Source organism: Muscardinus avellanarius, assembly GCF_963383645.1.
Source record: "Muscardinus avellanarius genome assembly, chromosome: 3".
NCBI classification, from domain to species: domain Eukaryota; kingdom Metazoa; phylum Chordata; class Mammalia; order Rodentia; family Gliridae; genus Muscardinus; species Muscardinus avellanarius.
The window spans coordinates 87512370-87584458 of NC_137788.1; positions in this window are offsets into that span (position 1 = coordinate 87512370).

The window sequence follows — 72089 nt, forward strand, 5'->3', positions numbered from 1 at the left end:
AAGAAATACCTTACAAATACGTTCAGTCTGAAATTAGAGATTTATAAGAGTTTCTAGTTACCTACATCCTCGCCACCATTAATTGATTGACTTCTTGATGACTGCCATTCTAATTGAGGTTAGATGGAATCTCAGCGTAGTTTTGATCAGCATCTCCCTGATTGTTAATGATGTTGAACACTTTTTCATGTAATTATGGACCATTTGTATTTCTTCTTTTGCCTATTTCTTGGTTGGGTTATTTGGTAGTGTTAATTTTTTAAATACATTGTGTAATCTAGATATTAGTCCTCTTATATACACTTCGGGGGAATTGCAAATTAGTGCAGCTGCTACAGAGATCAGGGTAGAGAGTCCTCAAAAAACTGGCAATGGGTCCATCATATGATCCAGCTGGACCACTCCTGGGTAACTTTACAAAGGGGCTAAAATCAGAATAGTATAGTAATACATGCATGCTGATGTTTGTAGCAATACAATTCACAATAGCCAAACTAGGGAATGACCTAGACAAACTAGGTGTCCATTAACACATGAATGGATTGCAAAAGCATGGGAAAGACACACAATGGAATTCTCCTAAGCAATAAAAAAAGAACAAAACATGTCATTTGCAGGAAAATGGATGGACCTGGAGAACATTATGCTAAGTGAGATTAGCCAGTCACAGGACATGAAGGGTCATATGTTTTCTCTCATATGTGCAAGTTAGGGAGTAATTAGGATACAAGAACTTTAGATAATAGAGGAGAAACCCCAGTGGAACAAGGGAGGTGGTGTAGGGGTGCAAAAGAGAGGGAAGATCAATGAAGGAAACACTTCCATTGACATTGTATACATATGTTTTAATATCAGTGCCAACCTCAATATCCTGTATGGGGAAGGAAGAAGTGGAGAAAGAGCTGGGGCAAGCCACCAAGTGCTGTGTACATGCATGTCATTATCACTGTGAACTACATTATGATACAAGACTACAACACATCAATTGAGTATTAAAAATAAAAAGAAATTGGATATATACAAGTAACACTGATACCTCAAAATTATTAGAATCACCACGCTAATAAGTAATGAGTATATGGTTTCAATTTGACAACAGGTTATAATTATTGTGAGTCTGAGAAATTGCCTATTAATAGGGATTTTTTTTGCTGAGTTTGACTAGAGTCATTATTAAGAAAATATGATTTTTAGTATTAACACCTGAGGACCTGTCTAAAGCGGAACTATAGGGTTAAATTGCCTTAAATTATTCCATACGTTCAAAACTGTTTCCGAAATAGAGAATATTTACATAATAAAATTAATTAATATGCATTTAAATAGAAATAAATATATTTAAATAGAAATTAACAATCCGTATCATATTTTTTGGTACTGGGGATTGAACCCAGGGGCAGCCTACCTCTGAGCTACCCTGCCAGCCAAATTTTATTTTTTATGTTGAAACAGGATCTCTCTAGGTTGATGAGAATCTGAATACTTGCTGAGGCTTTCCTCACACTTACCATTTTCCTGTCTTAGCCCCCCAAGTACTGAGATTATAGATGCACCACTACACTCAGTTCCATATCATTTTTAAGGCCTTCCTTGTATTTACTTTATTTTGGTACTAGAGATTTAATCCAGGAGCATTCTACCCTTTATATTTTTTATGTTGAAATAGGGTCTTGCTAAATTGCTGAAGGTCTCACTAAGTTGCTGTGACTGACCTCAGACCTGCTGTCATCCTGTATCAGTTTCCCAAGTACTGGGATGACAAGCATCCTGATTTATATTTAATTTAAATCCATGTTGCTTAAAAAATAAGCTCTTTTCCTTGTTTTCTCAGTGTGATAATAAATGTTACAGTGAATGTAAGGTGCCTAGGATGTGGTAGTCATTTAGCAGATGGTAAAAATTTTCTTCATTCATGCAAGAGACACCATATTAGTGCATTTAGAACTTTTCAGGCTTCAGGTTTTGGCAAAAGTCACACTATTTACTTTCTGACAGCAAATGTACATGGGTGCCCCTAGCACTCTGAACTTCATTATGATGTGAAATTACAATGTACCAATAAAAGCATATATTTTTTAAAACACACAAAAAAATAAAAAATGACGTTGATAACCCAAAAGGGGGAACTATAGTTGACTATGGTTTCTGAAATTTTCTTTTTAAAATGTGACCACACCAGACCATGATCTGCAGTTCCTATTAAAACAAAGTATAGAAATGCAAGATGTAACAAGGAAGCAGTAAAACTGTAAACAGCGCTGTTTTCAAACCTAAAAAAAGGGTTTTTTGAGGTTTATGCCAAATATTGATTTTTTTAAAAAAATTATAAATGCCTGTTTTTGAGGAACGGAGGCAATATCACTTTCACATTGTGATGCAAGACTATAATCCACCAATAAAAGTATTTAAAAAATCATCGTGAGCAGAGCCTGTGCTATTACCATGGCCCCTTTTCCTCTCTCTTTTCTTAACTATTTCATCTTTTCTAAATGTCTCCAGCATTTCTCAATAATTCTCTTTCCATTCACCTTTCTACCTCCACATAAAACTTTCATACATTTGATTTCCCAGCAAAGGTCTTTCCGTAAGTCTTCCCTTCATCACAGGTTATGGTAGATGCATTTGAGAACTTAATGTGCTTGTATTACTGCAAAGCATTAGGTGTAAGTTCAATATCTACAGTAGTATAACCCAATATCTTTTTCCTCCAGGTTTATGTAGCCATATTAATAGCAGGTTCTTTTGCTTTTGAACATTTTATGCATAGAATATTTGTGCTCTTTCATAGTATCTTTCTTTTAATCATGTTGGTGCAGTTAGTGTATTTATATTTTAATTGTACAGAAAGGAGGAACAAAGATCCTAAACTACTGCCAAATGAGAGGTAAAAGGGAAATTCCTGTTTTCCTGTTCTTAATTATGGCTTGCCATCAGGAATAGAAACTGCAGTGCATACCTGCTTATCAGGCACACCAAGTTAGGGAATCTGAGTGAAGAATGCACCCAAGAACTGTGGAGAAAGAAATAAGGGGATTATTTTCTCAATTATTTAGGAATAGAATAAGAAAATAACTCTAGAAAAAAGACTGAGTTGTATTTCTGTGACAATTAGCAGAAAGATGGTTTAAAAAATCAAACGGTTTATTTATTTGCACACTACACACACACACACACACACACACACACACACACAAAGAGCCTTGTCTATCATAATATGGTTTGATTGTTTGCTTTTTCAGTGACTTGAGTAACTATTTTTCCTGATTTCACGGACCAGTGGTGTTTGATCCCTGATATTGGATATTGACAACATCGTGGTGTCAAGAATGCTTAAATATTTTTCATTAAACTCTCCACTGAGATTATTGTGGAATTTTCCTTTGGATTTCATGTTAATATGAAGGTTCTTTATTTCCTTAGTGTTTGTCGAAAATATTATTGCAAAGAAACTCAAATATCTTCTGGAGAGGAGGAAAATAATGATAATTTACTTCCTTGATTTTACCAAGCACCAGTTTACTCAAAAGTTGTTTTTGTTTTTTCTTAAGGGGGAAACTCAATACGTACTAAGCAGTGAAAATATTGAAAGATGGTATAAAGTCTTTACATATAGATACAATATAAATGGGAGGTATTGATCTGAAGTGCACCAACCCAAAGCCACGGAAAGCTCCTAAATTACATAATAACAGGTGCTCTTTCTGCGGCACATACAGATGCTTCTCATTGTCAAGATGACTGTAATAGTTGCAGGTATCTATCTATAACTTACAAAAACAGGATCTCAATGAAAAGGTTAAGACCTTCATACTTTGTTTAGAGCTAGCCACTCAGCAATTACACATTTTACGTGTTCAAAACTAGATGACAAATTTTACTGCTGCTTAAAACAAAATAAAAATAATCCCTTTAAGAGAACTGGTAAATATTTTAGGGAAACTAAGAACTGTTTTCATATCCAATTCCATTTAAGTTGCTATTAAATCGATGATAAAGAGAGGGAAATAAACTAATTTTCATTGCATATTTGATGTTAATTCAAGTGCTTCTTGAAATCTCCCCCAATTAATTTAAGCTATAAAATAAAATTGCCTATTGACGGTCTGTTTTTATAAATCTCTCATGATAGAAGGTTTGCATTATCTATAATTTGGTTGTAGTTTTTACTTAAATAATTGCATATGGAGTTTGTAGTAGAATGCTCATTCATACCCCAAATGTAAGTTAGAGTTAACAACATAATTTGTGGACTTATTTATTCACTCTTTCTCAATCACACTCTTTTTTCTGGGTATATTTACTTATTAGTGAAATGTGTGTTTTAATATTCTTTCAAGTGAAAGTAGGGGATTCTTTGTGACTGGGCATATTTAAACTTCTTTGTTATAGTCTCCCTTAAAATTTTAACTTTATTTGAGATATATTTATACTGCACTTTGAAGTTATGGGATCTACTATCAGCCTGATTGTGCCTTTGTACAAAAGCTTTTATCTCTGGTTCCAAGAGTTTCTCTTTGCCCTTGATATCCTTCAATTCACTACAAAGTGACCAGCTAAGTATAGTTTGTTTTGTTTTATTTATTTAATTCTTTTTTTCAATATGAGAAATCATTGTTTTCTTCAGGTAAAGACATTTTTCAACAATCATTTCAAAGATTTCCTTTTCTCGCGTCATAATTATTTCTCTTGAATTCTTATTATATATACATCAGAGTTCCCTGATTTTTTGTGTCCCTGCCTTTTAAGTTTCTTGTTAACTGTGTGTGTGTGTGTGTGTGTGTGTGTGTGTGTGTGTGTGTGTGTGGCACTGGGAATGGAACCCAGGGACATTGTACCTCTGAGCTATACCCCCAGCTTTACTTTTTAGTTTTTTTAATTATTATTTTTGAAACAGGGCCTCGCTGAGTTGCAAAGGTCTTCGCTAAGTAGCTAAGTAGCTGAGGCTGTCCATGAACCGCAATCCTCTGTCTCATCTACCCGAATGGTCTAATTATAAGCATACACCACCACACCCGGGTAAGTTTTTCAATCCACTCATTTTCTCTTCATCTACGTCTATCCTTTACACATATTCTATTACTGTTTTATTTCAATGAATGTAGTATTTTGTTCAAATATTCAAATTTATTTGGTTTATACTTGTGGGGGCAGGGCACACAGGATCTGGTATGTTGTTTTGAAGAAATAATGTTATAAAAATTGAGATAGCAATTCCTGAAAAACTCCAAACTATAAGATGCATGATATTAAGGGTATCTTATTATCTTCATGGTCTAGCTACCTAGTAAACAGCCATCATATAGTATACACTCAATAAATATTTTCAGTGATGGGTTAAATATAAGCCAGGTAAATGTCAAACTTGGCAATTACATCTCTTATCATTAATGGGTTATATTTAGTAATTATCTGTAGTTTAAGTATGGTAATTCTGAAACCAGAACTATTTTAAAACACCTTGGAGAATACTAAAACCCAGATTCACAGGTCCCAACATAGAATTTCTGATTCATTCAGTCTAAAGAATGATCCATAAATCTGAATTTTCAAAACATGGAAACCACATAGAATATACTTTTGATTATAGAAGCCTAAGAAGTACCCTTGAGAGAACTACTACCAAGTTCAAGCTGATTTAGATATGGCAATGATAGATAAGCCAAAAACTCCTCTTAGCACACACAGGGCAGGGTAGAGAATGGCAGGAAGGAAGGGCTTTAGGGGAGAAAAAACTGCACAATAGGAGAAAAGTTTGAGAAAGCCTGATGCTAGCTTTACTAATTACCATATCAAAGCTACATTGGCTTAATAATATATAGGAGATAAACATTCCATCATTTGTTCCAGTAGAAAGCAACATTTTGAAGTATTTTTTTATCCTTCACATAGCTTTCTTTTAATTAAAGCTATTTAGGAATAGGTAAGAAAGGTTAATTTGGTCTGTTTTCTTGTGGATTTGTTTTTTTAAAGCTTTGCTTTGAATTTTGTAGTGTGATAGAATGATAATGTAATGCAATTTAGCTTAATATCTATTTTTGTGTTAGATGACAGTTTTATTAAGCAGAACCAATAATCATCGTTATTCAGAGTGATAATGGCCCATTATAAATGGTCTCATTTTCCCTAATTTTAATTTTACCTCTTAGAGTATGCCTTTATAGAGTTGTTAAAATGGTTACACTTGGTTTCTTTTACAAATATAATTTTAACAATAACTATGGAAACATAATCCATCTAGAAGTACAACTATTCCATATATTTAATTTAAAATTATTTTAGTGACTTGGATCCTCTTAATTAAACTTCCAGGCTAGCAAATTTTAAGAGGATTTGCATACCATCCTTTAGATATTGGGGGCTTTAAATTGAGATGAATAGGGATGCCACCTTTCTGTCCTTTGTATTTCTTAGGATGGGAAATAGCAGACAAGTTACAAAAGAAAAGGACTTGTCCAAACCAGTCTCCAGAATAAGTGGAATCACAATTTAAATTTAAATCCTTAAAAAGGTCAATAAGCCAGGTGCGGTAGCACATGCCTCTAATTCCAATACTTGGAAGGCTGAGGCTGGAGGATCACAGGTTGAAGGGCAACTTCAGCAAAGTAGTGAGACTCTCAGCAACTTAGGAAGAATCTGTTTCAAAACAAAAAGGTGTTGTGGAGTAGCTTGAAGGTAGAATGTCCCTGAGTTCAATCCCCAGTAACACGCACACACACACACATACATCCCATAAGGATTTTGTCCTGCAGTGCATAAATTTAGGTAATAGATTTTCTGACTAATGATTGCAAGGAGAAATGGGAGTTTGGGTAAGGGCGAGAACAAAGTTATTTAGGTCATAGATATTTCAGGCCAAGAGGGCTAGAAGTTCCGGAATTTTAAGGCTCTTCAGTAACATCAATTATCTGTTTGAAGTTGTGTAGTTAATTAAACTTCCTTTCAAGCACATGTGTACCATTCCTCCTCATTGGGGGGTGGCAGAGAGGGTCACTAGTGCTCCAAGTTGACACTGAGCAGACCACACAGAGAGAAATCAGCTCACACCTGTGCTGGTTACCTGGCTTGAGCGGAGACCACGAGTATGCTTTTCCTACAGCACCAGAATTTTTATAATCAGAACACATCTCAAAGGCTCTGGATGCCTGGGAACAGAGGCACCAGGTCAAAAAAAGTTTAAAAAAAGGGAGGTTGAAGGTTGAATCCAATACAAACTTTACCAGCTTTATATTATTGTCCAGGGACCAGCATGCAACAATTGCTTAGAATTCAGGGAAAGTCGACTCCCTTCAGCTTCTGTCACGGGCACTATAGGTGGCGCCTGTTGCTTTTGAGTAATAATTCTTTTTCATCTATACATGATTAAATGTAACTTTCTTCTATAAAATTTTATGCCTAGAAGAACTAAATATCTATTTTCAAGCATTCAAGGGTATGTAGGAAGAAATCAAATTTATCCAGGGATACAGGCATGAATTATAACCTATTATACCATTATACAATTTAATATTACTTTATACTATTCATTTATATATTCGGTAAGTAATCAGTAATGCCAGAATGTGTTAAGTACTGAGATCTCAGAAAATAAGATATAGTCTCTGCCCTTATAAAGCTCATACTCTGGTTTGAAGAAAGCCATTCCCCCAAAACTTGATAAGTAATATAGAATTCCTAGGAGATCATGGGAGTATAGTGAAGGGTCTTAAAGCCAATCTTCAAATCATCTTTTGAAATTATTATTTAATCTGTGATTCATTTACATATCTGCACATCAATGACTGAAAGTACGTATACAGCTTCACTCTTCCTAGGTTGTAACCTAATTTTTAATTTTTGGTGTACTGGGGATTGAATCCAGAGGCATTCTACCTCTGAGCTACACCCCAGCCCTGTTTTTATTCTTTATTTTGAAACAGGGTTTCACTAAGTTGCTGCAGGCCTCACTGATTAGCTAAGGCTGGCTGTGAACCTGCGACCCTCCTGTCTCAGTTTCCCATGTACCGGGATTAAAAGCATGTGCTACCACAATTGGCTGTTAACTTAATTTTTAAGTTAAATAATGTTTACAAGTCTGTTCAAAGAGGTAAATGGCATACAGAACTGAAAATTCTGAGTGCTTTGTTTGGTCTTGGAAAATATAGTTTAATGCAATGAATAAGACCAATCAAAGTACTCAAGTATATATTTGTATATTTGGTACCGGGAATTGAAGCCAGGGGCATTCTACCTCTAAGCTAAACCTTCAGCCCTTTATTTTTTGTTTTAAAACAGGATCTCACTAGCTTTTTGAGAGTTTCCTAGGTTGCTGAGGAGAAAAATAGATTGAACCAGAGAGATCTTCCTGTTTCAGCTTCCCAAGTACTGGGATTGCAGGCATGACGGGTCTAGCCCGTCAGCGGTGGGTGAGCAGAAAGGTGGGTGCCGACGGCCCAAACAGAAGCACACGAGCCTGGAGTTGAGTCAAACAGGATCTCGTTTATTTTTCTCAGGCAACCCAATTTAAAGTAAATAACCTCAAGGGGGATTTCCAACAGGAAACTATTCTAACCTATCATGCTAAAGGTCACTCTTGCATGCACAAAGCACATAACTTGTAGCCAATCATTATACAATGCACGGGGGTTCATGAGCACAGAAGCATTATATGAGCCAATAAGGCTCAACATTATCAAATTGGGCTAGCGGGGGACAAGAGGAGTAGTTACACCCTCCATATCCCCTCGGCCTTACATATTGCTGATTCATCGGAAGTTCTGTCAGGCAGTTGTGCAGACCCCAACACAAGTCATGTGCCACCATATTTACAGGGGTCTTGATAAGCCATACTAAGTGGCATTTTGAGTCTGGGATATATTAATGATAAAAAACGCTGTTATTTTTAGCCTAATAGGTGTTTAATTGTGGGTTATTACTATCACCTAAAGCAGGAGAATCACTGGAAAGCTGTGACTACCCATGACTCTTGCCAGTTTATCGAAGACTTTAAGATAAAGGTAAAATAACTGTAGAAACAGAGTATTTCTGTTAATATGCTCAATGTGTATAAAACTCTTGGTCACAACTTATGGTCATATGAAAATCTATGTTCATCCATCTGAGTTTTTAGGTCAAGTAGTTACATCCACTGAATAATCTAAATAATACAAATTATAGGAATGTTATACAAATTGGTTATATTTACATATATTACATTTATATTTTATTATAATAACATCTGGTTGTATTTATATTTTGTTATCTTTATTTCAAATAAAAAAAATTATGGGATTCATTGTCTTTGTAGCCAAATTCTAACATTCTTGTTCTCTTTGACTCTGGGTAAGTTGTTCTTGTAACCCCACAATTGAGTTTGGTATCTAGATTACAGAGATACTGTCACATAATTCTGTTGCCAGGGTTTAGTCTAAATGTTCAATGAGGAACTAATGCCCTATCTACCTTGGACAAGGGCAGTTTCTAAATCAATGACCCTTCTTCTCCATGCTTAGCCACAAATACTGTGCTTGGTCAAGCTTTTATCACTGAAACACATCTTCTGACAACATTCATGTTTTAAATCATGAGAAGCATTTAAAAGATCTCATGATTCCTATACAATTTATTTATTTTGTGGAGATATCAAACTCACCTACCAGCCACTGGACTGGCCCATGTGAGCTGACCACTCAGACTATTAGATGAGCTGTGTGTTTATCTATCATGGAACAGGCATTTTTCCTTTTATTCTTTCATACTTATAGTATCAAGTAGTGTCTCATAGTCTATTTATAATGCACATGCTGAAAACAGTAAGTTAAGCAGAAATTGGGACACTCTCTGAAATTCGTGAAAGTATATAACATTATCTTCTTTTTAAATTAAAGAATAAGATTAAATGTAGATGCATTATTTGATATCATATGGATAGCTTAACTTGGTTGGTGACAGGTTGGTGCTAATATGTCAGGTTTGAGTATTCAGTTTCTCCATGGACTAATTAAAATCTGATTGATCTTACACTCACAGAATTTTTGTTTTGTTTTATTTTAGGCTCACCAACTGACTGCAGCTGTAACTCCAACTTGCCAGTGTACACTATTGCTCACAAGAGAATCGGTGGAGAGAGTGCGGATGAATTTATCGCCAACCCTTTCCTCCTCCTAACACAAAGCAATTTTGTAGATTTGTTACTGGTGAGTCACAACCCCATCTTCACACACAAATGACAGCATTTCGTATGACACTGTTTCCAGTGTAAATAATAGAGATTATGAGGAGACAGTACAAGTAATCCCGTGCCATCATCGTATTTATAGATGAGAGTACAATTATGTTTTCCACTGATTTGCATTCTGACATCTTAATTAATTACGTTATTTGCTTCTTTTATGCTCAGTCTCCCCTCAGATCTGGCCTATTCTTTTCTCTAGTATTCCTTCCCTTGTTAGATTATTTATTTTCTCCGAGGGCCAGAACACCTTTTTGATTATTATTTTGAGGATGATAGTATTTACCTAATTATCCTTCAGAGCACATCAGAAGACAATATGCTTGAGCAAATGAATGACTACTGGGAAAGGATTACTGAATAATGACATCATTGCTGGGAGACTCAGCTACTGACTTGTCTTCTTCTTCCTGTCACATTTTTCCTCTAGGTTACTATTTTTTTTTTTATCACAAATTTTCAAGCTCCTAGTTGATAGCCTTTTCTTGTTTTCCTGTTTGAAAAAAAATATTATGGGAGTATGCCAAGTGTTCAGGCAACTATTACCCATTAAAAATGCATTAATTGAAGAACCTATTAATGTGTGTGTTCATTTACTGAGAATAAAAAATATCTAATACAGAAATGTTTTTTATATTTCTGGATTTTAGTTGAGGTGAATCATTAAGAAGACTGTCGAATCAAGTCTTATGCTAGTCTGAAAACTGAATAACAAATATAAATATAAGAGTCCTGGACCCTACATACAATACTAAGAGAATAATTCATTAATTCATTTAGACAACTAATCAGTCATCCATAGTACAATTATTGAAAGTCAATCAAGGGCTATGTGCATGTATGTTTCTATCACTCTGAACCTCATTATGATGTATAATTACAATGCACAAATAAAAATATATTAAATAAAAAAAGAATGCTTTGTGCCAGAGATTTCTCTGGCCACACATGTGAATAAGACGTAGGACATCCCCACACATAAACACATACTCAAGAAACATCATGATGTGACTATGGGAACCACCTCTAGAGTCACTAAGAGATCATCTTGACCAATGGATAAACCTCTCTGGCAGAAAATGTATGTTATTCCTGTTTCAATTTAGATTGCATTTGCAATCATTGTCAGGAAAATTTGTTTTTCTAACATTTGTGTTGGATTGTCTAATTTGTAAACTAGTTTAATTTCTCACATACATATTTAGAAGCAGGAAGAATGATTGGATATGATGAATGATAGAATAAGGACCACATGCCATTAACATTTGTAAGAAAATATTTTTAAAAGTAGAATTCAATTCTAAAAGGAGTAGTGACTGTAAAATCAGGAACATGTTCATGGCAACTCAGTAGCATAAGTGGCATTGACGATCTTATTCAAGCCTGTCTTGCTATCGTTTCTCAATGTTCCTTTAGGGGAAATTTGACAATGATATCTTGCAAATATGTTGCCTCCTTAAAGAGTCTTGCTAATGTTTTAGTAACTGGAAAGTAGTTCTGCTGTTTTGAATAAATGTCCCCCAAATCTTCCCTGCCAGACTTCTCATTAAATAGGGAGCCTCAGTACAGTAACGTGAAAAGCAATTTAGAGAGATGTTTGATTTACAACATAGTGATTTTTGTAAGTTATCTTCTGGAAAGTCTCCTGTGCCTTTTATGGATATAATTTCACTACTGGCATCGCATGTTTCTTTCTATATATTGCAACTAATAATCTCTCCCTGCATCCATCGCTCCTCTTCAAAAATTATGGACTGTAAATAAGTGTTCAGAAACTATGCAAGGAGTTATTGCCATTTCTGAAAGGACCTTTTATTCCTAATGTTTATACATAAGTCATCTCTAGAACATTAAAAGTCCTCTTGAATTCTGTGATGGTACTTTTTAATTGCAACATTTTAGACCTTCCATAAAATTTCATGCTGTTATAATCATCTCTATGTAATTCTGATTCTCCTGCTAAAGGTGGACCGACCCCTGAGAGCGGGTTTTCTGTTGAACTCATTGTTTTTGTCTTTGTGGCTCCAAACTAAGACCAAGCTATACAAGTGCTTGGTAAATATTTTTGAAAGGGTAAATTAAATAACTTATGGATATTTGGTCCTTGTGGTGATGTATTTCTATTTTATAAATATGTTTTTAAATCTGATTGTATTAATTTGATGCCTTCAGTTATTGAAGCTGGATGAAAAAAGTCCCCGGAATAACTCCTTTCTCTGGAGGTTGCCTTTCTCCTGGAGCATGTCCTCATTCTCTTTTGATTGGACTACAGAAATAGCTTTCTTACCAGTTACTAGACACAAGTCATGCAACACTGTCCCACCGTACATGACATCACTCCCAGAGTGGTCTTTCTAACACTGAAATCAAGATTAGGCCATACTCATGCTTAGAATTCAAAAATGCCTGCCCCTCTGCCACCTCCCAATGTCACTTTACCTAGATTCAGTTCTGGCTGGGTGTTGCAAGTCCTGCCTTTTCATTCTGTCCTCCAAGTGCTAACATTACATGTTAATTAAATATTATTGAATAACTGTGCATGGTGGCACACATCCATAATCCCAGTACTTGGGAGGCTGAAACAGGAAGATCAAAGTTTCAAGAAACCTCAAAACTTAGTGAGAGACCTCACTAAGAGACCTCAGCAATTTAGTGAGACTCTCAGCCACCTAGTGAGACTGTTTCCAACACACACCAAAAAAATTTTTTAAAGATGAATGCCTTCAGCTTTAATCTCCGTACCACACAAAAAAATTTTAAGAAATATTATTTTTTAAAATATTTTTATTAGTGCAATGTAGTCATATATCTTAATGGGATAAAAGACTTGTGGAGACATACATGCACACATCACCCAATTAGCCCTTACCGGATCTCCATTCCATTCACTCCCCATCTCTCCTTCCAACGCTTGGCTTAGTAATTGACTTTGATATGTTTATTTAAGTATGTCATGTTATTTATCAAATGAAGATGACTTTTGTGGCCCACTTGTATCCAGTGCTTGGGCAGGAGAATGAGTTTATAAAAATTTCTAATGGAGCTCTTGAAAAAGGAGATGGTGCTTTACTTTATTATTTATTTATTTATTTATTTATTTATTTATTTATTTATTTACAGTACAATGGAGCTACATCCACCACCAGCCATTTTATTTTATTTACATTTTATTTTATTTTATGACAGGGTCTAATTAAGTTGCCCCAACTAGCCTTGAATTTATGATCTTCCTGACTCAGGCTCCCAAATTGCTGGGATTACAAGCATGGGCCAGAGCACCAACAAGATGTCTTCTTTAGAAAAGCATTTCTCATACATAGCTGTTCATAAGAATTACCTAAGGCACTTTGTTTCAAATAAAATTTGTTTGGAGTCAAAATTTCCAAAAGAAGTTTTGAGAATCTTTATTTGCCCAAGCAGTTGCTTAGTGGAGTCTCATATCCAGGCCAGCTTGGGAAAAATCTAAGGAGAGTCGTTGATGTCTGAAGGCTAGATGGTTACTCCAGGTGGGATGCTGAACTATGTGGTCCTAAGTTCTCTTTCATAAAATTTGGTGTGCTATGGTTCCTGTGGAGGTCACAGTTTATAGATGTGTAGAAGCAATTAATGATTTGCAATTTATCTAGTTGAAGATAGGAGAGATTTGGGGGATACCCAATGAGATCCAAGTGTTGCCAGATCTAAAATTGTGATTAATTTTCAATAGTACTAAAAGAAATCCTGCTCTAATCTTTGCATTCACTTTTCATTTAATAGCTACTTAGTGAACATATATTATGTGCCAGGTACAATTCTAGGTGTTGAGAAAAGAGCAGAGCATACATAATCTCCATCTTCATCCAACTGATTTGTCATAGTTCACCATGCTTGTCTCTGTCCAGTAGTTAAGAGTTGTTTTTATAGCCATCATTTGGTTTCTATGCATACTGAACATGATTATCCTCAAGGAGCTAGCATAAGCCTTGCTAAAAATAAGTGTCCAGTTGTTTTGTTTTGGTCTGGCTCAAAACTCCAAACAAGTTCTCACATCCTCTGAAGACATAACAAGTAGGTTCAGAATATCAGCTGCTACTTCTCACCTTATGGGGTCCATTTATCTCCTTGACTCAGGAGTTCTTTTCACACCGGGCCCCATGTCCCTGACCATGAAATGTTCCTCATTTGAAGTGGAAATGTATTGTATTTATTATTTTTATCTTTTGAATGGGATCTATTTCTGCTTGCTTTGGTTATGCTAGAAATAGTTTGAGCTGTGGAGGTCAAGCAAAAAAAAAAAAATGGTAGGCTTTGGAAATGGGATGAACTGAGTTTAAAATCTACTCATTAGCTGTTAAGCCATGTCGAAATTGCCGAGCCTACATGATATTCAGTTTGCTCAGCAACAAAGAATGGGATAATAGTGCCTATCTCACAAATGGAGCACTGTTACAGTGTCTGGAACTTAATATCTATACATTAAAATTATTGTGTTACCTACATGTATTTTGTGAGACATCAATAGAGTTAAGGTACTAAAATGACTTATAAAAATCTATTTATGGCAACAGAAAAGTGTTTTTAAACTCTTGAGCTAAATTAACTTGTGTGTGTGTGTGTGTGTGTGTGTGTGTGTGTGTGTGTGTGTGTATGGTACTGGAGATGGAACCCAGGGGCATTCTACCTCCAAGCTACACCCTCAGCCCTATTTTTAGTCTTTTTATTTTATTTTATTTTATTTTATTTTTAATTTTATTTTTTTTTATTTTTGAAACAAGGTCTCACAGGGTCTCAAAGGGTCTTGCTAAGTAGCTAAGTCTGTCTGCGAACCGCGATCCTTCAGTCTCAGCCTCCCAGATGCTGGGGTTACAAGTGTGTGCCACCAGACCCAGCTCTAAATTAGCTGTTTAGAAATTCCAATGTCTCTATGAAATGACAATTCTGAGACAAGCTATGTTCTCTTTTTTTTTAATTCTATATGATATACAGACTTAGATTTCTGGTATTTCATTTCGATATAGTATTATTTTCATTTTATTTATTTATTTATTTATTTATTTTCTTGAAGCAGAGTCTCACTGAGTTGTGAAGGGTCTAAGTAGCTGAGGCTGTCCACGAACCGCTATCCTCCAGTCTCTGCCTTGCAAATGCTGGGATTACAAGCATGCGCCACCACGCCCAGTTTATTTCCATTTTAAAGAATAGATTATGGTATATATATAATATCAAATTGCAACATTTTTCTGAAAAGATTATTTCAAAGGCAAATTCTGCTAAATGAAAACCAAGGAAAACAAAAGATTATATTGAAATAAGGTTTAGCTTTAAATATATCTCCTCACATGTAAAAATTGCAGTCAAAATAATAAGAATGAGCTTGGTATGGTGATACACGCCTATAATCCCAGTAGTAGGGAGGCTGAGCCAAGCAAATTGCAGGTTCAAGACCAGCCTTAGCAACTTAGTGAGACTCTCAGAAACATGGCAATACTTTGTTTTGAAACAAAAAATAAAAAGGGCTGGGGTATAGCTGAGAGGTAGTATGTCCCTGGGTTCAATCGCCAAAGCCAAAATAATAAATAAAATAAGCATAAATTTTGGTGAGGTTTTGCTTGTTTGTTTTGTTTTTAGTAAAACGGTTTATAAATGTAGATGCTTTAGAAAATAAAATAATCTTCAAGAGTCAAGAATGGCATTGTGGGTTTTGTGAGTGTTTTTCCAAAGATAAGAAGAAATACATTGCTTACTCAGTGTATTAAGAAACATGACTGTACAGACATTTTCATAGCAATCTTTGGTTCATAATTCCTCCTATACCTATGGTTGTAAAAGTAAAACACGGGGAACAATGTTTTCTGTTAGCTATGGCTTAAATATTCATGGGGATTGTCAACTGGTCTTTGGAAACAGAAAGCCAAAATATAAAATTAAATATCGTTTTTTTTTTTTTTGGTGGTGGTGGTGCTGGGGTTCCTGGAAGCCCTTCTACCTCCGGGCTACACTCCCAGACCTATTTTAATATTTTTATTTGGAAACAGGGTCTCTTAAGCCAGTGCGGCTGGCTTCGAACCTGCGCGATCCTCCTGTCTCCACCACCCAAGCGTGGGGATTACAAGCGTGTGCCACCACGCCCAGCTAAATATCTTTTTTACTATACTGATTAGGGTGAGGAAGATTTTGTTAATCACCATGCTATAAACGTAAGAGATTGGAGGCATTTAATAGTTTTCTTTGTCATATTTCCCTGGTATCTCTGGAAGACAATTACGTCAAACACAAACATATTTTTAAAACTGGCAAATTAAAAAGAGAAGTTCTCTCTCTTCCTTCTAGGGGTTTATGATCCTCCATATTTAAGTAGTTTGGATAATTCCCAACTCTAAAAATACCACAATCTACTATGTCTCTATGTTTTCCAACCCCCCCATCCTTTTTACTTTTTTTTGTACTAGAAATGGAACCCAGAGGCATTCTACCTCCAAGTTATACGCCCAGCTCAATTTTATTAAGAAATAAAATTGAAACAAGGTCTCACTAAGTTGCTGAGTCTGGCCTCAAACCGAATCTGCAATCCTCCTGTCTCAGCCTCCCAAGTACTGAGATTATAAAGGTGCACCACCATGCCTGGCTACAATCTACCATATTTATTGTATAACAGGGTTTCTTAAATGTTTGCATACTATTGTAGTCATTGAAAACAGCGTCTATGTGCCACACGGAGGTCAAAAGAGAAGGCTTCCTCCACGAGAGGCTGAAAGCTAGGAAGGTCAGGCCTTACCCCAGTCTCTGAGTGCTATGGACATCTCCAGGGCTAGGAGACCATAGCCCTTTCACACACATTGGCAAATACTGAGGTGTTTAGCTTTGTATCACTTTAACCAAAATACCTGAAAGGACTGAGAGGAGAAAATATGTATTTCGGTGCTTGGTTTCATAGGTTTCAGTCCATGGTTGGCTGGCTATGCTGCTTTGGGCCTGAGGTAGCGCAGAACATCATGGCAGAAGGGTATGGTGAAGGAAAGTCCTGGCAGCTGGGAAGCAGGGGTGGGGGGAGGGCCAGGGACAAGGCACATTCTTCTAGGGCAATCTTCAAGTGACCTGCTTCTTCCAACTAGGTCCTACCTTTCAGTAGTCCATTCAGCTATCAATGGATTCATGTAATGGATGAAACTGTTAATCCATTAATCCATTAAATGGATTGATGTGATCAGACGCCTCATGGCCTAATAACTGCCTACCATCCCCATCTGGGAACTTTAATGCATTGGGGAACCACATCTACAGCAGGAAATCCAGGGGGATGATCTAGATTCAAATCATAATAAATTTAATATCAATTGTGAACCTGTGTGTTTCATTTTTTAAAAAATCTAATATTAAAAATACTAAGAGCCATTTTATTTTGTTTCCTTGAACTTCAAATTATAGCAAGAGAGACAGCATGGTGGTGCACGCTTGTAAGTAATCCCAGCATTTACGAAGTTGACACAGGAGGATTGCCGTTCACGGACAGTGTCGTTACTTAGTGAAGCCCTTTGCAACTCAGTGAGACCCTGTTTCAAAATAAAGAATAAAATGTAGGGCTCGGGGTGTATCTTGAAGGTAGAATGCCCCTGAGTTACATCCCCAGTACCGCAAATAAATAAATAAATAAGTCAATAAATAAATAAGTAAATTATAGCAGGACATATTTCCACATTTTGTACCTTAGCTTTCTATTGAAATATATTGTTTCCATTGCCCTTTATGATGAGAGGCATGTATCTGAGCTTCAGGGTACAAGTAAAGGCAATTAGCAAATGTGAACCTATTCATATTGACTTGTTTTTTTTTTCTTTTCTTGAAATTTTCATTAAAAGGAGGGGAATTAATAAAAGCAAACTGAATACCTAAGTGGTTGGTTTTAGTTAAGTATTGGTAATTGCTAACAGTTTTGGGGAGCAGAATAAGGTGGCATACCTATATCTTTTGATATATTTCATCTGTAGTGTGTTTTTATATTTTGAGTTTAAAATGCAATGTTTAATGTTTCTCATCTGGTATGGGCACAATAATGACAATGTCTAAAACAAAATGCAATGTACTTACCCATTAAGTCTTTAAAGGGAATAGAAAGGCGAGAAAGAGACAAAGCGATGGAGGAGAAGAGAGAAAAGCAGAGATTGACTTATCAATTTTTCTTAGTGTGTTCACAATTTAATAGTTCTTTCAGCCTAGAAATTGTTATATGAAGCTTTAATCTGTTCCACAATGCAACTTTGTTTTATATCAAGGAGGGCAGTGGGCCCCAAGAGTGTAAGAGAAGTTAGAGAAAACCCAGCTCTACAAGCACAGTTGGGTAGTGTTGACACAACTATAAAATGAAAATTATTCTTCTACTTGTTCCATTGCCCTTAAATTTTGGAAATAGTGTTCGATGGTGGAAAGTTAGAAAAACAAACCCAAACCTCCACCTTTTTCCAGGAAAAAAGAGATCATAAGCCTCTCTCTTTGGGATAGATTTAGTCATATTTTTCTTTCAAAAGCTTTTAAAACAAAAATGAAATCTAGAAGTTGTATGTCATTACTTTGATGTCAGTAACCCGTGACCCACAGCAATCATTTCCTGTGTGCATTTTGCTTTATTAATAATGTTTGCATATTTTCTGACACATTATCTTGCTTGTACATCCATAATAATCACATCAGTTTTGAAGATAGTCCCACTGCAAAATGTACCGCTGAGGGCTGGTCTCATTCCTTGGAGATTGAGATCGTGTATCAAGAAGACCTTTTGAGCTTTTGTGACCTTAACACCAGTGTGAAATTGGAGCACAATTACAGAAAAATACCCAGGCGGTAACCATTTGTCTCAGACCTCTTAATGGCAGCTCTTGTACTTGAAATGACTTATAGATGACTGTTCGACATCAAATCTTTTCTGAGGAACTTACTGAAGTACATTTGAGGTTTATCATTCTTGCAAAAGTCGTAGGAAGTTTAGAGAAACTGCTGGTTTCAACGTATGCCCCTTGATTCTACCTTTTGTTTTGTATTTCAAATGGACACACATTGAAATTTTTTCACCCTTATAAGACACAAATTATTCCTAACCATTTTGAAATGCAAAGGACACAAAACTGTTTACTGACTGGCCTTAACATATATAACATTTCAAGCGATTTTCAATAATTATATTGCTGGGTGTGGTGGTGCATGCCTGTAACCACAGATACTTGGGTAAGAGGATCACAAGTTCATCCAAGATATTAATTATTTATGAGAGTTTTATGTCAAAGATTGAATTACTAAAAATATGTGAAATGTTTAGAAATTATTATACATACATAAAATGCACTGTTATTGTTCTATAGCATTTGAGGTAATAAGGAGCATGATTTGGAGCTATCTTGTTTATTACCTGAAAATTATGCTTCGCAGATTTTTCCAAATTGATAATTAAATAAATTCTAAGCACTACCAGATTTGGAAGGAAAGCCTTTCCACATATGTGTGACCTCTGATTGTCAGCAAAACGATTTCCAGATATCACACGCACAAAGAAAATTTCACTCATGAATAAATTATGTGATAGTTACATTCACTTCCAGAACACTGCCAACTGTTTTCTATTAAGCGATTTTGAGTTATTATAAATTATAACATGAATTATGATTTCTCTAGTAACAGCCTCTTGCCAAATACTAATTGGAAAGGGTTTTTTTGTATCAGATAGACTTGGCTAATTTTTCTATTATTCTTGATTTGAGATGTTTGTTAATCACTATACTACCTTTGCTATGAATCTGGAAGGTCTAAAGTTTTCTTTACAATTTGATAACCAATTAGAATTAACATATTTTGGCATCATATGGAATTTGTCTAAGTGATTTTCCATTATAAAGAAATTAGTTAAAACTACAAAATTTAGTTTCAGGAATGCAACTCCATTCACCTATTAAATTCACTAATTCTAATACCCCAACATAATGAACTAATAAGTCTACTACTGTTCACTAAAAAGAAAAATGCCCAGGATAATTTGCTGATCTAATAATAAGTATTACTATTTTATGTTGTAGCTTGTTTCTGCCCATAAAACTAGACACAATGAAGTAACTATAAGGAATATTTTTATTGTTTTGTTGCTTAATAATGACATGAAATTTCTGCCAAATAATTCATCAGTTATGAGGACTGCTATTTTGTTTGAACATCATGTTGCAAAGATAATGATCAGTGTTGTATCTAAAAAGTCTCCCAGTATGAACTGATTAGATTGTCTCTAGTTGTCTACTAAAGAACTTTGTTCATCTATAAACTTATGAGTATATTTTAATACAAAGTCCATTTTTAAAGGCATAAAAAGTTCTTTTCTCATCTATGATTTGAGGATCTTTTTTTTCTTTCTACCTCAAAAGGATTCATTTGTTTTGAAAGTCAAGATCAAAACATGAATTGTGTAAAATTTCCAGAATTGTTTGTCCCTGAACTTCACCTGGGGGTCTAATTATACATTTATTAGTGAGAAATTCTAGCCAGGACAGGTCACCTGCAGGACCCCACCATCTGCTGCAAGCCTGTGCAGTTCTGGGTTTCTCCTTAGCTGATGGGTGTTGCACGTTTAAACACGTGAAGTTACTAAAGTAGCGACACTTGGCTGAAATTCTAATCTATGATTGATTGATATAAGTACAGAGGAATCAACACTTTAAAACAGGGATGGTGGAAAATTAATTGATAAATCCTTTAAAAATCGACTTGGCAAAACACATGAAGAATCTTAACATGTTCATATCATTTGGGGCAGCAAGTTCTATTTCTGGGAATTCTTCATAAGGAAATACTAAAATTCCAATGAAAAGCTGCACTGAAAGTGTTCATGAGAAACACATTTGTAATATTTAAACAAGACAATAGCAACCAATAAGATGGAACTGGGAAAATAAATCATAATCTATCCATAGGAATCAAAGATATTACAAATAATTAAAGTTGCTATTGTTCACAATATGGGAAATGTTTTTAAACATGTCACTGACTACTGAAAATAACCTTTAAAATTTACACAAATTTATAAGGAATCATATCCACACAAATGGTTATATAGATATTTGTAGCTATTTCAATTTAACCATTATTTATTTATTTATTTATATATTTATTTTTGGTGGTACTGGGGGTGGAACCCAGAGGCTTTCTACCTCCAGGCTATACTCCCAGACCCATTTTATATTTTATTTGGAAACAGGGTCTCACTAAGTTGCTGAGAGCCTCACTAAGTAGCTGAGGCTGGCTTCAAACCTGTGCGCTCCTCCTGTCTCAGCCTCCCAAGCGCGGGGACTACAAGTGTGCGCTACCACGCCCGGCTTATTTAACCATTTTAAAAATGCAGAGCAACCAGCATTAAAATAAGGTGGCAAGTTTGCTCTTTTAAATTTCTGTATATTTTTACACATTTTTTAAATTGTGTGTGTGTGTGTGTGTGTGTGTGTGTGTGAGTGACACTGGAGATGGAACCCAGGGGCATTCAACCTCTGAGCTACAACCCCAGATCTATTTTATTCTTTATTTTGAAACAGGATCTAACTTGCTGAGGGGTTCCTCACAAATTGCTGAGGCTGGCGCAAACCTGTGAATCTCCTGTCTCAGCCTCCCAAATACTAGGATTACAAGTGTTCACGCCTGGCTTTATACATTTTTAATTGCATAAGATTAAATAAAATTGTCTTTATAATTGCAAGTCTTATTTAAAAGACTCAGTCTATAGTGATAAGAAAAGGAGAGTCTTTCATAAGCTGACATGCACAAAAAGTACTATCAGAGCATCCCTGTACACTAGCACAATCATCATTTTCTTCTGGGTAACAAATGGGACTAGATTTGATAACTTAAGTCATATAATTATTATAATTAATTGAGGCATATGGTTTAATATACAATAACATTTTCAATATTTTATTTTTGTCAAGTGCAAAGCAATAAGGGCAAGTTGGACCTTTTAAAAACATCTCACAGGAGTAAAAATAACAATTGGAAAAGAATTGGGAAAATCATATAAAACAATACCTGTATAGCTCATCAAATGTGCTTATAAACTTATTTTTTTCTATGAAGAGATGTTTCCTTATATCCTTTAAGTGCCTGTTTATAAACAATATTGTCTTTGGAGAATTTGGATCTGTATGCTTGGAAACTAATAGTTTATACTTTATTTAGCTTTTTTGAAACCCAAGTCTCAGAGTTGGTTGTTAGAGGCTCTTTCCCTTTGAACTAGCAATCATTATGTTCTGGAACAATTTTGCCTAGATGGTTGCAGAAATAAAAGAATGATTTTAGGACAAGAAAAACTTGGCATAACTAGTTGTTATGGAGAAGGCATAACTGCTCAATTTCATCGAGATAACAAAGGTTTGTGGAAGGAAAATAGCAGAAGGTTTTTCTGTTCATGGTAAACAGCACAGCCAGCACCCTTGCTTCTGAGCTGCTTAGCTGAATAACTACAAATGTGGAAAATATTTATGAATGAATCACATTGAGTTCATGTGTATGAAGTTCCTTCGGCTCCAGGCACACAGTAGTGCAGTGTTCTGAACATAACAGGAACAAGTTGAGAAGAATGCGGAGAGAATGAATAAATGAGAGGTATTTAAAGAAAGCCTCCTTCTTCATTCCCATTTTGTTCTTAACAGATAGCTAAGTCAAAATTCAAATTCAGGCTGTGTGACCTGGAAGATTTTTGTTGTTGTTGTTGTTGTTGTTGTTGTTGTTGTTGTTGTTGTTGTTAAAAATAACACAAAACAGACCGACCAAAAATGTTTATTTTGCCTAACACAATTTTTAAATTTCCAGAGTAAAGAAAATCCTATCATTAGGCAGATATACTGTGAGTTTAGTTAAATTTAGACCTCAAGGAAGTGGAATTCTTTTATGTGCTGAAACAATAACGCTGTAATGTATATTTTCATGATGATAATAGCATTAGTTTTCAGCCCCAATGGTGGTGCTATTGAAAGTCACAATCATGAGGAATTTGCGTGAACAATGAAAATTTCATCTTTGTGAGAGAGCTGTGAGTTTCATTGCATGTGGCTTTTGCATGTTTAGTGGACACTTAGCAACTCAATCTATTTTAGGAAAAGAATCACATTTGATAGGAGTTACCAAAAAAAAAAAAAACACCCTCTTTTGTATATTGATTGATGTACATTGTTTACCAAGATATTTAAACATTCCCCAAGACCATCTTCTGAATAAATCATCTGCAAAATCAAAGGGAAGTAAAGCAGACTTTATGGGACTGGCAACAACGAGTGCTTATAATAGGAATTTTATGTGTATTTTATATACATGGTTTTATAGATGACAGACACTGAATAATATATTGATCTGTGGGTAGAATTTACACCAGTAAGCTAAGTGAGTAATGAGAACTTGATATCTTGGGGCTAATTTGAAGATGTTATTGTATTTATTTTAAAATAATTTTCAGAGTGTTAAGCTGCCCGGCAATGTGAAGTATCAGTTTTATTACAAACTACAAATATAAAAACAATTGAAATTACAATAATTAAAAAATAATTTAACTGAAAAAATGGTTTTACTTCTCGGTCAATAGACCATGACTGATTAAAGAAAAATAGGAGATTTCACTGTATGCTACAAAGAAGGATGACATCAAAGTGTCCTCTCGGTAGCAAGCTAGCTGTTCAAACCACAGAAAGAGAGCAGCATTAAAAATGCAATACATTAAAAGAGTAATTTTTCTCTGCTATGTAAATACTATGGACACTTTAAATTCAACAATAATCAGAATCAGCAGATAGTGACAGTTTTAAATTTGCTAAAAAAAAAAATCAATGAGAGAGCAGTAAATGCAATTTTCCTAAACCAGGCTGGAACTTTCAGGTGAGCTGAACTATTCTTGAAGCATCTGAGAGATTTTTTAATGGGACTTAAGGAAACGGATTTAACATTGTTTTACTTTATTAGTAGCTGAGCGATAGAAATTTGGAATGCTTTGAAGTAATCTGCATTATATTTTTATTAGCTTCAGAGCTTCTATATACATATTTCATGTTCTTTTCAGAGGCTTAAATAGTATTACATTCTAATTGTTATTTGCAGTTGGTATTTGTTTTTCTCATAATGACCAGTCAGAAATCTGTGCTCTGAGTTCTATGAAAATCATTTTCTGTTGAGGAGCAGGTACTCAGTATGCAGTCTAGCCCTTGCTCTCGTGGAGGGAATGTTTTAAATAATGTATGGTGGGTTTCTTTATAATGAGGTGCTCTGTTTTAATGTTTTGTTGTGATTTTGTCACTTTAGAGAAAATGTCGTTAGTTAAAGGGTCACAAATCATATTAGGGATTTTATCAATGCCATTTAATTCATCTATATATCTTTTAATGGATAGTGAATGTCATTCAAGGCTCTTGGGCATTTAATTCAAATAGTAAATTTAAGAACCATGAGCATATTGATGAGTTAGGAAAAGACACAGAATTGTGTGCATAAAAAATAGGACCTGGGTGAACATCTTTTCTTCCTTTTTTCCTTTCTTTCTCATTAAAGATTGATCTAAAGATTGTGTGTGTGTGTGTGTGTGTGTGTGTGTGTGAGAGAGAGAGAGAGAGAGAGAGAGAGAGAGAGAGAGAGAGAGAGAGAGACTTATTTGATAGCCATAGTCATATATTTTGGTTCTCAGGATAGCAATAAATAAATCGCTCAATAAAACACAATTTCTCTTTTCTCTTTTTTCCAGTACGCTCTTCCTCTTCAAATGTGGCTATCCTTAAAACTTCTTTTAAATATGAGAACCACAAAAAAATTTTTTTAAATAGTTTCTGGAGATTCAGTAGTTTTTTTTAAGCATTGAACTGAAGTCTTCCTCTAAGCATGATTTTTAAAATAGGCTACCTTGAAATCATAGAAATAACAAATTTAAATAAGTTTCATTCTAACAAGAGTAGCTTTCCCTAAAAGTGTCATTCATTTTTCTACCATCTCTACTCCTAAATGTTTCCTGCATTTGAAATCTCTTGTGTCCTTTAGCACACTTGTCTTGCCCAGGTATTGAAATTTATTTTGTGCATTTCTTTTTATTGCCTACACATTTTGCTATTATGCCATGTCAAGCCCTTTGTCAACAGACAATATGTATAGCCTTGTATTGGGGCTGCATGTCTAGGAGGCATAATAAGCAATAGCAAAACATGAAGCACAAATCAGCTGCTTCATATGCTGGAGAATATGACTTAAAGTTTTGTGAAATTCTCTCAACTTAAAATACTAGCAATGTTCATTTCACCTGTTTTCCAAAGAGCATGCCATTATTATTGACGTGCTCTGGGCTTTATGGACTTAGGATGCATGAATTATTAGTGTTGCTTGACATTTTTAAATCCCTGACTCTATAGGCTATTGCCATACTTCCTGTTAGCTATTATGGGCTGTAAGAGGCCATGTGAGTTATTGATCAATGATTGCTCGGTAATTCACAGGTGTCAAATTCTCCAGAGGGTTTTAAAACAAGAATCTTGGTAATTTCTAGGCTTCATATGCCATTGTCTAAATAAAACTGTAAGGACTGCTATCTCTCTAATGCTTAGAGCATATGCATCCTGATTTCTGTGACAAAACTATATTTTTCCTATTATTTTAACAATCAAACAATGGCATTCAAACGCAATTACTTACAAGATTTTAGTGCCTTTCTCTCAAAGCATTACAATGACATAATATAATAGCACTATATCATATATAATTGAATATGTCTGAATATTTAATATTTAAAAAGCCACCCAATTAGGAAATATGAAGATATTTGAGCTACAGAAAGGTAGAGCATATTTATGAGATTTTAATTTTCTGGGAATAGCATGCCGATTCCTATTAGCCCAAGCTTTTAGATGGCGATTTTCTTGTCAAGAAAAGATAAAAGCATTTGAAGCAATGAAATACAAAAAGAGAAATATCAAAGACATCTCTTTTGTTTGAACAATTGTTACCTTTTTGTTTCTATTTTCTGTGTGAGAATATTTCAGTGTGAGAAGATGGCAACTGAAAATTTGAAACCTTTAAGTAAATTGTTGCAATCCCAGATATGCCTATGTTTGGAGTTTTTAATTGTTAAAGGATCACAGTGGAAATGTCTGATGCTTCATTTTTGTCCCTTTAATATACGCTAAGCTTGCCCTATCAGCAGGAAGCACTTTCAATTAGGAAACCTGTAATGAAACTCAGCACAATTAATTGCCTGTTAGTCTCTTATACTAGATCTATACTACCAGTTATGTTGCTAAATTGTGAGTTTGGAAACTTGCCTTATGCAGATTGACTTCCAACCCATCAAAGGATGCATTCCAAAATCACAGTGATTAGTTCCAGTGATTAATTTAAAATATGAACCACATTTTCCCGCATCCTCCCTTTGTCGGCCTCTGTGGCTGATTTTAAGCCCTTGCCCCAACTGAGCCCTCTGAAACATTTCAGTCAATAGGAGCATTCTCTGCGTCTTAAAATACTCTTCTCCCTTGGCTTCCTTTCTTCTTCTCTTCTCATCCCATCTGTTAAACAATTTTTCTAACTTCCTTTCTGGCCTCCTCCTCTTTCTCATTCCTTAGATTCTATTTATTGAAGCTATTCCCATTTGTTTACACACAAAAAATAAATAATTATGAAGTATTTACTATATGACGTACCATATTAAGAAAAAATAAAACTCAAGAAGATTCAACATGTATATAGAAAGGGTATATATGTGTCGAGGACCTTGATCTTCAATGTGAAGAAAGTAGATAGCATGTCCTCCCAAGGGAAGGATGTCAGTACTTTCTTTCTTTACACTTCTGTTCTGCTTGGTTTATCCCAGTGAGTTTTTAGATTTCCATCACAGCATGTATTGACCATCTCTGATACCTTCATCCACAACTGTATTTCCAAACACATCCTGGACCTCTCTGGGTTTCTAGGTACTTAAAACACAATGTATTACACACTAACTTCTCCCTGGCCAGGGGAGAAGTTACACACTTTTCTACTCCCTCTAAAATACTCTGTTCATCTGGGAAAAAAATCATATTCTCTCCTCTACTATCTCCTTCTCCTCCTCTTTCTTCTTCTCCCTCCCCCCTCTGTACCCCCCTTCTCCTTCCCCTCCTCCTTTTCCTTCTCCTTCCCCTCCTCCTTTTCCTTCTCCTCCTCCTCCTTCTCTCCTTCTCCTCCTCCTTCTCCTTCTCCTCCTTCTCCTTCTCTTTCTCCTTCCCTCCTCCTCCTCCTCCTCCTCCTCCTCCTCCTCCTCCTCCTCCTCCTTCTCTTTCTTTTTTGGCACTGGGGATTGAAGCCAAGGATATTCTAACTTTGAGCTACACTCCAAGCACTATTTTATGTTTATTTTAGAACAGGGTTTACCTAAGTTGCTAAGGGTCTTGCTAAATTTCCTAGGGGCTCAGTAAGCTGCTAGTTTGAGGCTAGTCTCAAACCTGAAATTCTTCTATTTCAGCTTCCCAAATACTGGGATTATAGCTGTATGCCACATCTGATGAGCCCTTCATCTTTAATACTTCCATTTGTGTTAATCTTTTCCAAGCCTCTTAACTTCTAATTTATCCTTGTTTAATGCTTTATGTTTGCTTCATTTTTATTGAATATTATAGGAAAGCTTGCTGCTTTTCCTCAATAATGACTTCTGAATAGCGATCCTTATTACTGCTTTTTATCTCAGTCACATATAACAAAAATACCTATATCCATTGATCTTAACTACTCTATTTGGTGCAAAAACCACTTTGAAAATTTGATAAAAAGTAATAGAAAATGGTATTTTCAGACCCATACAGAATTTAGCACATATCAAGTGGTTCTTGGATGCCCTGAAACACTTCTGTATTTAGGAATCTATTGGTCTGATAATAAGACCCCCTCTCTTTACAAATAAAACTTTGTATCTTTATGTGAAATCCACCACTCCAAGTGACAACCTTCATCTTCTCATGATATGGATAAAAAATTCAAGTCCATGAGTTTTCATGGAACCAAGTTTGAAAACACTGTATTAAGGCAGTGACAGGTTCAATCTCTTGGGAAGGTTTCTTTCTTTCAGGATGGGGAGCAAGTGCCTTATGAACCATGCCTGATTTAATCATTGTATCCCACCACCTATCTCTTTAAAGGGTCCTTTGCACAGTCAATCTTTTATTTGAATATTTAAATAAAATTATAAATAAAAATAATGCCTAAGATGTTCCTCTGCAATTGAAGTAGGTAGGGCAAATCATTTTTTATCATGGAAATTGCGCAGCACTGGCAAGTAGAAGACATGAATGGAAATACATGTATCTAGATTATTGAGATCACTCCTGGGCCATATTTGGACCAATGCTCAAACACATGAATTATAAATTAATCAGTGGATAAAATGAACAAAGTCGTGATCATATGTAAGTAGCAGAGATTACAGACTGGCTGCCAGTGGACTGAATTTGGCCGACGAATGCCTTCTTTGGGCAGCATAATATTGTTAAAAAATTTAAGCCACTATTTAAACATCAGGATATTTGTGCTTTGTTTTGTTTTGTTTTTACATGAATCCCTGCGTTTCCAGCTTCTCTTGGAAATTTGGAAGCTCTGATACTACTTGGCTCACATTCTCACGTTCCAGCAATTGGCTAGAACAGAAAGCAGCTGTTTCCCCTGCACAGGACATGGACATCCTGGTTCAACACAGTTCCCCACAGACCCACTTCACACACTTACTGTACCTGCCTGCTCCCTGTCGGCAGCTGGATTCCCACAAGACTGGCTTGGAAATGTGAAGCGTTTATAGAAAGCTGCTATGTTGAATAATACATCATGTGTTGCAACGCAAAAGAAAACCACCTCTTGTAGGTGATGGTTGGAAAGATACAGTTCCAGGTAGTCATTGATGTTGCTCCAGCTCCAAGAACTGTCCTGAATAGAAAGCTCCCGCTTCTTTTTATTTTGGACTCAGACCAGTTTGAGTAAGGAGAAGCAGAAGACTTGAAATATAGCTCAAAGACAAACCAGTTCTGCAGATGATACTCAAATAGCACAAAACCCAGCTCTTTGCTCTGTGATGCCTGTGGAATCAAACCCAGAAGCCCAGTGTCCTTTCAATGAATAAGGCACCAACAAGTCAATGTAGCTATTCATATTCATTACCTGTAACAAAGACAGGAGGATGTTAGGGTGGAGCTCAATTTTCTTATTATTTCTATAACATGTGTGTGTGTGTGTGTGTGTGTGTGTGTGTGTGTGTGTGTGTGTGTGTAGAGGATTGAATCCAGGGGCATTCTGTCTCTCAGCTACACTCCCATCCCTACTTTATGTTTTATTTAGAAACAGACTCTCACTAAGTTGCTGGAAGCCTGGCTAAATTGCTGAGCTTGGTTTTGAACTTGTAATCCTCCTGTCTTAGCCTCCCAAATACTAGGATTATAGGCATGTGCCACCATGCCTGGCTGTATATCAGTATTCTTTAAATTTGTGTAGTACCTTATAAATCCCAAACTCTAGCCGGGTGTGATGGCGCACGCTTGTAATCCCCACATTTGGGAGGCTGAGACCGGAGGATCGCGGTTCGCGGACAGCCTCAGCTACTTAGTGAGGCCCTTTGCAACTCAGTGAGACCCTGTTTCAAAATAAAGATTAAAAAAAAATGGGCAAGGGATGTAGCTCAGAGGTCAAATGCCCCTGGGTTCCATCCCCAGTACCACAAAAAAAGTAAAAATAAATAAAATAAAATAAATCGCAAAAAGATTTGCTGCTCTAACTAGCAAGACATATGTGGGCAAACGTTTTATAATGCTTTGTTTGCTGATCTTTTCTATCTGGCTATGAGCTTACAATGTCATTAGAATGGTTTAGTGCTGATAGTGTTCCCAGTTATTCTAAATCCATACATTTCTATAAGGACTTGAAGTTTCCTCTTGAGAAAAAAAATTAACTATTTTATAGTTCAATTGTTTATGGTTAATAAATAACATTAAATGTCTCTTTCTAATGCTCTATTAAATCTTAGATCAGAGTATATGTTACAGAACTGATTTGATTTTAAAGGACTCTGAGTCCCTTAAATTTTCATGGAAAAATCAGCTTTAGATTTCTTTGATCTGTCAGTCATCTTTCAGCAGCCCTGCTAATATTAGAGCGCTTCATTTTTTTTTCAAAACACATTCTCATATATTTATTATTTTAGAGACATACAGGGTTTCACTAAGTTGCCCAGCCTGGCTTCCAACTTGCCGTCAGTTCTTAGCCCTCAGCCTCCCGAATAGCTGAAATCACGGGCGTGTGCCACCCATCTAGCTTTCCAAAGTGCTTTTACATGCTACACACTTGCATGTCAGTATTGCAATTAAGTCCGTTTTAGGATATTTAGCTTAAAGGAAAAGCGAACAAAAGCAGCTCAAAAAGAAGGGTAACTGATGTAGGACTTCCTTCTGCCGTGGCCGTCCTTGAATCTGAGAGATTTAACAACTCTGAGAAGTAGGTAACAGGAGAAACATCACCTAGGAAGTTGCCAGAAATATGACAGCTGTCGTTTATCCTTGGTATTTATTTACCATTTGAAATGTGACCACTTGGGAGGCGCCCCAAAAGTGTATGGTGTTTAAAACTATGATGATCATTTTTGTAACTCTAATCTGAAGTTGTTTTCTTTTCTGGTAATATGGAGAAAGCCACTCAGCTAGTGAGGAAGTTCTGATAACTATCAAGCATCATGGGCACTGAAGTTTGCTGCTCTTTAACCATCCCTGTATAAAAAAATATCTGAAAATGCTGGGGGGGGGTGTTAAGTATTTTTTCTTCTTTTTTGTGGGAAGAAAAGGATCTTCAAACGAGAGTAGCATTTAAACAGCCAAAAGCAAAAGTGACTAATTCTGGTGGAGAAGTTTTTCCACTGAACTAGGCCAATGCTGTATCGGTCTGTCTGTGAAGTGGAAAATGTAAAATTTCAAATATGAAAAATTTCAAGAGCCTACATTCCTTTGGACGTATGGCTTTTAAATAATAATTTTCTTCTATTTCGTGCAGGGATATGACTAAATTTTTTCTTTCCTTTTTTATTTTTTTGCGGTATTGGGGATTGAACCCAGGGTCACTCTACCTCCAAGTTACACCACCTATCCTATTTTTTATTCTTTATTTTGAAACAGGGTCTCACTACGTTGCAGAGGGCCTCACTAAGTACTTGAGGCTGGCCTCGAACGTGAGATTCTTCTATTTCAGCCTCCCAAGCACTGGGATTACAAGTGTGTGCCATCACTCCTGAGTAGTACTAAATTTTCTAAAAGACAAACTCAGCCCTCACTTGATGAAACCAGACACATTTATGGAGTGCCTATTTGTGCAGATCATGAAATTAACAGAGATTCCACAGGGCATTGTCACAAATAAGGTTCCATCCAGAGATGCTCCTCTCCCTCTAGGTAGAGGCCTCTGTATCTGGCCATTGGTCTGTCTACATTCTTTCCACTCAGCTAGATCTTTGCATAGGCCCTTCCTTGGCTCTTAAATGATCTTCAATGGCTAAGAGTTATTTTTGCTCTACATTCAGCTCAGGAGGTTCCTTGCTGAATGAACTTTACAGAGAAGAGCTGGGTGTCTTTGCTCCAGGCTGCACAACATACACACAGCCTTTTCCAGCATATTAAAAGTATGGGCACGCCGGGCGTGGTGGCACATGATTGTAATCCCTGTGCTTGGGAGGCTGAGACAGGAGGATCGCACAGGTTCGAAGCCAGCCTCAGCTACTTAGTGAGGCTGTCAGCAACTTAGTGAGACCTGTTTCCAAATAAAATATAAAATAGGTCTGGGAGGATAGCCCAGAGGTAGAAAGCCTCTGGGTTCTACCCCCAGTACCACCACCCAAAAAAATAAATAAATAAAAATAAATGTATGGGCTCATGTACCTATCTCCATATCAGGCCTTCTTCCTTAGAATTTTAGTTTATTAAAAGTTCGGGCCAAGCCAGGCGTGGTGGTGTACGCTTGAAATCCCAGCATTTGGGAAGCTGAGCCAGGAGCATCAGGGTTCTCAGCCAGCCTCAGCTACATAGTGAGGCCCTTTGCAACTCAGTGAGACCATGTTTCAAAATAAATATTAAAAAATAGTTCTGGGGGATTGTAGCTACAAGATAGAAAGCCCATGGATTCCATCCCCAGTACTGCAAAAAAAAAAAAAAAAAAAAAAAAAAAAAGCCAGGTGTGGTGGCGCACACTTGTAATCCCCGCGCTTGGGAGGCAGAGACAGGAGGATCAGGATCGTGCAGGTTCGAAGCTAGCCGCATGCGCTGGTTTAGGAGACCCTGTTTCCAAATTTAAAAAAATGTAAAAATAGGTCTGGGAGTGTAGCCCGGAGGTAGAAGGGCTTCCAGGAACCCCAGTACCACCACCAAAAAAAAAAAAAAAAGTTTGGGTCATGTTGTGTTCCTCTGTGAATAACCAAATGCCTGCCAAAAGGCCTGGAAGTGTAAACTTTCATTTAATTTCTGAAAAATGAAGCTGAGTACAGTAGTACACCCTTCTAAACCCAGTACTTAAGAGGCTGAGACAGGAGGATCGGGAACTTAGCCAGACCCTCAGCAATTAGACAAGATTCTGTTTCAAAATAAAGTAAAATAGCCGGGTGTGGTGGCGCAGGCTTGTAATCCCCGTGCTTGGGAGGCGGAGAGAGGTTCGAAGCCAGTCGCACTGGCGTAAGAGACCCTATTTCAAAAATATAAAATAGGTCTGGGAGTGTAGCCCGGAGGTAGAAGGGCTTCCAGGAACCCCAGTACCACCAAAATAAATAAATAAATAAATAAATAAATAAATAAATAAATAAATAAATAGTAAAATAAAATAAAATGGCTGGGGTGTATCTTAGAGGTAGTCAAGCCTCTGGGAGGTAAAATGCCCCTGTGTTCAATCCCCAGTGCAAAAACAAAACAAAACAAAAGAAAACAAACAAAAAAAAAAACAATAAAAGTAAAAGGAAATGCAAATCTGGGCCAAGGGGAGAAGGAGGTGAGGAAGTCACTTGTCTCAGAAGAAAAAGCTGAGAAGCAGCAATCCTACTACATAGAGAGCATCTGTGTACGGTTGAGAACTGACAGTGCACGGGATATTGAGAAAAGAACAATTGCACTGAACAATCAACTTGCATCAAACCCAAGGAACACAGTGGAAACAGGTTCTAGGGTGACTGGGTTTAAGTCTGGGTCTACCAGGCTGTAGTTTAGTGCAATGACCAGACACTGACGATAACCCAATGATATTTTAACATTTAATAAAAACAAAACCTCTTCTCCATAAATACATAAATTTCAAAATTCAAACACATGTGTCATCGTAGTTGTTCATGGCATCCAAAACAGAAACTGCAGCAGGATGCCACTGGTTTATCTTTCTGATAATCATGATGCTTTTCCATGCCTTCTTGTATTATTAAATAATATGGAGAGCAGATTCAGAAAGCATTACTCTTAGTGTCCTGATGGCTCCTATTATGAAAATCTGAAGAAACAAGTATGCCACCTGGAAGAGTTCAATTCTTTTGGTTTTTCCTTTAAAATTTCTGGATTATGCTGGGTGTGGTGGGGCACGCTTGTAATCCCAGCATTCAGGAGGCTGAAACCAGAGGATTATAGTTCACCCACAGCCTCAGCTACTTAGTGAGGCCCTCTGCAACTCAGTGAGACCCTGTTTCAAATAATAAGAAAAGCTGGGTGTGGTGGTGTGCGCTTGTAATCCCAGCGCTTGGGAGGCTGAGACGGGAGGATCGCACAGATTCGAAGCCAGCCTCAGGTACTTAGTGAGGCTCTCAGCAATTTAGTGAGACCCTGTTTCCAAATAAAGTATAAAATAGGTCGAGGAGTATAGTCCAGAGGTAGAAATGCCCCTGGATTCTACCCCAGATACCACAAAATAAAATAAAATAAAATAAAACAAAAAGAAAGATTAAAAAATAGGGCTGAGGGTAGAGCTCAGAGGTACTATGTCCCCAGGTTCCTTCCCCAGTACCGCAAAAACAAACAAATAAATAAATAAATAAATAAATAAATAAATAAATAAAATTTCTGGATCTCTTTTTATATGGTGTCATTTGCTAACTTCTTTTATTAGATGAACCATTTCCAGCAAGTTAGATCTTTAATATATTGATTTAGTTGCCAAAGTCTACTTAATTTGGTCTAATCTCCTTTCAGAATTTTCAAAAATAAGATTCACCAATTTTGAAGAGAGGGAATATGCTATAACAACATCTTAAAAATAGGAGCCTACCCATTTGCCTTTCAGACTATATGTCTTTGTCTTAGACCAAGATTTTAGACCAGATTTTATAATCTAAAGAAAGAAAAACAGGTTGTATAAAATAACTTCATAATCAGGTCTGCATTGGGTGCTGTGACATCCTGACTCAGCTGCTGGGCTAGGCACTGAAATAACCCAGAATGGTTAGAGAAACTTTCTCCTTCTTCTCTTTTTGGGTGTTAATAGTCAAGTAAGGAAAGCCAAGGGTTGATAGTGCTGTGGGAGCAGTAGGGGAAAGCAGTGGGGCTAATACGAGGCCTTATTGATGATGCTGCATCTTTAAGGATGTATACAAGGACATGAAGAAGGAGGGCAAGGGAGGTCCAGGGCAGAGTACAACAGATCCCAAGACAGGGCAAAAAGGAAAGTACCTAATGGATCAAATCTCTGCACACACCACACTCCATTCACGTTCCTGTCACTGGACCTTTGCACTTGATATTTTCCCTCTGGAATGCCTGTTCTCCAGAAAGTCAAATGTTTCATTTTTCTCATTTCAGTCAATTTTCCTATCAAATGTCATGCAGGACTGTTCGGCCCATACTATCTTCTTATGCTGCTTGCTTTATTATTTATTTATTTATTCTTTTTTCTTGCAGTCCTAGAAATGGAACCCAGGGACATTCTACCTCCGAGCTATACCCCTGCCCTATTTTTTTGAAACAGGGTCTCATTGAGTTGCAAAAGACCTCACTAAGTAACTGAGGCTGTCTGCAAACCCTGATCCTCCTGTTTCAGCCTCCCAAGTACTGTGATTACAAGCATGCACCACCAAACCCTGCATACTGCTTTATTTTTAAGAGGAATTATTATTATATGCCTAACTCTTTAAAATCCACATGAGGGGTGTGGACTTAGTTTGGATTTGAAGTTCTTCCAATAGGGAACAGTCTTTCTTTCTTTCTTTCTTTCTTTCTTTCTTTCTTTCTTTCTTTCTTTTCTTTTCTTTCTTTTCTTTCTTATGTGGTACTGGGATGGAAAGTAGGAGCATTTTACCTCTGAGCTGCACCCCCAGCTCTATTTTTTTTTTTTTTTCGGTACTGGGGATGAAACCCAGCAGCATTCTACCTCCAAGCTATACCTCCAGCCCTATTTTATTCTTTTTTTTTTTTTTTTTGAAACAGGGTCTCACTGAGTTGCAGAGGGCCTCATTAAGTAGTTGAGGCTGTCCTCGAATGGCGATCCGCCAGTCTCAGCCTCCCAAATGCTGGGATTACAAGCCTGCGCCACCACATCCAGCTGGGAACAAGTCTTGAGAGCACTTGCAGAGAAAATGAAAGGATGGGCCTGGGAGGACCAGTGGTCAGTGACACACCTCAGATGAACGACCCCCTGGCCTTTGTGACCATTTCAGTACACAAAGGACTCCTGGCCGCAGATGCATTCATCCTGAACTTGAGGGCAGAAGCAGAGATGAGTGAAGTTCTCCACACCCCACTCCTGGTCCTATGACTCCCCATCAACTTCTTAAAGCATTTCTGAAAAAACCAGAGGCTTTTATGTCAGTAGAAAAAAAGAGTTAATCAACATGCTAAAAGTTAAATGATGTTGTAGCATCTATATTAAATATATTATTATATATATTTATTTTATTTTTACTATTTTATTTTTTTGTATGTGTGCTTGGTACTGGGGGTAGAACCCAGGGTCATTCTACCTCTGAGATACACCCCCCCAGACCTATTTTTTCATTCTTTATTTTATAACAGGATCTCACTAAACTGCGGAGGGCCTCCCTAAGTAGCTGAGGCTGGACACGAACCTGTGATCCTCTGTCTCAGCCTCCCTAGTACTGAGATCACAAATGTGTGCCACCACGCCCAGCCTTATTTTTATTTTTTATTTATTTTTTGTTGGTGCTGGGGATTGAACACAGGGCCATTCTACCTCAGAGGTATTCACCCAGTCATCTTTTATTTTTATTTGGGAAAAAAGTCTCACTAAGTTGTTGATATCCTCACTAAATTGCTGAGGGTAGTGTTGAATCCATAATCCTCCTATCTCAGCCTCCTCAGAACTGGGATTATAGGCACATGCCACCATGCCAAGGAAAATTAAAATATCTTTTCAGGCAGTTGTGTCAAAGTTTATCCTGCAATGTATTTGTGATTATATTCATAGTGAGATTTTTTTTTTCTCGACTAGAAGCCCTACTCCTGTAGAACTTCACATGTTTGCCAGGATGTCTCAATTGTATAATGAATAAAAATACAAACCTCATTATAACAAACCAATAAGTTAATAAGTGTTCCTAATTTGGTACAGTTCCACTAGAAATTCCCAAGGAATATGTATTTCTTTTTCAATATAGTATTACAGAACATGTACACACTCCTACATCTTGAAGATATGGTGAACTCATTTGAGGGAAATATTTGAATTGTATTAATAGGAAAGTAATCTGGTTGTTATGCACAAGCTGCTAATTATTAATAGTACACAGTACACATTTTCCCGCTGAAGTTAATTATTACAAAATAATAACAACAATTTTACTTGATTACAAGGTTAATCTTTTATTTCCTTATTAGGTTTATTCTTATATATTTTATTCAGTTGTGATGGATTATTTTCATAAATTTCCTATCAGTTAGTTCTTTATTAATGCACAGAAATGCAACTGACTATTGTGTTTTGATTTTATTTCTTGCAAATGTACTGACTTCATTTGGTCTGATGGGGAGTGTTCTTAGGGATTAATTTACAAAGTAAAAAGGTAATCTATCAAAAAGGGAAAATATCAGCAAATCAGAGATGGTAAGGAGTTAATTTTAAAAACTGTGTGTAAGGAACTGTTACAATTTAATAGCCAAACTTTAATAACCCAAATGTCACAAAAAAAGGCTTAAAGCCTTGAGTAGACATTTTTCTAAAGAATATATACAAATGCCAACAGGTATATGAGAATGTCACTTATGCCAACAGGTATATGCTTAATGTCACTTATCATCAGGGAAATGCAAATTAAAGAAGATATCACCTCACCTTTGTGAGGATACTGTTATTTTATTTTCGGGGGTGGGGGGACTGGGGCTCAAACCCAGACCATTCTACCATAGAGCTATGCCCCTATTCCTAGTTTTTGTTCTTTATTTGGAAACAGGTCTCACCAAGTTGCAGAGGGCCTCACAAGGAGCTGAGGCTGGCTGTAAACCCGGATTCTCCTGTCTCAGCCTCCCAAGTACTGGGATTACAAGCTTGGGTCACCATGCCCGGCTACAACTGTTATTTTAATAAACAAATGTTATCAGGGCTGTGGAGAAACCGGAACCCTTGAACATTGTTTTTTGGGGATTGCAAAGTAGTGTCAATGGACATGGGAAGCAGTACGGAAGTTCCTCAAAAAGATTAAATATAGTACTAACATGTAATTCAGCAATCTCATTCCTGCGTAGTTATTCAAAATAATTAAAATCAGAATCATGAAGAGATATTAGCACCCTAATATCCACTGCAACATTGTTAGGGTTCACCCACATACAAATAGATAGGGAAAGTGTAATATATGCATACAATGGAATATTATCTAGCCTTAAAAAAGAAGTCCTGAAATATATGAAGGCCTGGGTTAACCTTAAGGACATTAAACTGAATGAAATAAGCCAGTTCCAGCACAAATGCTGGGTAATTCCACTCATACCAGGTATCTGAAATAGTCAGCCCATAGGAGCAGAGGGTAGAATGGTGTGTGCCAAAGTCTAGGGCGAGGGGACATGGAAAATTGTTAATCAACAGATATAAAGTTTCAGTTATGCAAAATGAAGAAGTTCTAGAGATCTGCTGTACAGTAGGCTGTTGTTCTATAGTTAATTAGGACAGATGAGCTATCACTTAAGTATTCTTACTATAATAAAATAAAAAAGATCTATATTTGTATACAATGTATGTGAATATAGTCTCTTACAAAAAATGTAACCAAATTTTATTTTCTTTTTGCTTTAAAAACAAGTAATTGGTTATTTATTTTAAATAACATTATAAAAGAAGGGGAAATTTTTTCTAAAATTAGAAATCTTAAATCGCTGTGTTACTTGAATTAATCTGGGGAACCATATAATTCTGACTATTTGAGAATTCCTTCAAAACTTGAACATACATTTTCAGAGCTTTTCAAAGTCTACATGAAGCCAACAGATGTTGGTAGTATGTGAGTGTTCATATCTTTTTACAAGTAGTGTAAACAGTAAATCCTTTGCGTTAATGTACCACCTTACAGAGCCAGTCAGGCATCATAAAGGCACTTATTTGCTAATCATTATAAGCATAAGTGTCAAAAGTAATGTAGAATGGATTATTTATGTTACCAATAACTAATTCTACAAATAACGCAACAGAGGAGGTCAACAAAAATGTTGCTCGGGTTTCCAGGCTATTTATGAGAGAGACGAATAGAACAGTGGAAAGGAACTTGGGTCAGGAGGGAGGGAGGGAAAGAGAGACTGGATGAAGGAAACAGTTCAAATAGCTGTATATATAATTATATGCATAGTAAGTATAAAATGATATATAAATTATATATGTATATCAATACCTACCTCAGTAAAACGTAAGGGGAAGAAGTGGTAGCCTAGGAAATTTACAAAGTCCTGCAAGCATGTTTCCATAACTCCGAATCTCAAGATATACAATTACAATGCACAAATACAAGCATATTTTAAGAAAAGAATGCATTTAATGTATGTAACCCCCTCAACAGCAACAACAAAAAGCTTTTCAGAGGTCAGAAAAGTTGGACTGCTCCTTAAAGAAAACACAGAAGATGTAAGAATTGTTTCACCTACGTGATCTCGGAGAATATTTTTTCGTGAAGAAGAGAAGTAAACACACCATTATGTAACTAAATATGCTGGCAACCGATTGGCTGGAAGGTAAAGAGGCAGAAATCAGGTATAAGCATGTCTGCTCTATTTGTGTTTATGAATGACAAGCGCCAGTACACACACAGCCAAAGAGCTGAGAAATGGTGCATATGGTACCTGTGACATCTCCATGCCAAAAACTGAGACACAGCACAAAAGTGATTTCCTCTTTTTCACCTTTTCAACCTATTACGGTAGGTTCCTTAGTGGTAGCTTATACACTGATTCTGTAGCTCATTTGGTAAAACTGCCTCACTACATAAAATATGTTTTATTAAGACCAGTTCACATCTACCATCCCCCGCCATATCTGTGACTCAGTTCTCCAGGTGACTACAGAGAGTTAATATTAGAACAGATGATTTTGTCCATGGAAGCTCAGAGCAATGAGCAGCTTAATTCACCGACATTTTGATTAATTTTTATGACTTTGACTGATGCTCGAGCAGGCTCTCTACTTCTTTAACAGAAGTGATTCATATAGACCTAGGAATTATCGATATTTCTTCTACAAGAAAGACTTCATGTGAAGGGCAAAATTCCTTGGAGCTATATTGATCAGTTAGTAAGTAAAAATAACACTAAAGTTAATTTTCACTGAATTAACAAGATGATTTACATATATCAGGAACTCTTGGAGTACTACACGCTAATTGCCACCAAGCCCTTAGGAAAATAATCAGATGTATTAAATTTCATCCAGAAGCAATTAAATATTAATGTTAGTTATCAAAAAGAGATGTGGTTTTAAAAGTATATTGTGTTGTCTTCATTCCTAAAAATAATTAGTATCAGAATATTTTAGGTAGATTATTCTAAGGGAAGCAGTGTAGCCTGGTAATAAAGGTCAAAATGAGCTACTCAGTCAGACTGATTTGTTTTTCTAAGCCGTGAGTAGATCCTTTTCTCTTTTAGGTTTGTTTTATAGTCATAGGATGAACAACAACAACAAAAAAAAATAAGTCTGTCTCACAGGATGGTGGTGAGAATTAAATCATCAATTTAAATTAAGAACTGTGTGAAGGAGAAGTCTTCTTACTTTTTTTTTTTTTTTTGTGTGTGTGTGGTACTGGGGATGGAACATAGGGAATTGTACCTCCCAGCTACACTCCCAGCCCAATTTTTTTAGGATTTTTTTTTTAGGTTTTTTTTTTTTAAACTTATTTATTTGGTGGTACTGGGGATGGAACTCAGGGGCCTTCTTCTTCCGGGCTACACTCCCAGACCTATTTTATATTTTTTATTTGGAAAACAGGGTTTCTTAAGCTAGCCGAGACTGGCTTTGAACCTGTGTGATCCTCCTGTCTCAGCCTCCAAAGTGCGAGGATTACAAGCATGCACCACCATGCCTGGAAGTCTTCATTTTTGGAAACAGCGTCTCACTGAGTTTCGAATGGCCTCGCTAAGTAGCTGAGGCTGTTCGCAAACTTAGATCCTCCAGTCTCAGCCTCCTGAATGCTGAGATTGCAAGCATGCATCACCATGCTGGGCACATTTTTGATCTTTTAATAGCTTCATTTAAAGGAAGATAAAGGAGGGGGGAAGAAGGAAAATCTCTAAAACACACAATGTACTTAAACATATCCAAGTCAACCACTAAGCCAAGCAAGGGAGGGAGGGACGAGGAGGGAATGGGGTGGGAATCAGGTAGGGGTTAAATCAGTGATGTGTACATGTATGTACACACACGGTTTTTTGTGCCCCAATATGATGTGTGAATATAATGCACCAATAAAAAATTTAAAAATAAATAAAAATAAATAAATCCAGGTTGTCTCAGTTTATAATTAAATTAGCAAATACATTTTTTTTTGCAGTACTGGCATTCTACCTCCGACCTACATTCCCAGCCCTATTTTTTATTCTTTATATCGAAACAAGGTCTCCCTGAGTTGCAAAGGGTCTCACTAAGTAGCTGAGGCTATCTTTGAGCAAGGATCTTCCTGTCTCAATAACCAATATATTTTTATTTTATTTTATTTTATTTTATTTGCAGGTCTGGGGATGGAACCCAGAGGCATTTGACCTCCAACCTACACCCCCTGTCCATTTTTTATTCTTTTATTTGATACAGTGTCTCACTGAGTTGCGAAGAGCCTCACTAAGTAGCTGAGGCTGTCCACGAACTGTGATCTCCTGTCTCAGCCTCCCAAATGCTGGGATTACAAGCATGCGCCACCACGTACAGCTAGCCAATATCTTTTTATTATTTATTTATGTATTTATTTATTTTGGTGGTGCTGGGAGTGGAACCCAGGGGCTTTCTACCTCTGAGCTATACTCCTAGACCTATTTTCTATTTTATTTGGAAACAGGGTCTCACTAAGTAGCTGAGGCTGGCTTCGAATTTATGTGATCCTCCTGTCTCAGCCTCCCAAGAGTGGGGATTACAAGCATGCGCCACCACGCCCGCCTAGCCAATATATTTTTAAATGGCCTGGTTTAAAATTTTTACTTGCCCTTAGGAAGGGGGTATCTGTTTTAAGAAATATTGGCAGTAGATCCCGATACAGTGCTGCACACCTGTAATCTCAATACTTAGGTGGCTGAGACATGAGGATCACAGGTTCAAGGACAGCCTCAGCAACTTAAGCAAGGCCCTCAGCAACCTGGTGAGACACTGTTTCAAAATAAAAATATAAAAATGGCTGGGGGGGTGTAGCTCAGAAGTAGAATGCTCCTGAGTTTGTGGAAAAACATATTTCTGGCTTTTCTTCCCTATAAATTAAATGTGAAATTTCAGTTATTCACATAGCCTTTGAACCACCATTTTCACAGGTTTCTAAGATACTATCACTGAAAATTACCCCTATAAATCTCCTGTTTCCTGTAGCTTGTATTCTACACCAAGGTAGATGATATAGGAATACCAGCGTATACTAAAATATTCTGCAAAAGTCAGCATGGATTTAAATTTTTCATGGGTTTAATTATCACCAGATATATCTCTATGTCTCTGTATCATTTTTACTAAGTGCTCTAAGAAGCTTCATAACAAAATATATAGTAGGAAAGATTAACTGACATAAATAAAAAAATTTAAAAATATGTTTCTCAGTCTTTTCTTAATGAATATATATAAATATTATATATATATGTATATATAATATATATATGTATATATATAATATATATATATTCCCTTTCCACTTCAAAGTTCTGTTATTTTGTTTGAACTTTCCAGTATTTCTATGAGCTACACAATTAGTGAAGTCAATACTAGCATTTCAGGGGTCAAAACTATGCAAAAATGCAACTTTAAGTGTCCTTTGTTTTATATAATGTTGTTCAGGAAGTTTTATGATAAGTGGTAAATAAATAATTTGCTATATTTTCCACAGACTCCCCCTCACCCATACACACAACAAAGCTTGGCAATCAATTTCTAGTACATTAAAATGTTTCTCAATGACAGGAATAAGTATGCGTGCAGCCTAACATAATCCAAATAATTCCAAACATTAGTCCTTTCAAATTTTTTGCTTTATATTGCTTTATCTGATTGAATTGCTCAAAAGCAACTGTAATCTAAAATGGCATAAAGCTATGGGAGTTATACCATAAATAAATAATTGATAACACCTAAAATTTAGACTATTAATGTTTTAATTCACTTTCAACTAAAATAGTTCTCCAAACTATTTTATTTTAGTTACTTTATGAATGTCAATCTTTGAAGTTCTAGAACACTGTGGTGATTATAACATTTCAAAGTCAAGTAGGTTAGGTAACAGAGAATTTAAACAATAATTAAGTCTGCAACTTTCTGTCAATTAACACAGTAGCTCTCAGGACCCTAACTTAACCCCCTCTTTTTCTCTTAAGAAATAGGTGTCCCTCAAATATCGGCATGTCTCTATGTCCATATGGTTTTGAACACGTGGTAAAAGTGTTCACTATTTGCTGTGTACCCACACTTGTGTGGTTCAGCTGGGACGCCATCTGCCGTGGAACTCTCCTCATTTCCCTCCTTTTGATTGCTTTCTCAATCTGGAAAATGGTATCTCCATCGTCCAACGGGTCTCCAGATGGCCGCTGCATCATTTCATGTAGTATCCATCAGCAACGTTTGATGGATGATTTAAAGTTCATTCAGGGTGTTTGCAAGTCAATTATTGGGTCATAAAATATCAGAAGTTTTATTTGAGGAGCTATCATAATCTCAGATTTAAGAAATGAAATCTGTTGGATTAGTTTGAGGAAAGAAACAAGAAAACACATTTATATCTTTCTGAGAAGCAGATGGCTACTCTTACAGTGTTAGCTATCCAAAATGGTTTCTATTTTTACCCTTCTATATTGACTAAGATGACATTTTAGTGGAAACAGCATCCTTACTAAGATACACACTATCTTTGTTCTTTGAAGGACAACTGTTGAAGTTTTTAAAAACTACATATGAATAAGTTTCTGCAAAACAATGAGGCAGACCCACTTGTCTTTGAGGATCAATTAATGATGCTGAATCACTTCATCCTAACATCCAAACAATAGATACGCCTGAGGCACGAGGACAAAGACAATAGTGATGGTGATCTTTAGGTGACTGCAGCCATGCCTATAGAAGATGAGGGTTTATCGTCTGCCTTTTCTATTTCTCCACCAAAGCATGCCAACACTTGAATGAATTTTGGACCAACAAACACTTATTATTTCCTAATTGACCCTTTGACATTTTCCATCACTCCCTGTTTTGGTAAATAGGAGGAGGAAAAAGTTGTTTTTCCTTCTCTCTATTCAAGTGCTGTTTTATGTTTTATGTAATATGAATTTAATTTTAAAAAATTTTATTGGTGCATTATATTCATACATCATATTGGGGTAAAAAAAACTTGTGTGTACATACATGTACACATCACCAATTTAACTGCTACACAATTCCCACCCCATTCCCTCCCCATCCCTCCTTCCCTTGCTTGGCCTAGTGGTTGGCTTCGATGTGTTTAAGCACACTGTGTGTTTTAGATATTTTTATTCTTCCCCCCTCCCATCTCCTCACTTAGGTTGTCTTGTTTGCTCCTCTATAGGATTTCTGTTTTCATCTAGAGTTCCTCCTATGACCCATTTCTCCCTATGAATTTAATTTTAACTGAGCTATACTTCCACATTCTTCTTTACCCTTCATATTGTCACGTCTCAGCTACTAAGTACATAGCAGAGATTTGGCAGATATGACAGATAATTTCCAGAGGACCACTGTGTACTCAGGGAGCTTTTAGTTTGGAAGAAGGGAAATGAATCAGTAATGACAATCAATAGGTGGGACACCATGAAGTATTCATAAGGAAATAGGAAACCACCAGAAGTCTCCTACATAATCAGGTGGTAGTATTGATATATTCATTTTGTTTCTGGAATCACTATCTGTACATAAAAATCTACTTTATTTCATTTTTCACTCAAGATTTCCCGAAGCATATCCAATGATATCATTTGTTTTATAAGTAGTACTTTCGGCTGGGTCAAAAACTTAACAAGAAAACCCTAACAGAAACTGGAACATCATTTTCAATTTATCTCATTAGTGTAATACTTGTGTAAAATGTTTCTGAATTAATTATTCTGCCTTCTTAAGATTATGTAAAGATGGAAACGAGGTTTATGATTCTTATCTGGTGTCTTTAGGTAAAGTTTTATTTTATAACTTCTACAATGTGACCAGAATTTAACCTTCATTTTCAAGCTTTAGCCTCCAGGTTGAATTATTGTATGTCTTATTTTATGAGCTTCCTGAGAAATTCTTTGTCTCTGACTGTTACAAAATGCTTCCTCTAGAATTTTCCTTCTTAAATATAGGTTTAGAGCTGGGCGTGGTGACCCACTCTTGTAATACCAGTACTTAGGAGGCTGAAATAGGAGGATCACAGGTTCCAGACCAACCTCAGCTGCTTATTAAGGCTCTTTGCAACTTAATGAGACCCTGTGTCAAAATAATAAGAATAAAATAGGTCTGGAGGTGTAGCTCAATGGTAGAATGCCCCTGGGTTCAATCCCCAGTGAAGTAAAAACAAAAAAATGGTTTTAGATTCTGTAACTTCTTTCTCAGAAGAGATGTTTTGATTTCCTATTAAGCACTAAATGTATTTCAAAATGGACTGAAGATGACATTTAACTGACATCTATATTTTTGTGTTGTACCTAAATAAAAATTAGAGTTGTTGAAATTAATGGGATGACTGAATGGTGTCTACTTTAGACTAAAATGTCATATCTACTAGTTTATGTTTAAGTCTGGTAGCATTATTTGAAAGAAAATGCAATGAGTAAACTAATTCAATTGTGTATTTAATTCTTGCCCCTTTGTAGCAATTAAGAACACTTGTACCAATGAAAATTCTGGATGGCCATTTAAAACTGGTGAGGTGTTGCATGCCTGCAATACTAGTACATAGGAGGCTGAGACAGGAGGAACATAAATTCAGGGTTAGCCTAGGAAATTTAACAAGACCATATCTTAAAGTTCCTTCCTTCCTTCCTTTCTTTCTTTCTTTCTTTCTTTCTTTCTTTCTTTCTTTCTTTCTTTCTTTCTTCCTTTCTTCTTTCTTTCTTTCTTTCTTTTTTTTTTGTGGTACCAGGGAATGAACCCAGAGGCATTTTACCTCTGCGGTATACCCCCAATCTTATATTTTTGTTCTTTATCTTGAATCAGGGTCTTACTAAGTTGTGGAGAGCCTCAACAAGTAGCTGAGGCTGGCCGCAAACCAGCAATCCTCCTGTCTCAGCCTCCCAAGGATGGGATTACAAGCATGTGCCACCACTCATGGCTTAAAAATAATTTTTAAAGAAAGACTAGATTGTAGCCAAGTGAAAATGCGCTCCCTAGGTTTGATTCCTAGTAAAACACACACACACACACACACACACACACACACACACACACACACACCAAAAACAATATTAATTGATTTTTTCTTCACTTTTAATTTGTCTGCTATAGAGTATGCAGTTAGCTTATGCTATTAATGTGAATTTTTATGGCACATTCTTTTACATAAAGCCGTAATAATTAGGGAAATATTTGGGGGTGACACTAGAAACTGACCCCAGTGTCTACCAGAAGCCACACCCCAGTCCTATTTTTATTTTGTTGTTTAAATTTTTAAGCAGAGTCTCACTTGGTTGTGGAGAGTCTTCTTATGTTGCTCGGGTGCTCTCAACCCTAGGATCCTCCTGTCTCAGCCTCCAGGATTACAGGCAAACACCACCACGCCTGGCTGGATAATTTTTTCAATGTAAATATTTGAAAAGAAAATAAAGGACTCTCTAGTACTTTGTGCAGTACAACAGTAGGATACTTTGTAAATCAATCAATGATCTAGTCCACATGTTTTTTCTAAACTGATAAGTTCACATGAAAAATTTTTAGATGCTTTTGACAAATCATAATATTTTCTGTCTTCTTCAAATACAATATATTTTTGATTCAAATGTATTTATGGTGATAAGAAATAAATAGGAAGCAGTTAGTATTCAAAGAAGAGAAAATTGTCAGAATAGCTTTGTATATTCTAACAATACTGGAATCATCTTCATATACTTGCAAACACAGGAAATACAAGTAGAGACCACTTCTTTAAAAGAGGGTAGTTTCATAGCCAGATGTGGTGGCACATGCTTGTAATCCCAGCATCTGGGAGGCTGAGACAGGAAGATCTTGGTTCATGGACAGCCTCAGCTACTTATGCCATTTGCAACTCAGTGAAACCCTGTTTCAAAATAAAAAATTAAAACTAGGGCTGGGGCTGTAGCTTGGAGGTAGAATGTCCTGGGTTCCATCTCAGTACTGCAAAATAAAGAGGGTAGTTTCATAAAAATTCATAACAATAAAGAATAAAATTTTAAATACTGAGTACTTCATCTATCCTCAAGGTTAAAGCTTTTCCTTAGGAATGGATTCTTTATTTTTTTTTTTACCTTACAGCTTTTCAAAAATGCCTGCTATCTCTTCAGCATCTCCTCGTGAGAAGAGATGGAATTTTTCTGAGAATCATGCCAATGAATGAAACTGAAGGAAAACAGCACACACTGTGTGTTTTTTAATTCTTTGATATTTGTCAGTATCTCTGCACTCGGTATCACTTTGGCTTTGAACAATCTTATCAAGCCTCAGTTTCATTTTTACTTTTCATGAAACTAGAAAGACTCCCAGTCTCCTTATCCAAATTGAACTTTTAGTTTAACTTCCACAGGTGATTTTTTTCCATGAATATTTCCATAATTTGCAATTATTTTACTATGTGGTAGTTTGTTTTAGTCTTTTTCACTGTAGTATAAGTTTCATGTGGATATTACCTTGTCATGTTTGGTCAACAGAGACTCAGTACTTCCATAGCACCTGGCACGTAGTACAACTGAATAAATACACGTTTAAATTATCAAATGAGGGAAATCAGACTTCACCATACTTTCTTTTTGCTGCAATTCTTACCCCTCACAATGGCCTTTTGATATATTTTTGTGAATGTGAGAAAGAATACACTCTAAGAAGGTTCCTCTAGGTGATTACAAATTATGTTGGAATGATTACTTATCATTTCTATAAAAATTATAGAATAGCATCAACATTGATGTAATATCAAAACGATAGGACAGAGGATTAACTGCAGAAAAATGATTATTCTTTTTGCTTTGCAGCCATTTACATTTTTATCAACTTTACTAAAGAAGAAAATGGTGATAAAAATCTGTATGGAGTTTACACACAAAAGAATATTTCAATGAGGGAAAATATGTCAGCTTACTATACCATATTTTGTTCTTTCAAAATATTACACAATTGACATGGGACATAATGGTGGTTGATGTTCTAAGAAAAATACAATATGTTTGGGAAACTGTATATGTGATATGGATGCATTAGCATGAAAACTACATGAGGAATTGCTAACAACTCAAGCACAGATTTCCAAAGTGGTATATATACAAGCCTGACATTGCTGGTCCATTGTCATTAGTTTTTATTCTATTTAAAAGGTCACTTGCTTTTCTATTTTTAGATAATTTCCACAGCTTATCATGAATTTCTGAAGCTGCTGTAATGATTAAGTCAACATATTTGCATGAATAGAAAGTAAATTTACTAAACTATTTACAAATGGTATTCTTTGGTATAGCCTATGGGGTTTTATATGAATAGATCTAATATTTGGCCTTTTGAGCAAGAAAAATGTCTTGTTATGCTTCACCACACATACTGTAAATATCCTTTATGCCTGTTCTATATCCCCACCTTGCTTCACATCACCCGTTTAATTTTTTATATATGCAGCATAATGAATGTATGTTACTAAATTCAAACTCTGTAAGAGTCTGACCCACGATAAGTGAATTTCGTATCTTTCTCTGTGCTTCACTGATCTGGTCAGAATGTAGATGTTCCTGTATATCAACAAGGAATTTGAACTGTGATTGAAGCCACAAAATGAGATAGAAACAGGGGAAATATGATACTCTTACTGTGATATTTTCTCCCTTTAAAAATAATAAACCCTTCTGAGATCATTTAGAATTATAGATATTTAAAGCTAGTTCTATCACCTAATCTTGCAGGAGCAAAACTTGAGACTCAGAAGTGCAACTGACAGTCACATTTCAGCGATTAGTAGAAGTGTGGCTAGAACTCAATTCTGCTGATTCCCAAACCAGTGTTCTTGGGCATCGTTCATGTTTGCTGGTTGGTTTAGAGAGAAGCAAAAATAGCAGTGAGAAGAGCCGAGCAAAGGCTTTAACACAAAATAACTCTGGGCTCCTGAATTTATTAATTCTATGAATTTGTATATGTGACAATTCTTTAAATACTGTTTTCTCATTTATAATACCTGGCAGATCACTTTGAGTAAAATGAAATGAGACTAAATAAACCGAGATAGTAGATACTATATATTTAATGCCTGCCACATGCTAGGAATTCAATAAGTTGTAGCTATTCCTATTATAATTATTTGTGATTAGCATTATTTTGATAGTTAATCATTACTAGAAGCATGGGTAATCTTATAGTGCTACCATATGAGGCAATTACTCAGAAGGCAGAGGTCATCTGTCACTGGAAGAATTCAGTGTCCTTTTGGCAGAGACTGACTGCATCCAGGTTAGAAGTAATTAGTCCCACTCAACCAGGTCCTTCCCATGTTCAACGCTGATGTCCTTGTGTGAATGGGACTCTTGTTGAAATGCAAGGGACGTACTGTGTGCAACCTGACAACAGGAGCCTCTCCTTCATCAGATTCATACAGAGACAAAGGGGATTGCACCGTGCTGTGAATTCCAGCAAGTAGATGTGCTGAATGTGAACATCGGTTATTTCTAACGTTAATATAAATACTAGCACTGATAACTGAACACAGAAGTGTCCTTCCAGCCTTGATTTCAAAAAGGAGAAGAGAAATCAATGTTTGTTTGTAATGTATTGGTACTTCAAATAAAATCATTAAAAGAGCTTATAAGTATCAAATAAGATTATCTAGTTGATTGAGTAAAAAGGGCAAAATTGGGAAAGTGAGGAAAAAATTTTTGTAGCAATCACTTATGTAATGATAATAATGATGGTAACAACAAATGCTTGATAGGTCAAGCCACATGTGTTCTGAACTAGATCTATGATCCATGACTTTGAAGTTATTACTATCAGCAGGACTTTTACTGGGAAAATACTGTCATATCAAGAATGGAGAGAGATTGCACTACCCCTAAATCTTTTTTTCCTATTCCTCTCTCCCTCTCCCTTCCACTCTATCTATCTTCTCTCTCTCTCTCTCTCCTCTCTCTCTCTCTCTCTCTCTCTCTCTCTCTCTCTCTCTCTCTCTCTCTCTCTCTCTCTCTCTCACTCTCTCTCTGCTATAACTCTAGTCCTATTTATTTATTTATTTATTTTTAAAAAAGGGTCTCATGAGTTGTTAAGGGCTGCTAAGGCTAGCCTTGAATCTGCAATCTTTCAGTCTCAGCCTCCTAAATTCTGGAATTACAGGCATGTGCATGAGTAACTTCAGTTACTCATCTTTAAAGAGTAATCAGACAGCTGGGCATGGTGGTGCATGCCTGCCATCCCAGTACTTGGGAAGCTGAGACAGAAAGACTTCAGGTCCAAGGAAAGCCTCAGAAACTGAGTGAGACCCTGTTTCAAAATTTAGAAAAAAAATATTAAAGGGGAAAGGTGCTCAAGGTGTTGTTCAGAGGTGAAATGTCACTGGATTCGATCTTTAATACCAAAAAATAGAAAAATAAATCAATGAATTGTACCAAGTAATCAAGTGAACCTCTTGAGACACTAAGCTCTGAAAACAATTCTATCATCCATTCAAAATACTAATTCAAAGAGAGACCTCCTTCTTACATATGAACCCAGACTCCATCAGGACCAAGGACTGAGAGGATGTAGTCTACCGTGTGAGTACTGATTAGAGATAAATTCAATGCCCAGGAGTATGGAAGCATTTCCAAATGAGCCCAGAGATACTCCTTCTCTAACCACAACCTATTCTATTTCTGACCCTTTAAGACAACACAAAACTTAGTTTGGATTTAATAGGAAATCTCAGCTTCGGAGCTGGAATTGCATCATTGCGTAGAAATGGGATATCAGTTGGTGGAGGTGACAGAAATGGCATCACAAAATTAGCTTCTTTAAAAAAATGAGTACATATCTTGATACTTATACTTTATTTCCTTAAAATGTATCCTTCATCCATGTACTATATGAATTTGGCTAAAGATATTCCATGGGCTTCAAGCCTCAGGATTTCATTCTGCAAAAATGTAAAGAGATATCAACCTTAAATTTCCTCTGTTTAACCTATTCCAGAGACTGAAGCGCCTCTAAGTCCAAATGACAGGATAATAGAACTCTAAGTGTTTTTCTTCAGTGAATATTATACTTTCATTTTTTGTGGTGGAGCTCAAAATGCCTCACTTTATGCTGACAGTGGGCACTTTTAGGATTTTTCATCCTTCTACAGTTAAAATATGACGAAGTGGCCACTTGCAAGAAGAAATGAAGGGGATAAGTGAGCATGAAATTCACAGAAATTGAGACCATATTAAACATAACTGCACTTCCATCTACATCGATTTGTAGATAACATTTTAAATTTGCTCTACCAAAGAAACTCACATAGATGGATTTGTCCTTTGGTTCAAACTAATTACCTGGGAAAAATATAATAAGCACAGTAAAAACTGATTAGAAATATAATAATAATCATGAATCAATGTAATTCAAATATATAGATATTTATGTATAACATTTGGTAACATAGTAGTTGTTCCCCAAAATATAATATTAAAGGAACTTAAAGATCAAGGCATTATTTCCAAAATGATTTCTGCAGTCATTTGAATCTGGCCTCTGAAAGCAAATTATTGTGTATAATAACAAAAATGCCATTTCTGAATATGAACTTTAATACTTAAATTTATATAATTTTGTATTATAGTAAGCATGAAAAATCATATGACTCTCTTTCCTACCAAAAATGGAAAAATGAATTAAAATTTAGAACAAATTTCTGTAAACAAAATAATAAACTTTTACCAAAAGTGATTTTCTCTGTTGATAACCAATATGTAAAGGTAAAGAGAAAACGATGAAAACAGTAATTTCCACGTACTAAATATTTTGGGAAATTATTTTAGAATCATTGAGGTCAAAGTTTTTATACTTTTGCTTGAAAACAAGTAATGGAATTGTGTGTGTGTGTGTGTGTGTGTGTGTGTGTGTGTGTGTGTGTTCATGCACATGTACACATATGTATGCTACTGAGGATTGATCCCAGGGACATTCTACCTCTGAGCTACACCTCCAGCCCTATTTTATTATTTTATTTTGGAACAGTCTTACTAAGTTGCAGAGGGCTCCAGATGCTGCCACTGCTGGCCACAAACCTCTTATCTTCCGGTCTCAGCTTCCCAAGTACTAGGATTACAAGCGTGCACCACCATATCTGGCTAGTAGTGGCATTCTTGACATAATAGACCTCATTTTTCAAATACACTAACAAGATTAACAAGTAAGAATTACTCAAAATATTATGATACACTTTTAAATGTGTCTCAATAAATATAACTAAAATACATACATCCCTGTAAGATACGTAGGATTCCTTTTTTTTTTTTTTTTTTTTTTTTTTTAGGCACAGGGGGTCAAACCCAAGCCTTTACACAAGCCTTTACACATGCTATGCAAGCACTCTACCACTGAGCTACATCCCCAGCCCAACATTTCAAAGATTAAGAAATTGAGCTCAATCTGGGTACAAACCAGAACAGAATTTCAAATTTAAAGTTTCTCATAAGAAAAACATAATATAACATAAAGAGTATAGATGATCACTCGTCATGTTTTATAACTGTTTATACATTAGGCTAAGGTACTGACTGAATCACGCTAAAGATTAGTAAGATTTTGTAAGTGGTTGTTTTGCTAGGAAATGGAAGAGACCTTCATGTGATGGTCTTTTGTTATAGCCCAATGTCGGTTTGTAACACTTAACATTTAATTCTCATTCATATGTATTCAATTTATTACATACATATGAATATATATAATTGCCAGTAGCATTAGTACTAGAAAAGGACTAAAATTATTTGAATAATTTGCTTTATTATCATCTAGAAGCACTATGTGATTAGTTTTTCTGCTTTATTAGCATTATATAGAATTCTTTGCACTAAAATGCCAGGCCCATAGTTTCACAAATCATTGCAAAAACATCAGGGAGTATCATTTATAATGTAGAGCAATTCATTTTGATCCAAGAAAATAGACCTTGTTGCAGTGTGACATTTTTGGATTCTATTTTCATGTAATTTGAGGTAAATGCTAAAATTATTATCTTGCCTTATATTTACTAGTGAGCCAGTTGTGGCATTAAAGTTGAAAATAACCAAAGAGAAAGGACAAGCCGAGCCTGGTGGCGCACACTTGTAATCCCAGCATTTGGGAGGCTGGGACCCTGGAGGACTCCGGTTCACAGAAAACCTCAGCTACTTATTGAGGCCCTCTCAACTCAGTGAGACCCTGTTTCAAAATAAAGAATAAAAAGTAGGGCTGTGGGTATAGGCAGAATGTCCCTGGGTTCCATCCCCAGTGCCGAGAGAGAGAGAGAGAGAGAGAGAGAGAGAGAGAGAGAGAGAGAGAGAGAAGGAGAGAGAGAGAAAACAGAAGTAAAGGTAATAAAATATTTTTACTTAATAAACAGGTTACAACTAAAATAACTAATTCATTATGATAATTTTAATATCTATACTTAATACCAGACCAAAGTGTACTTTCGCTTCTATTTATTTAGAATCTCTACAAATTATCTTTTTCTGTATGGTCAAACATGTCCAGTTTTATTCTTTTAATAATATGTTAATAAAAAATACTTAAAAATTTAGAAGTTTTAAAAGTAAATCATAATTCAGGAAGACTGTAAGCTCCTATAACAGAAACTAGCATCTAATAATTAAAATTATTTATAACTTTAGTCAGTTATTTTTAAATGTGTCGATTTGCCATACAATTTTCCTTGCAACAGTTTTTTTCTATTATAAATAAAAACCATAGCATTCATTCTGAATGCAATCCATCCTGCATTTTTGAATAGTAATTTATAAAACTAAATTATGTAATAGGCTTTTTGTAAGTATGAAATCTCACTATAAATTTTACAACCTAAACTATTTAAAATTGGATTTAACAAGTATAAAATAATACATTTTACGTGAATCGTTATTTAAAATTCTGTTTAGCATAAAGCTGCACTTGTAGCCATATTGAAAAACTAATATAAGGTGATAGTCTGCAAAATAAAATGGTTAAGGTGTTTAAGCAGTACTATTTTATTGTTGATAATAAATCTCCTGTCTGATACTCATATCTGGTAACTTTTCCAGCCATCAACATTGTAATTTTTATTAAGCAGCAATATAGGTCTACCAGAAGCTAAACCACCCATCTATCTACTCATTTGAAAAAGATCACAATGGCAATATCAATCAACTTTGTTTTAATGTTTTTTAAATATTAAATAAAATATTTAAAATACTATTCTCTCATATTAAAAATCTGCAAGAAATCCACAATGAAATAAAAACTGTACAACTATGAATCCACCATTCAACTTTAGACAAATTTCAAATAAATAAACTGAAACATTTAATACAAATGCAAAAAAGTAAGTTCTTTTTAACACTTTTGAATCCTAAGTGTCTTCTCTGCCTAAATATAAGCTACTTGGCACTTAATTTGCATCCTCTTTACAGTCAAATCTCCCTTTGTTTAAGGACTAAAGCAGTAACCTTTAAATTAGTGCCTATTTAATTCAATAATGAAATCCATCAAACCATAGGCCTACTAAAAGGATTTCATTTTCCTTTCTGGTTAATCTGAAGTGCTTAATCTTAAAATGTTAACTGTCAAAATAATGGACCTTTTTTCCTCCATAAGAATAACTTGGATTTTTTACATATCTCTTGTCAATCATTCTATCCAAACTGGGTGTGCATAAATTGTTCCATCCCTGTGAGTCTCTTAATTTTAGTGCTTAAGTTTGGACAGTGTTGCTCATATCTGCAGTGAAAAGGAAGTAAGATCATATTCAAAAATGTATTTATATTCCTATTATTTTTAGAATATATTTTTGGGGGAAGATCTATTTTGTAGTCAAGTAATGAACAAATATAAAATTATAATATTTTATAAAAGAATATTACAGACTATATGAATGCATTGACATCTAAATTAAAATGGTGTATAATTTAATTTTATACAAAATTATTGGGGTAATATTTTGCTACTCAGGTTACTAGTTTCTATGCTTACATATTAGCAAAAGCTGTATTTCTATAGAAAATATTGTCACAAACTTTTGTTATACATTCTGACATGTGATAATATATGTGATTAAGTTTTACCTTGACATAAGCAAGCACCGTCTCTCATGAGTAAAAAAGGACTTAAGACAGAAAAAAATCCTAGCAACATTATCAATAATTTACTTCAACCTTATATTAAAAGTGGTTTAAGGTTATTTTGTGTTAAATACAAAAGCCAACATTTATTAATGTTTAGGTAATACAATACGGAGCCATATCGTCCTACTATTTTTTTTCAAATTTAGTCTAGATTATTAAATGTGAAACAAGTAACTGCATTTTAGAGCTGCATTTTAAACAGAATAGCTTTTACATTTCTAGCATTTCCATGAATGACTGAATAAAAAGCTATGGTCTGAAAAACATATTATAGGTCCATGAAAGACTAATCGGCATAATGAGGACTCATATAATCTGATTGCTTAAGCGATAAAATTCTTCTTTACTATTATAATCATCTATGTTGTAAGTAAATTTTTATCAAATGCTTTCCCAATACATATTTTTAGAAATTTTATTTTATATTACTGTAATACTGAAACATTTTGTAAACACTCAAGGACTTTTGTCAGAACAATTCCCTTAATATTAGAATTTTAAAATCTTTTGTATCTTAAATGAATGAGGAAAATTTAATAATTATCCTAAAGAAAATTAATACCTCTCTCTCTCTCTCTCTCTCTCTCTCTCTCTCTCTCTCTCTCTCTCTCTCTCTCTTTCACACACACACACACACACACACACACACACACACAGGCATGTACACACATGCACATGATCTAAAGTTCTTATTCAATACTCTAGGCCTTGTATAAAGTGTAGCTATTTCTTCTAGCTTCTAACATGGGATTTAGTGAAAAAACAAAGTAATATTTGGGCAGCTATTAGAATTATCAAAACAATTATTTTAAATCAAAAGAAGAGTTTAACTCCCAGAAGAATTCAATTCAATACATATTATCAAAATTATAAAATATTAGCAATGAGTGTTCTATAATAAGTACAACATAAGTTCCACATAAATAGGACTCAAAGTGAAATATTTGGGAACATTTCTCAAATGCAGAATTTGCTGTTCAAGTAAAGTCATGACTAACAATAATTTACAACTATAAATGTACACAGAGCATAAAGTATTTGAGTCAGCATTGCATAGAATATGATATTTTGTGTGTGTGTGTGTGTGAGGTACTGGGGATGGAACCCAGGGCCTTTCTACCTCCGGGTTGCATTCCCAGACCTATTTTTATTTTATTTGGACACAGGATCTCACTAAGCTGCTAGAGGCTTCACTAAGTAGCTGAGGCTGGCTTCGAACCTGTGCGATCCTTAGCCTCCCAAGTACTGGGATTCTGAGCATGCACCACCATGCCTGGCTTAGAATATGATTTTAATGGTAAGATTTTTAATCCAATAGAAAGCAATGGTTCTCTAATTATTAATGGTGTCATAATAACAAAACCGATAATAGAGTACTGCTTTTTACATGAAAAAAAAGATGCACTTAATCCATTTTCTGTTGGGGGTTTTGTTGGTCTATTAGGTTTTTTTTATATTTTTTAAAATTTTTCTTATTGGTGCACTGTATTCATACATCATAATGGGATTTAAAAAAAACACTTGTGTAGACATACATGCACACATCACCCAGTTAGCCCCTACCCAATCCCCACCCCTGAAACACTGCATATACCCTAACAAAAAAAATGAAAGGTAAATCCATTTCTAAGAAGGACTTTTAATTATTGTATCTGTGACCTGTAAAGGTTTCTGGTGAAAAGACACCACAGTAAAGGATTTTAATAACAATCTCTTCCCTACAATTTACTATGTGATATCAACCACAGGTAGTAAGAAGACTCCTGGCTTGACGTTCTTTTGAATCCCCCACAGGCTTGCACCAGCTTGGACTGTAAGACCTTGTACTGGGCACCAGCACAGCTAGGGCAAGGTCTGTTTGCCATTCTTCAGTAACTCTGTAAGTTAAAAGAACGTCAAGTACATTGTAAGTACTTAATAACTATTGATAGTTCTGAACACTTGCCTCATGAATAGAATGTGCATAATAGATATTTACTAGTTTATTCTAAAAGACACCTTCCCTCTTTTGAATATGCAGACTGTTTTATCTCAGCATGTTTATTGGTTGCTGCAAAAAGAAAAGTGAGAAGAGATTCCATGCATCCTTGAATTCAGGCAGGTGACTTGATATGGGTCAGACTGCCCATGATCTAATTATGTTGTCCAAGTCAATAAAAAAAAATCTGTTTTTACATTTACAAAGTATTTTATTGTGTACTTTTAAATAATGTGGGCATGCCTTTGTACACATTAGATACGTTTTTAAAGCTTGCACATCCTCCTTGTTACTTGTAACATAAGGCACAGGTATAATGAGACTAGAATGGTGGGAAACAGATTCTGCTCTGTTTATGACTGTGAGAAGCTTTATGACCCAGGACTAGGACTTCTGAAACTTAAATAGGCCTGTGTGTTGCCCCAAGAATGTTGATCTAATTTCTGCTCCTAAAGTATATTAACTCAGATATTATCATTTTTTTTCTCATCAGCTCTAATTGAGAACCGAACCTCAAAGTATAGAGGAGTGATTAACGGCATCAATTCAGTGATAGCTGCTTTGTTATAAAGAAAGGATTAGCATGGCATCCAGTGACCATAAAGTTATGAAGGGCCTCTTCTCCCACTAATGGATAACCTCAGTGCCCAGGAACAGCAATTTAGTACGTGAGACAGGAGAAATTACAACAACACCATCAACCCAACTATATTAATAAAGCTGAAGACAAAACACTTTAATAGAAGTCACTTAAAGGCTCTTAGTGGAGAAAAAAAAGAATTTGAAACAGAAAAAAAGATGCTCTGTAGTATCTTTTTAAACTGTCGACACCAAGAAAGCATATTACTCCTGAGACACAATTGGATGCCTGGTGTTTGTGGCCATCCATCTGAGCCACAGGAAACCTGTGGAGGCCACCCTGACACACCAGTGGTCTGTCACTTTTCCTTTCCTAACTTCAGGGAAAGAAGGGGAGACCTGTATGAAGGCTTAACACAGAACACTGGCTTCCTGTTTCCCCCTCCTCCCTTTCCTCAAAAACAGAATGCACTGTTGTTATAAGACAACATACTGTTATGTTAATGTAACTTAAAAATTTACCGCAGGTTGTACCCCCGGAGGCACATTATAGGCCTGTCTGTAGGTATCTAATTCCACTGGAAATAATAAATGATTGTGGCAAATTCCACAAAGTCTAGAGGAGAGTGGATAAGAATCGTGTTGCTCATTCACTCCAACACAAATTCTGTTGTGGAGGAGGATTAGAGAACTGTACTCTCTCCAACAAATATGAGTAATCCTTCTCCCCACAAAAGAGTCCGCTAAACGCTACGCCAGACACCTGGATGCCAGATCTACACAGCCATTTTTTTTTTCTGGTGTGCACTTTTGATAATCCACCTGCAGAAATTACCACATGGCAATGCTTAATATAGCATGCTGATCCACTAGAGAATCTTTTTTTACAGTAGAGAAAGGTATTTTGTTTGCCTCTCTCCATCCTGTTAGTCTTTCTAAAGGTTCCTCCTCCTATTTTTGGCAAAGACAGAAAGTGACAGAATATCCCTGATATGATTCCAAGCGTTTATTTGGGAGAAATTAATAGTGAATTTTGTGCATTTTAGCAATGCTTAACAGCCTTGACATTGTTGGACTGAAAGGTAAAATTAATTTACTACAGACCTGCTTTAAAAAAAAAAAAAGTAAGTGATTTTACCACAAGATGGGTGGTTACTTCTCAGAATCTGTCTGTCATTTATTTTAGATCATACTCTAAGATCAGTAGATTTTACATATATGTATACACACATATATATGTGCCTATATATACTTTTCCTGAGTAGGTTTTAAAAAATTTGTTCAGTTGGGTTATAAATTACCTGTAAACTTCATTAAGTTAGTTCAAGTCTTAGAAGCCCTGCAAATACTATTTGGATTTTAAATCTATACAACCTTTCTCCACAGTGATCACATGGCATTGCATTAAGAAAACTCCATCGAAGTACAGAAGATTGGATTCTCAATGGTATTAAGGCTGACATTTCCTTTTTATTTGTATTACATGAAGGGTTAATAAGGTTTGCATAACCTTATTCTTTGACGGCTTTTCGGCAGAGTCTTTCAGGATGGCTGCCAAAACAGATTTTAACCCTTTTAATCATTCCCATAATAAGCACTTTGTGTGCAATGCAGAGCATGCCTCACATAAGGCAATACCGCTCTGAACACAGTTTGACCTGATATCCAATCAAGGGAGGGTTCCTAGAGACGTTTGCCATTTTGGTTGCTATGGTGAGTTTCATATTTTGTGGAAACCACTGCTAGATGTCTTAAAATAGACCTTTGCCAAGAAAAACATTGGTCCAGTGGCATATGCTGGCAGAGCATAGCAAGGTTGCTCAAATTCCCTTCCTTTGTTTTCTCCTCTCCCCCCTGGGGCAACTGCTCCAAGCATCAGCCCACTAGTCTGGCAGGCTGAGAATCCAGAAACTTGCTGCTAATTACAATGTTGACAATTCCCAACCTGTTTACTGGCGCCAGCAATCAAACTGCATCCTCTCAAGTGAACCAAAAAGCACTTGCTGGCTTTAGCTTCCTAAGGTTCCAAGCTGGCTATATTAATTACTGTTAACTTAAGACTCTATGTTGTACACAGGCGGCTTAATTAGCTGGTTTGAGGATTCAAATCTACCCTTTACAAATTTTAAAGCACTCTGTTCTTGACCAAATTATTTCAATCCATAAAACATCTTTCCTTGGACAAAATGTGGTGATTATTTTAGGTATGACTTCCCAGAGCCAATTTGGCCATTATATTAAATTCAACTGAGCACAAAAATAGATCATAAGAAAATAACATCTGTCTACCTATCTCCCTGACTGCATTAGAGTTCTATCTATGATTTGATTTTAAAATTAAGAGAACTAATGGGCATAATTATTTACAGTTTTCTTGTATAGTTAACTGAAAAAAAAAATTTCATGGGGACAAAATAGTCAAAAGGCTATCATCATACTTTTATTCTGGTGAATTTTAAAACGAAAAATATTTACAGCATTTTTTTTTTCTAGTGAACTCTCACTACTGCTGTGATAGAAGTCTGATTTGGGAGCAGTAGTCCTTCAAGTATAGGAAGCATACTTCTCTGATTGTTAAGTTGTGCACACCATCAGAAATCGGCCCTCTTTTTTATTTTTATTTTTTGCAATACTGGGGATGGAACCCAGGGGCATTCTACCTTCGAGCTACACCTCCAGCCCTACTTTTTAATTCTTTATTTTGAAACAGGACCTTATTATGTAGCTGAGGCTGCTCGAGAACCATGATCCTCCTGTCTCAGCCTCCCGAATGCTGGGATTACAAGTGTGCACCACCATCCCTGGTAGAAATCACCCTCTTAGCACCCCAAACCAGTAGCATTACAGGTACCCAGACAAGTCACTGGCAGATCACCACACAAATTTCTTAAGTAGCACAACAGAAAATAAACAGGGTTTTGTAAAATTGGGGATTTTGGCTCTATTCCAAGAGCTAATCTGTATTTGGTTTTTCAGCAAGATACTTTTGAATACTAAAAAAAAAGAAAAGAAATAGTGCATACAGATTTTTGTTATTGTTATATATTAAATGTGATTTTATTTCTTTGGTGTGAGAGCATCATTGGATCTGAGTTATTCAGCAATATTTTAAATGTTTCCACATGCCGGGAGTGGTGGCCCACACTTATAATTCCCGCACTTGGGAGGTGGAGACAGGAGGATCACAGTTTCCAAGCCAGCCTCAACTGACTTAAGAGACTCTGTTTCCAAATTTTAAAAAATATAAAAATAGGTCTGAGAGTGTAGCCCGGAGTAAAGGGTTTCCAGTAACCCCAGTACCACCAAAAAATAAAATAAAATAAAATCTTTCCACTGAATATAATATATGCAAAGTGTTGGTAACTCCAACCTACCAGCATTTTTCCATGTGAAAGTTTATTAAACTGAGTTGATGCAATTTCAATTAAAATGTCCTAGTTTTACTGAAGCATAAGCAACTATGATAAAAGTTATTCTTTTAATTATAATTTATGTTTATTCTCATGTTCATGTTAGTTTAGCCTATAAAGTTTTCTTAGTTTTTGAAAATCTGTAAGCATAAGCACACTGAAGATCTTTGGAATCTTTTGACACATTCACATCTGAATACTGTGTGCATATATGACACTATCACTGTGAACTACATTCTGATGTGAGATTATATCGCACCGATAAAAGTATTTTAAAATAAGAAAAGAGACAACATGTGAGCTTAAAAAACAGTTAAGTTAATGAATGGGGGAAAATCACTGAACAGTATAAGACACAGGAATTATTGTTACACATTAGAAAGAAAAAAGGGGTAAGAAAAACTTTGGCACTGAAGTTTTAGTGTGATGTGTTCGAAACAAAAACAGACAAGAAGGACTTCAAAAATTAGTACCAAATATTATCTGGAATCCAGAGAGAAGCTACTTTAATGCCGTGTTATGAGGAGTTGGGATGTAATTCAGAGGAGTTGTATTATATGCCAAAGAAGTGGGTCTGATAGAAATGAATCATAATAACTGAGTATCATATTAATCTATTATGTGCTCATCTAAGACTTGTCAAATTTTGTATCCTATGTAAATAATGGACAGAAAAAGAATTACATCAGAAGAAAATAAGTAATCAAGTAAAAATTTTATGTCTTTTGAAATATCAGCCAATCCAGAGATGGACCAACATGCCAATCTTTTTTTATCTTTATCATGGTTCATTAACAAATAGCCCTTCTCCTTAAAATCTAAACTGCACTTCTCAGCTCAAGTATCTGTATTTTATATCAGGAAATATTGCTGATACAGTCTTAAATTCTCCTGGGCTACTTCATTTCTAAAGCATGGATTCAAATATAACATATCTTTTCCAATAGAAAAATAGATTAAAAAGACTATCTTTCAAGACATGTTCCCCTTGGGCTTAATTTTCACAAGTCTGTCTTTCCAGACTGATGTTCTCTCCTTTGATTTGAAAAATATCCAGATTTTCTGCCTTTCTCATTTTTCTACATATAAGGTAGGCCCATTTTATTCTGAGATTATGTACATTTTAATTGCTTAATGGTTCTTTACCAGAGCATGGTTTTCTACCTAAATAAAAGCAAAACCTTTTGAATACAGTTTTAACTCATACTATGAAATAATTCATTTTACATAGACAACTACCAAAAATACTGAAAAAATGCCCACCAAAACTGGAAAAGGGGCACTATAAAAAGAAAAAGATCTCCACTAACATTTTCTAAAACAGATATTTCTTCAAGGTGTATTGGTACTAGCAATTAGGACTATCAATAAAATAACCCCTATGAACTTCATTATTTTTAATACAGCACCCAAAATTGCACACTCCTCTCCACATTCCACACTTAATATTAGTACTTATTGTCATTATTCCTTGTCTCTCATCAAATTCAGTTGTTATCTATGCAAGTCATCTGATCTCAGTGTGAAACTATCTCAAAAGTTTAACATTAGCCACCATAGCATCCACAACTAACAGAAATCTGTTTGTATATGGTAAAGATTGTTTTTATTTTGACTCTATTAAAATAGATAGTATCAAACAATCTCCAACCTATATTTTGGACAACTAATCCAGCAACAGAAAGGAATATAAAATATTTTAATAAAATCATAAGCAAATGGCTTCAAACCTCATGCATCTACGACCAGATAACTATTTGAGATCAATTACTTTTGAAAGCTATATAGAAATTTTATTGAACCTATTCTTATAGTTTTAAATGAGCAATATTTTATATTGACCTTTAGATGGATATTATGTAAATTATTTGAATAAAACAATGGGTGATAAAGCATATTATTTTAACTTTTAGTAAATGGGTGTATTCATTTTGTGATTAAAATGTCAACTTATATTTATCATACCTGGAACATCCAGAAAAGTCATAGCTTTCAAATAAAATTATAATTTAGCCATTTTTCCCAGCAAGTAAAGGCAAAAATTTAAATGCACATATCTTTAGCTTTGAAAATATATCTATCATAGTAATTACTATGTTGCATAGAGTGCATTCTATTGATTACATGTTAAAAATTTTTAAGTACTTACAGGTAGCTATCCATTTAACATGACATAAAATATACTAGGCAATAGTCTCATGGAATGAAGTTATTTCCTTAATAGTAGATTAAACAGTTACTTGGAGTTTCACAAAGAAGATTTTACATTTTGAGAACAATGTTTTTATAAATTTTTCAATTATTTAGGAGTTATATCTGAGAATAAGAGAAAATGAACATTCCTTCTTAGTGACGAATGACTGCAGTATTAGTAAACACATTTGAGAATTATAATTCACGTTAAAATTAAATTACATTTAAATGCAGGCAGTGAAATAGCCATTTTATATAATAGTTATTTTAACAGGGACATCAGTTATTAAAAATGTAAAATATTATATCAGCATGTGTCCTGAAAGGATATCATTGCTTCTACTGAATGAATAAATTTTTGAGAACCTACCATGTTCCTGTTACTGGAATAGTTTATCTACTCCACTATATTAGAATGAAATATTCTAGATAAATATTGGTTCATTTTAACAGAACGAGGAAAAAACAATTTCTCCACTTCTACAAATATTGTAATTAATTTAACAGCATAACTATTTGCACACAGGGTAAATATTTTAAAGGGCCAAGTGTTTATCCAGTGCAATCACATATATTTGATATTGAATAGAGTTGTTTGTGATTTGGTCTCATTAGGCTGAAATACTTTTGAAGATAGATTTATGGTTTAAGGAGCTTCATACTTATACAGATATACACATATGTGAACTCTAGATAACATATTAGGATAAATTTGTAAAATGTTCTTTTGAAGCTTTTCTACTAAAATTTCAAATAAAAACTGAAGGTTAAAAAGTTGACAGAAAATTTTCCAATACATTTTATGTTTTAAGAATCTAAGTAAAAATCTTGAAGACAAATTTGTTGTTTGATATTAAGATGAACTATGTTGGCAGATACACTTGAAAGGTTTACTTACTTCTTTGTACTGGGGATGTAGCTTTGTGGTCGAGCACATGCTTACCATGCGTGGAGCCCTGGGTTCAATCCCTAGCACCATAAAATAAGAAGATATATATCTTTTTTAAAGCTTCTTTCTTAATTATGGTATTGATTTGCATACCATCTATACATAAAATGAAGAGTGGGATTCAAAGAGAAATCAAAATGTCATTTTTGTAATGAAATTCTAAAGAGGTAGACAATTTTTGAGAGAACCTAAATCCAGCTCTCATTGTACTAAAGACAACTGAGGACCAAACAAGCCATGTGACTTGGAACCTGTGTTCAAAATCAACTTTTCTAGTTTTTATTCCTAAGTTTTTTTCACCACTAGACTTACTTTTTCTCCTTAAGTTTCATATAATTGAGGAAAAAATTTAATATCAGGGTTTTCCATATGACTGCCTTGGTTCTCTAATTTGCTTTGTCTTTGTAAACATAATCAAATCCTGTTTAAATAATAGTTATAAAAACAAATTATGCATGAAACTGGACTCATAATCATTCCATAACTTGAACTAATTTGTAGTTATGTATAAAATGATTCAGTACGCTCATCTTATTTTAATACGTTTCCACTACAAAAGACTTTTTCTTCATGTCTGCCTCTCATAGAATTTTACAAATGGCATTCAGTCATCCATTCATCATTCATTCATTCTTCTTGAAATAAAAGAAAAAACCTAATGGAATATTTGGTGTGTAGATAGATAGATAGATAGATAGATAGATAGACAGACAGACAGACAGACAGACAGACAGACAGACAGACAGGAAAGCTGTTCTAAATGAGTAACTTTTATGTTATTTTGTGACTTGTTTGAACCAGTTCCTAAAATTCACCACACTTCCTCACAATGGAAAAAAGGCTTCATAGAAATAATTCTCACTCATGTGGTAGGTATAAGTTTTTAAAAAATGCAAAAAATATCAATTTTCTAATTACATAGAACTTTTATAAAAAGTAATAATTTCAAGAACAGGGCTTAGTAGAAGCATAATTTTATTCACATTTATAAACAGGAACTGCTTTCAAATTATGTAATCTGACACTATTGTAATATAATTTGTCAACTTTTTAAAGAATGTACTATGATACAAATTGTACTTGAACTGAGGACACAGTAAGTAGATTATAGCAATATGTGGTTTTAGTTTGAAATTTAATTGGATAAGGTTCAGTATTGATTTTAAACTAATAAAATAAATGTAATAAGCCTTATTAAGCCTATTTTTAGATCCTTCAAACCAAATTAATAGTTTTTTCTTTAGTTTTTTTTAATAAACTTTTTTTCTAGCTATGACTAGCATGTTCGTATATACTTTAGATACTATGGGCTATTAGGGAGTTTTGAAAGATACTTTTACAAACATAGCAAATGAAAAAGTCGTCTTTATACTTGCATAGGTATTATAGGACCTATACTGGTTTTTGAAGATTAGATGGTATTACTTAGCTTACGTTATTATTGGCCAGAACATATGAGAATTCAGAACTCAAAAGATTTAGGTAGTTACAAATTTATAATCTGGATAACAATATCTTGTTAGATATATATTATTGGTTTGTCCTCAACAAACTCAAATACACTTTAAGAAACTTAAAAATTTACATTATCTCTCTCTCTTCTTTTTTTTTATCTTATACTTTTGGTGAAGGACCACAATGCTTTCTCAGTTTAAAGACATAATTTATATTCTCGTGCAACATGGCTTTTAGACTGAAATTTGAGACTCGTAATGATTTGATGTGTAAGTGCCAGGGGAACACTCTCAAAACATTTTAAAAGCAAACTGTACTATGAAACCATTTGCTTAAAACATATTTAACCATTATGTTTATAGTTATACCATTACCAGTAACTAAATATAAAAGCTAAATGAAATAATAAAACATTTTTGAGTATTCCAATGTCCAAAACATTATTTCCTCTTCTTACTAAAAGTATTTTAAAGGAAATGTGCTTACACGTAGTAAGTCTAATATACTGAACGTATTACTCTCTAGCACTGTAAGAATATCGTTCTGTCATTTCTGTGATACAATGATAGCTGTGCCTGTAAAGTACCGAGAAGATGGGAACTATATGGGTCTTACACTCTTACCTCTTCTATGTCCTTTGTCCTTCTCATCTGTTCTATATAAAGCATCAGAAATATTTCCCAGCATCCCTATCAACACTACCTTCATTTTCTATTTTTCTGCTGGAAAAATAATCCTTACTAATGTTGAATACAATACAAAAAGGTGATATCGTGTTTGATGGAGTTTTCTATCCATTGAATGTGACTACATCCTTGCTCTCCTTGGCCTGAACTTTCAGTGGAAGCTCTGCGTAGGTTCTAGATTGTCACCCCTGTGACACCAAGAACCAAATGGCTTCAGGAAAGATCTTGGCTCTAGAATGTGATTATTTATTAAAAGTACTTGGTCAAAGTCATCAATCAATTATATATATATATATATATATATATATACACACACACACACACACACACACACATTATATATGACACTATATATGACATACATATGTCTTATATATACATATAGTCACCATCCTCTATGGGTCTTTAATCCTGAATACCAAACTCCATGAAATTCTATTCCAGCAAAAACAACAAAACTCAATTCACAAGCACAAAGAATAAAATAATCAAATTCTTTCCAGAATGCAGTTTCCATCAGTCTCCTTACCTGAGACTCAGTAGCAAACCATCAACCAAGATGATGTTTCCCACACCTATGAATGAATGCTATTATACTATAAAATTGAGTGTTCATTGACATTACATAAATTTTAATGGGAATCTTAAAATCTTCCATCTATAAGTCATAAATTGTACCCATACATATTTGAGTATTTAAGCAGGCTTGATTAGAGTAAAACTAATGAAAAAAGCAATTTTCATAAGTTTTCTTCATCCTTCTCTACTATATCATAAGTAATATTATAAAATAGGTAGCCAAATAAATATCCATATTCATATTCAGGCAGAATTTCTATAAATTTTTAAAGGCACAATTATTTTTTTTTAGAAAAAGGATGCTTATGCCTCTTGTATGTAGGCCTCAACTGAAAAAACAAGTATGACCACTCAATGTCACTTGGATCGAGCAAGAAAACCCCAAACAAACACTTTGCACTTTTAAAAAATCTTCCCTGTGATTACCAATAAGGCAAAAGCATTAATTGGCTAGTGAGGATGTAAGTTAAAATCCTATTTTCTAAAGGGGGAGGGGTCTGTCTCTTAAGAACAATTAACTGCATTAATTTTAATTTGATAAACATTTTATCCCCCCCCAGACTGTTCACACCCCCAAAACACTTTAAATAGGAACCACTCAGATTGACACCTAATGGAAACTTTGATAAGAAAATAATTATGAAAAATAAATTATTTAAGCTGCTCAATCCAAAGAATATCAAAACACTTTGTTTATCATGTGTAGAGGTATATTTTAGATTCCATTACTAGTATTTGCGACTATTTCATCCTAGAACTTCTTATTTACTCAGCAATTACAGTCACACGCTGATGTGCAGTATCAAACGAATAAAATAGGTTATTTTTCAAAAGTTCTTCCTCACAACCAGAACAAATGATGGACTATTGCATCCTCCAGTTCTCACAAGCCATAATGCCAGGCCCTCACCTCTGTCTGCCTTTAAACCTTACACACATATTATTCAGCCAACCAGCGTGAGGCCAACTTTCCAGGGACCACCTAGGGACAACATGATGTAGCTTCCTTTTACTTTTCTAATTTCCCAGTGAAACAATGCCACCAGTAGACATACTGCATTTGCATTTTGCTAAATACATAACAAGCACATTTAAAAGCCCTTAATCACCAATTGGTGGATCCCTAGAGAAAGAGGGTAATTCATGGAACAATGAAGGAAACAACGGTAGTTACATATTTTCTTGCTAGTGATAGAATATTGAGTGCAAAGATAGCATCTGTGTTTTCTTTCTCAGTTCATCTCACTCTTAAAATGGACTAGTCCCCCCTCCCTCGTCTGAAAAGCATCTGAAAAGGACCCCACCCATTTGGTCCACAGAAGAGGTTGCCTAAGCTGGAGAGTTGTGAGTGCAGATACCCTGAGGGTCCTTGAGGGCTCAGACTCCTGGAAGGGAAAGATGGGGGAGGAGGGATGTGGAGCACCCTTCACTGGGAATCTTAAGTACTGGAAGAAATGTGAGACCCCTAGAAGCAAAAGCAGTGCGTGGGTCCTCCAAGGCACCCTCTTTCAGCCTTTTCAGGGTCCCCACTGCTCTGGCGCCCCAGGGAAAGGCACGTTCTCCAGAGGGAGATGGGGACAGGGGCGCAGCGGAGCTTAGGGATGAGTCCGAGAGCATCTCGCGAGGGAGCTTCTGATTTTAGGTTATTTCTCCAGAAGATTCCTTCGACTTCTCAGGAATTGGGTCTTCGCAGGTCCTCGCACAACCAACCAACCGCCACCAGGCAGGGAGGAAACCCGGGCTTGCGGCGCCTGGTGGAACCTTCTGGGCGCCTGCTGGAGCACCCCTCGATGGGAAGCGCCACCGGCGGAGCAGCCCCGGCGCCCGGCAGGAGGGACGGGCGAGCTGCAGAGCCAGGCGTCCGCCGCAGCCAGAGCTGGGCGCCGGGGCCCGCGCCTTCCAGCCTGGGTCTTTTCCAGCTCCGTCTCTGTCATCACGACTCCTGCCAGGTCGGGTTGTCCCCGGGAGCGCCCGGGCGCGCAGAGGGGGCCAGAGGGCGAGCGCTCGCCCCTGGCAAGGAGGGGGACAAATCTGTGCCCTTTGATCGTCCATGAACACTTCAAAACACAAACTGGAAGTCGAAGGGGGGAAAAGGCTTTCTCTTCCTTCAGTCTCCTCACAGCGACTCAAGAAGAAGGGGAGCGCGCCTCGCCTTTTGCTGATGTTTGAACTCAACCTAGAGGCAGAGGTCGGGAAGGCAGCTCCTGTCCCAAAGAGACTGGATGTCTGAACAGTCACTGCCTGCCCCAACCTCTTTCAGCAAGGTTCCAGTTCCCGCGCCACCGGTGCAACCAATCCGGCTCCATCCTGCCACTTCACCTCTGCGCGGAGAATCCGAAAAAAGAAAACCCGGGTTTCCAAGAGACCCGCCACACTTCCAAGCTGAAAAGTTCCGCGGGGACCCAGCCCCCTGCGCCCCCGCCCCGCCCGGCCGGGCAGTCACGCCTGGCTGCCGAGTGGCTCGGCCGGCCGGGGGTGGGGCTCCGGCACCGCCCCGGCCGGGGATTCGCGAAGTCACGAGCTCCGGCGGCGCGGGGGCGCCTTCGCCCACGGACACGCCCTTCCTGCGGTGGCGGCCCCCGCGCCCCTCCACCGGGCTCCAGCTCCGCGCTTGCCACGCTGCCAAGCCTTTCCCAACTTTAGAGCATCTCCCAGTTCGCATCTTTGCCCCATCGCGTCTCGCGTCCCACCAAAGAGAGGGGAGAGAGAGAGAGAGAGAGAGAGAGAGAGAGAGAGAGAGAGAGAGAGAGAGAGAGAGAGAGAGGCCAGCCTGCGGGGGACACCGAGTCGCCCCGCAGGCTCCGCGGCGCCGACCACCTTCCTCTCCCCGCCCCTCCCTCCCCGCCCCCCCCACCCTGCGCGCACCCATTTTACAGTCTGGGTCACTAGAGGTGCAGCGCGCAGCCTTTCTGGAGCACAAAAAGAAAAAAGAAAAAGAACACCCAAAGAACGAAAGATTTAACAAAACCAAACAAAACAGCTCTACCTTGCAAGCACGGGTGTTTAGAAGCCAGCTGGTCGGCTGGGAGGGGCGGCCGCTGCCCGCCTGCCGCTGGTACTCTCCTCGACTACGCGTATTCTTAAGCAATAACAACGTAATCCGTATTATCCACCCAAGAATACCCGTCACCGAAGAGAGTCAGAGGACCGAGCTGCCGCCGCCGCTGCTGCCGCCGCCGCCGCCGTCTTCGCTGCCGCCGCCGGCGCAGCCACCACCTGAACCCTGGCTGCTGAGACCGCCCCTGGCTGGGGCTGGGCTGAGCTTGACCGGGACCATAAATCCATAACTCGATTTCCCTAAAGAAGGATCCAACGCTTGCTCGGCTGCCGCTTCCTGCCCAAATCCAAATGGCTGCTCTGTTTCCAGTTCTGAAAGACAGATCACAAAACGAAGCGCTTAACCCCGGAGAAGAGTGTTCTCCCTTACCACCGAGGAGGGACAATGTGGGGGGCTCCCCGGGCACCCGGTGGACCTGATCGGTAACCTCCAGTTTACCTGGCGAGCTCTCGGTGCCTTCCTCGGGACTTGCTCCGCTCTGTGCCCACTCTGGTCTCGGCCAGCCCACTCTAGGTGATTTGATGGAGTGTCATGGCAGCGAGAGAACCCTGTAAGAGACATGCATAGTTAAGCACACAAATATTACAAATGTATTTTTGCCTACACGGCTTTAGGAAGAAGTGAGGCTCGGATAAAGATAGGGTCAGGCATGGGTGAAATTTTCAGCAGTGTGTTTTGGAAATGTATTTTCTCAAGCCCAAGATCACAGAAAAAATAAACACTCATTCAATTTACTACTCGAAATCAAATACTTATAGATCTACAAAAATAGGCATCTCTCCTTTGAAAGCCTTTGAGCTATATACAACATAATGATTTTAAAGGGAAAGAAAGAAGCTCGAAGGCACAAAATAATTAAGCCCATTTTCCACAGGATCTGCACTCACTAAGTTGACAAGCTGGTAGAGTTTCTATGATTTGGCATCATTTTGTACCATCACACTGTTTAATTTCACATCCTACCCTTTAGTGTACAGTATAAATGCATTGCTGTGCAGCTGTTGCAAACACCTCCACAGAAAACAACCTTTGAAGCTCTGTCTTCATAAAAATAATTTCAAGAAGAAGAAAACCTAAACCCCATCTGCAAACTGACTAATTTTGACATTCGGAGAGAAAGAGAAAGAGAATCTCTGACTCTCTGATGATCAATATGGCTCATACTCAAAAGCTTTGTCTTAAGACCCTGCAGTGGATATTCTGATAATCGGGGTTTATTGTTCACTAAATAAAATGGACAAGAGCAACGTCACTACCCAAGACACGGTGTAGCTCCATTAGAAAGTTCTCAATTTGCTTTTGCCTTTACTCTCAAATACGTTGAAGTACATCCATGAGAGTGGAACAGGGAGGGATTGTGGAAACATGGCAAAAGACATTATGATTCCTCAAATTATGTAAGTGCAAATAGCTCTTCATCAAGGAGTAATTATATAACAGACTCTCTCCCACCACCACAACTCACTCCTGACTGACCTGGTTGTAATCTAAAGCACTCTGGCCCTACTTACTCTTATTCATTTTTTTTTAATGTGACACTTTTCCAGGCACACCAACTCATCATTTTCCTGACAAGTTACTACAAATAGAAAAATCGACATGAATTCTAGGTTTTATGAGCAGATGTTTAGTATATAAGGTCTAATGCCTAAAATACCTCAAAAGAAAAATGGCATTGCCCTATTACTAGCCTATTTTGTTATTTTCCAATAACTCTTCAGTACACCATTTACCAAAAAAGATTGTTGTCAATTAAACAAATTAATAAAATTATATTCTGACATTACCTAACATTAACTCTAAAGTGGAGCTTTTCTCTGATGCTACAACCAAAAAAAAATCAGAAAACTGACAGGTTATCATCAGCTTGAACTCTTAGAAACAAAAGCCCTTAGGGAAAGTAATGCAA